This window comes from Maniola hyperantus, chromosome 10 (assembly GCF_902806685.2).
Source record: "Maniola hyperantus chromosome 10, iAphHyp1.2, whole genome shotgun sequence".
Taxonomy (NCBI): Eukaryota; Metazoa; Arthropoda; class Insecta; order Lepidoptera; family Nymphalidae; genus Maniola; species Maniola hyperantus.
In genome coordinates, this window is record NC_048545.1 from 7258592 (window position 1) to 7330680 (window position 72089).

Sequence of the window (72089 nt, forward strand, 5' to 3'; positions counted from 1 at the left end):
TCTGTAAGCACATTTATTATAGTCGGCGGCAGGTCGACATGACAATCGGAAAGGGAACGCCCCGCGCACCCGCATAGCCCCCGCGCTAACCCGGAGCGGGCGAGCGCAGGTGTGCGGGGGTCCACCCGCCTCATATCCCGATTGTCGCGTCCCTGCCTGTCGCGTACTAAGTATAACTATATTGCTATAAGGCCAAAATCGTATTAAACAAAAATAATATGAATATCCTGAGACAAGTAAGGCGTGACACAATAATCACCATTAAAATTTCAGGACAGAATATTTCGCAGCCCAGTCGCTTCGCATCGCACCGCGCATGCAAATAAATCGGCTGCGAAATAGACCCGGTAAAACAGATATACTCGGACTCCTCGCATGAAACAAACAGGCGAGGTTTATGCAAATTGGGCTCCTTTGTATTTCGCCGGATTAAAATATAGCGGGAATTAGTTCCGTGTCAGATATCCGACTGCGGTCCACTTGATTTTATTGCTCACTACTTTATTTGAAATGTGGCCTTAATCTATCTGCTTTCTCTATCTTAGGGAATGTTTATTTTAAACTCAAAGCGGTGTTAAAAACAGTTCTGTAGTAAATTTGCTTTTATAAAAGCAGCCTTTATGTAGGCACACATTTTGAAAAAAAAAAACCAATGAATATTGTCTCATCTTTATTCTTAGTTACATGTGATATTTGCGTTATAATGACATAATATTTAAAAAAATCTGCGGGGATAATAACAATTATTCATAGATTCATTCACCGATTTCATCCTTTTTAGAAAATTATATTATCTTATTTAAGTTTATTTAATGATTTTGGACAAATATGGGTATGCTAGTGGAATGGTAATAATAAAAATGACACAAAGGTAATTCGTAAGGACCGAAGTCTCAAAAAGTAGAGTATAAAATATAATCAAATCAAAAACAGGAAAATCTTTGACGAAGAAACTATTAATGCCCCTTCTCCTTGAGTACACATAAAAAGTTCATTGTTCTCGAGTCATGCCGGTAAAATAATTTTGTTCGTGGCGTCGTCTTGTCTGGGTTTCATAGAGACATAATATTATTGATGGTGTAATTCACCGTATAAATAACACATTTAATTATCCTGAGTAGTGCTTAGTGTCGCTTGACACAAACTTTCGCCTTTATAATGCTACACTCACACTAATAGTGTGATCTTTAAAGAAAAGTAAAATCCTTCAAAAATTTTAACCAAAGTATAAACGGGAGTGAAAAATTATTTTATCTATTCATGGGCTACGTACCTATTTCCAGAATAATCACTAAAGCCAAAACCGTTACTTAGACAACTTCCCCGACGAAATTTATTGGTATTGTTACCATAATGGCGTTAAAATTATTTAAGGGTTCGATAAAGTTTAACAACCCAACGATATTGACTTTCCGAGGCTAATATAATCCCTGTGCGCCGATCGCATCTTATAATAATCTCATTGACTTCGTGGCTATCGATATTTTTAGTACCGTGTTGAAAATTACTCAGAAAATTATCTCAGTAGGTAAGTAGCTTTGACGAAAAAATGTTCTTTAAGATTATAGCTTGAAAATTTAAACTTTTTCAACTCAGTATTTACCTGTAGATATTAGTCAATCGCGTGATTAGATAGGTATTCGCGTATTTCAAAATATTCACACCTCAGATTTACGACAGGTCAAGATGGCAATCAGTGTGGGGCCGCCCCTTACATCCCCGCACTTACCCGGTGCGGGATAGCGCGGGTGACATGCGGGTGTGCGGGGCTTCCCTCCACCTCATACCCTGATTGCCATCTCGACCGGTCGCGTACTTTAGTTATTATGTTTTCATTGTTACCTATAGTATTAAAAACAACGGAAAAAGGATTTTTATGCATCATAATTATAATTATTATGATATGTCTCGTATATTCAGATGAAAATGCTCCAAAAATAATTTTCCAATAAGTTTTCAAACAACACCCATAAGAGTGTGTTTATGCTACCTAGTTTACCGAAAAAATAAATTCATCACACATAACGAGCACTGAACTAAAAGTAATCCTTCATGAAATCTCTATATAAACCTAAACAACCATAATAATTATCCAAACCAGAGAAGTTGATTATACTTAACCGAGTAGATATAGATACTAAATCATTTTGTTCTTTAGATAGATTTTCGTACTAAACTTATTACAACAAACTGGCGTTATATCTACATAGAAAACCATAAAATTGAAGAATATCTGTATAAAAAAATACTTTGAAATTCAAAAACACTTATATTTTCTAAGGTATCTTTTTCGAGCGCTTTCTATACCTAACAATTAAATGTCAAACGAATGAGGTGAACGAGTGAGGTGATCAACGGTTCCTACTTACAAACTGCTGCAAGCTTCATAGTCAAAACTTACTTACAGAAAATCTCAAAAAGTTAATAACACATAATCCATACTAATATTATAAATGCGAAAGTGTATCTCTCCGTCTGTCTGTCTACTAGCTTTTCACTGCCCAACCAATCAATACCAAATTTTGATAAAATGGTACAGAGTAAGCTTACATCCCGGGGAAGGACATAGGCTAATTTTTATCCCGGAAAATCAAAGAGTCCCCACGGGATTTTAAAATCTAAATCCACGCGAACGAATTCGTGGGCATCAGCTAGTATCTAATAAAAGGAAAAGCTGACTGACTGACTGATCTATCAACGCAAAGCTGAAATCAGACCACATCGGGCTGAAATTTGGCATGCAATTTGGATAGATATTATGACGTAGACATTCGCCATGAAAGCATTTTTGAGTAGTCAACCTTTAAAGAGGTAAAATAGGGGTTTGAAATTCTGCGTAGTCCACGTGGACAAGCTAGTTAATAAGCATATTAATAAAAAAATCGTTTAGGGAACTCTTAAATTACAACGTAGAGCTCTTTATCAAATGATTATGTTCCTAGAGCTTTTTTCGCGACTTCGCTCGCGAGTATTTTAGTTTTTCACTGTAATTTCTCAAAATCTCTTCTTGGTGGGTTTGCAACCTGCAAATCTCAATGTTCAGTATTTTTGGTTAGTTTCACTTTTTATGTTCTTAGATTGTCATTTCATTATTATTATCGTATCTCAAAAATTAACTAGGTACAGTCTAAAAATTTATAGGTATATTTTTTAAGAAGGTAGAAAAAAGGTTTTCATAAATTATATCTTAATTTTTCACTTAACTACCGCCAGGGGAGCTTCATAATATTGAGGAAGTTACCGAAAAAATATGATAGTAATTTTCTTGTTACCTGCGGGCTACTTGTTTAATTTTTCGAATGTATAAATAAGATATTTAACCAATAAATTTTTCAGTATTTTTGCCTACCACTGCACGTTAGTTTGAAAATATATAGCAAAGACATTATAGAGCACCAGATCGGCAAATCATTCTTATTTTAATTAAAAAGTGATGACAAATTCGGATTTGTGTGTGTGACAAGCAGGCACGATAGTGGCACTGAGCCACTGAGCCGAGCAACTGACTATACTTAGTCGAATTTTTGACTAAACAACATTTTGGAAGTTTCCAGCGCTACCAGATTTTTATAAAAAACTAGCTGCCCCGGCGAACTTCATATCGCCTTACAGTCGATTAAAATTTTTTAAATTTTTTCTCCGTAAGAACCATCCTCGTACTTCAAGGAATATTATAAAAAAAGAATTACCGAAATCCTCGAGATTTGCGATTCATTTTTATATATAGAGAAGATAAAAGTAAAAGCAGGTTAAGATTTTTGACAGAACACAATTATAATATCAAGAAATCGATCTATTGTATTGGTATATTATACATACCTACCTACTTACTTATTATATTGTTTTAGGAATATCTAGTGGGAGTAGTGGGTAATCTGCTCAAATTGTGTGTCACTGTCCGCTATTGAGCTCATAGTTTCGAGGTCAAGACTAAAACGAGTTTCTGGAAAGATTCCCGGCGCCACCATGTCTGGTTCCATGGAAATGATATTGTTAAGCTCTCTCTTTATATTCGTTGAAATTAGGATAATGTATGCTACTACTTTTTATAACAATTAGCTTGAAGAAAGTTGCTCCCTAAACGAGTAAGTTATTAGTTTAGTGGAAGGTACACGGCTCTTACGTATAAAATTGTATACTCTGTTTATATGCTTTCTAGTTTCTACTAATTTTATACGTGTAGAACTTTCTGAATCAATAAGGTAGATTTATGAGCAGTCACAGTAGGGCATCATCATCATGAGCCACCCATCGCCTATTGACTGTATAACATAGGTCTCCTCTCAGAGTAAGAAGGCTTTTGGCCATAGTCAACCATGCTGGTCAAGTGCAGATTGGCAGACATCGCATTTTTGAAAAATCCCGTGGGAATTCTCTGATTCGTTCGATCACGTTGATCCGTTGCGACGTGAAGGACAAACCAATAAACCAACAAACAAACACACTTTCGCATTTGAGTATAATATGGGAAAACCTTTCAACAAACAAGTAAAATGCATCAGCGACAGGACATAGTTTTACGCTGCAAACTTGCATTTTTCCTTAGAAATCCAAACGACACAGTATACGCAGTTAGTGTCCGTGACGAGTGTGAATGGATAGCGACGTATTTTTCTTCCGAAGTTCTTCTTTATAAAATATTCGTTTGGAATACTTTCAAAACTTTTAAAGTTCAAAGTTCATACTACACCACTTCTCTCGCACATTTATAAGGTTAAATGATACTTAGATAAAATTATCAATGATGCTCTTCATTGTTATAATTGGTGACGCATTGAAGTCAATGAAAAAAAAAGTTTTATTTCGTCAAGTAAGGGCTTCTAATATATAAAAGCTTATCTAGTAATAGTATTAGAACTGCGTACACCTAAATACTTACGTGTTTTTTCCCTTAATACGAGTAGGTACCTATGTACGTGAGTGATCAAAAGTGTGACTTTTTTACATAATTTTTTCATAAACAAAAGTTTATTAACACCGAGTGAAATTTAAAACTCCAACATGATTTTATCTGTTAGTGAAAAAGTTCACCTGCAGGAAAAAATGTAATATCAACAACCTCATATATCTGAATGAAAATATGAATTTTCACTTGCTAAAACAAATACATGACGTAGTAATCACCATTAAAATTTTCAGCACAGACTGTTTACAGCCACTCACGTCCGCGTCGCATCGCGCATACAAATAAATCGGGTACAAAATAGTCCCAGCAAAGCGGATATACTCGTACTACTCGCATGAAACAAACAGGCGAGGTTTATGCAAATTGAGCTCTTTTGTACTTTAGCGAACTTAAATATAGTGGGAATTAGGTACGTGTCAGATGTCTGACTGCTTTTCTATTAGTTATTTGAAACCGTTTTCCCTAACTCGTACCTACTCTCACTCATTTTATGTCACTGGGAAGTGGGAAGAACTAAGTAGGTACTACTAAATATTGTGTTCATATTATAACTATATTAACTAATTACGCAGCGCACGCCACAAAAGCTCTCAGATGGAACAATTTTTTCGGTTTAATTTACAATTAATATCAGCACATCCCAACTTCACGCAGTCTTCTGTCCTATGCTTAGAGTATTTTTGTAAAGCGCGAAACTAAAAACTCGCAAAGGAGGTCCTGAGTGAAGGCTTTTTATCCCGGAAAATTAAAAATTTCCGGCGGGAAATTTAAAAACCTAAATGCACGCGGACGAAGTCGCGGGCATCATCTAGTATCATATAATGTAAAGGTGTGTCTGTCTATCTGTCTGGCGGTCTGCTCCCGATTTTGACGTTTGGTACAGAGATAGCTTGCACCTCGGGGAAGGACTAGCTAAATCCCGGAAAACCAAAAAGTTCCCATGTGATTTAAAAAAAACCTAATTCCACGCGGATGAAGTCGCGGGCATCAGCTAGTATTGTAAAAAACTTAATTTTTAATAGAGTTTTTTATAGTAACACTAGATAAAGGTTATAAAGGTTGCCTAGTAGAGATTGCTGTGAGCAATAAGGCCGCCTTTGCATACAATTATTTTTTAGTTTTAATTTCTGTAATAGTTATGTAATATTTTTTGTGTGCAATAAAGTATTTCTATCTATCTATCTATCTATAAAATTAGTCCTCGTCACTTTGTCAGCGTGGAATTTGGTTTTTTGAAAATTCCCGTGGGAACATTTTTCCAGGATATAAATTTAGAGGCTTAGCTTTTAAATCTCTGGGCTCTCTGATTTTTCGGAACAAAAGTAGGTATTTTATATTATTTATTTTATTTTATTTATTATAGGAAAATCAACAGCGAAATAATACAATAAGTATCTTAAATGCTAATTACAGAAGTATGGCCAACTACAGATTTTCTCGAAAAATTAATGTAGTCTATGTATGTCCCTGGGATGCAAGCTAACTCTGTACCAAACGTCAAAATCGGTTAAACGGAACAACTAGCGGACAAAAAGATACATAATATACAGACAGATAGATAGAGAACACTTTCGCATTCAATAGTAGGTGGTAGTAGTAGGTGGACTACGCAAGATGTTCGAAAAAAAATTACCGCAACATCTACATCAACTTATGTAGGTATAGTCCGCGACAGGTTGAGATGGCGGGGGAAGGGGCGGGGGACGCCCCACTCACCCGCACGTCACCCGCGCTCGCCCGCTCCGGCTTGGCGCGGGGGCTGTGCGGGTCTACAAGACGTTCCCTCCACGATTGCTAAATTTCAACCTGTCGCGTACTATAGGTAAGTGCACCGATGACACAAGTGAACGATATTAACCCAGTTTACCAATTTATGTGAAAAAATACCTAATTCCAAAATTTGCGAAGCTTTTGAGTTAGGTTGTCCAACACCCATAGATACCTTCTTTTTCGAAACGCTTGTACACTTGAGTTTAGTAACAAACAAGCTCGGTGTGTGATTGGAATACAAATTCTCCGAAAATTCTTCGCTTTAAAAGAACTAACCAAGTGGACTCGACTTTTTCACAACGCAGTTTCATCACATGGAATTCGTTTAGCAAAAGAAGCTTTCTTTATTAAATTGAATAAACAAAACATAGTAAGATTTTCTTTAATAGATAATATTATACACATTTTATTGTTTAATTACTTTATGCCCAAGACTTCATCCACGTGGACTACACAAATTTTAAACCCCTATTAAGGGGGCTTAGGGGTTGAATTTTCAAAAATCATTTCTCAGAGGATGCCAAATTCTAGCCCGATCCGTCCCGCAGTTTGCTGCTGAGCGTTAATAGATCAGTCAGTCAGTCAATCAGTTCTTTTCCTTTTATATATTTAGAAAATGCTAATGACCATCTCTTGATTTTGTTTTGTACAAAAGTTTACTTATCTCAAGCGATATATTTTATATCAGTTTTAAATAAAGCATACTTAGTATCTATGATAAAAGCACTGTAAAAGATCTCTCGTGTATGTATAACATTTTTTTAAAGAAATACAAACTATCCCAAAAAATATATAAAAATTATAAGACTAAATAAATTAATGTAATATTTCGTACAAAACCCTAACAAAACCAACACGCAGTTTGTGACCGTGACGAGGGTTAGCAACCAGCGCTAACTTTCAAGCTTAAACTCCCCTAGCAACCGTATAAAATATTCATAAATTCTGAACGTCACTTCTTCCTACAGGTAACCAAAATAACGACTTTGCATAAATAATATAATTCATCTTATTTTTTATTATCTCTATCTCAGTTCGTTCCTTCATTCCTAAAAATCGTGGTCCTGGAAAGATCCCAGTCTCAAATGGATCAGCTGTTTCCATTTTCTTCTGTCGGTGACCATTTTCGCGATGGTAGTAGGTACTGGTACGAATTGGATTCCTTCAATTGGTGAGACCATCATGTTGGTTAAAGATAGGCTTCTTGTTAGTTATTTTTGAATATAGGTTTCTGTAGGTACCTATCTACACTCTACAGCTCTCCCTAAAATAAAGTTTGATGGAAGAAATTTTGTAGGTGTCTACGCTCATTGACATTATTGTTTTACCTCCCTATATGGAATTACGCAACGTCAACAAAATATTTTGTCCATTCCAAGATATGAGCAATTTAGCAAAAACGTAGCAATGACGTTATTGAATTAAGCCACTAGTAGAGTGTAATAAAAATTGACATTTCTAAAACGGCAATCCATTTTAAATCGTATAGGTGGCCTGTGAAATGGAGAAGTTACGGAAATAAAGCTGTATTTTCAAACATATCTGGTAGGATTGCATCGATTCGACGGCAATGGAAGCGTGGCGAGCTCGGCCCAGAGAAGCTATGCGAACAATTTTCCAAAAGCCCACAGAGTGAGACATTCTACTGTGATAAACATAAGGCACTTGTCTGGCCGCCGACTATTAGCGAGAAACGAGTTGAGCTAAAAACTAGTGAGTTGGCGAGCAATGAGATGCGAGTGTGTATAGTACGCGATATGGCTTTCGGGGTGGGGACGGCGCGCACGAGTGTGGATGTGCATTGACCGCCAAAAGAGCGTAGCTGAGCGACATTTTTTTCCTTGATAGCTCTTGTCGCTGCGATAACGATTAACTATTAATATATTTCTTGTCTCTTTCACCGAATCGTACATCGATGTACGTTTCTTGAGGGAGAAAATAAGTTAGTATACACAAATTATATACAAATAACATAAGAAAAAATACACAATACAAGGGTTACCATAGGTATATATAAGATGAAAATCGAAAGCAGAAAAACGAAAATAGAAAGGAAAGAGGAACAAAAGAGGAAAATCGTCGATAGCTAGCTTCCTCGTCGGCGGTGGGACAGCTGCCTGAAGGAGGCTAATAAAACCTTACACGGAGGTGACGAAACCAAATGCGGGAAGGTGGCAATAATGAATGCCGGCTGCGGCTTTATTGTTGTTAATATGACGTGCCGCTGGGAAAAGAAACTTCTCTGTTGACGCTAGATGCTTCGTAAATATGTTTTCTTTCCTATGAAAACAGTAATTTCTTAAAGTTCTGACTTCGTTTTAACTTAAAATTAACTTAATCCTGATTTTTCGTTAAATAGTGACTTAAATGTCAAATGAGATCTGTGATTGACTAATAATAATTGAACCATATTATAATCTGTTTTTCCACTACAGTCTAAGACATCATAATCACATTACCACTAGCTAAAATCGTAATCAAGGGCTAATTTATCAGCGAATAAAAAAAGCAGGCATGAGCGATCTTTATTATTGAAGTGAAAATGTATTTAGATGCGTTGGGCATTTTCTGATGGATATACATCTCAAGGTAGCGTCACCGACATGCTAATGTTAATAGTATATCTGTAGCTATAAGTATGACGTGTTGCAAGTATGATTCATCATCATCATTAACCGATAGATAGCCACTGCTGGACATCGGTCTCTTGTAGTGGCAAGGACTTCCACTTGCCATGGTCTTGCGCTGCTTGAATTCAGCGGCTCCTTACGACTCGTATGATGTCGTATGTCCTTAGCGTTGGATGATCCTCAGTAGGTGGACAGGCGTATGATATGCGCGTTCCATAGGTAATATTATTTAATAGTTTTAAGTTTTCAGTTCAGTTGGCAGACCACAATGACTGCCAATTTTTAACTGACAAAAGTTATGCTGCAAAATTTACAACAACATTCCGTTTTCCTATTCGTGAATACTGGTAAGTAATTAATATTCGTTACAACACTGGCGTATCATAGCTAGATGTTGGAGGAAGATTAACGTAAACGGAGAAATAAGTAGGTAAAAATAAACCGTTTAACGCAAAATGTTTTCATCACAAACATGTTTAGACGTCAGATTTATGTTTTCTGATCCATCTGCGTTGCCGTCTCGCATAATATTGCGGTCGGACTTGGAAAATAATAAAGGCGGGGAGAGATAAGGTTTTCGTCTGCTCCCAAAGAAACGTTGAAATTGACTTGGGACAATTTTATTTTTCATTTTCCACAGACAAAACATATACGTGAATACTCTTTGCCATTTCGTACATACATTTTCATCATTTTAAGATTACATTTGAGACGTTATTTTGAGGTTTGTTTTGAGACGTTGTTTGGAGATACAATAAGCAATGGTGAAGAGGCCGTGTTCGCGCCATAGACTTTTAAACGTTGACAATTAGTTTCGATCGACATTTGACATTGACAATTGACAAGTGACATTAAAGTTTGTGTAAATGAAAAATTCGTTATTCATGAGTCATTATAAGACATTCGTATTAGTAAAATCATCGTAAAAAACAGACAAATTTTGTGCAAATTAAGTAGTGTGTGATTCAAACCAGTGTTTCAAAAAACGATCATTTAAAACTAAATTCAGCACGGGTAATTATAGTGTGAACAGGCCGCTTGAAGGTATACCATTATATTATTAGTAAGTTACGTACTTTCTTGAGTTACTCAAAACGTCAATTGCTTCACTAACGTCTACCTACATAGCTATTCATTAAAAACTTGTCTGAAACTTCGTTTCAGTAGACTTTTTGAATGTCGTAGAAATCCTTTGTTATAAAAGTCCCTAAAAAGTATACATAAGTTTTTTTTTAACTTTTTTTTTAAATGAAAATATTACAATAAAACTTAATAAAGCTAGCCTTATCTAATTACTATATAAATCATGCCCGCGTGGAATAGTGCCAAGAATACTGGCTGCATTTCCGTATAAGTATCTTGTATTTCCCCATATACAATTTAAGCTTTGTTTAAGTTGCCCTTTAAAATTTGTTGTTCACACATTTCTAATACTGTTATTAAATTAATAAAAATTCTGAAAAAAAGGCCTATTTATTCCAGAGTGCATTTTGTAAACGTACTTGTAAACTGTAATTATTCTACCGATCTGCACTTGGCCAGCGTGGTGGACTATGGGCCTTATCTCTAAATCATTCTCATTCTGAGAGGTGACCCGTTACTCAGTAATGGGACAGCGTGGGTTGATGTTGTTGATGATGAATAATTTTATTATTTTTGAAAAAATATTGTGGTAAGTAAGTATGTCGGTAGGTAGATAGATATACCTATAATATTTAAGTTCAACTCTTCAAAATTTGAAGTTATTTTCAACAAAAGTAACATGAAATAATAATATTAGGTCCTACACCTAATATTGTCAGCCCTTTAACTATAATACAAGGAAAATACTATATTTTCTTTAAAGAATACGTCAGGAAAAAATGGAATATAAAAGTAATATAAGGCATTTCCATCAAATATAAGAAGGTAAGTCTCAATATTGTGTTATTATATTTTCTCAAAACCTCTTCTTTATTCCATCGAAGAAATACCGCTATCATTCCACGACAATATTGGGCCAGAGATTAAAACATCCATAACATACCGAAAGAAAACGAAATAATAAAAATAGGTTTCAGCGTAGCAAGTTTCTTCGGGCAGTGGAGCGGCAAGGAGAACCAATTTCTGAGCCGATGCGAACCGTTTTGTTGGAAATAGCTTTCTTAAATCTGCATTTTCTTGCTGATTTACCAACTTTCATATAGAACGGGAACTTTCATGATATATTCAGAGCGGATAGGAACTTTGGACGAGTCGACACATTTAAATTATTATTAAAGTTATCTGGCAACACTGGATTCCCAAATTGCTCAGCTAACTTTACAAAGTCAACATTTCAAGTGAGAAAACAATGTGAGCATTGGCGTTTGCTCATGATTGGGACATTAAAAAGCAATTAGGATTCTTTTCCCGAAATGAATATTTTTTGGCTTCGGCAACCCGTTAAAAGCTACGTAAAAAGAACAACTGGAAAAGCGTAGGTAACTAATAGCTACGTGACTTTAGCTTAGAAATCATAACCACAGAAGTTACACAAAAATATAGGGGGTATTTAAAACTAACATCTGTTAAATGACTGTAAAACCTAACAGTTGAAATCAACTCGACTTAAGAGTTGTTGATGTGTATGAAGAAAACTCCTACTATGAAACCCTGTGTAATGGGTAGGGGTCATGACCCTCAGCAATGAGGAGAATGAGCACAGTGAGAGAATAGCCCTCTTCTCAAATCAACCAACAGAACGTGACAAGAATTTCAACATAAAAACCTGGCTGCTAAGAATATTAGATTTGTAACACCAAATTATTCTTATTGATATTCAACAAGTAGATGCCGATTTTAATTTTTGTCTCTTTAGGGAAAGGAGTTGATTTAATACGATCGAAAATACTTATTCATTTATGTAAATCAGCGAATTTATTAATTGCTGGATTTCTAATTTAATTGACGCTTGAGGGTGAGGTTCTTTTTAAGCATTTTTACGTAGAGTTGGCTTTTAGTTATTTACACTTTTACACCATTGTGATTTCAACAGCTGATGTAGATTTTTTTAAGTAACATCCATAGGTAGGTACCTCCTAATATTAAAAAAGTGAAAGTGTATCTGTTTGTCTGCTGGCTGTTCGTACAGGGATAGCTTGCATCCCGGGGATGGATTTTCTTTGTCCCTGAAAATCAAACAGCCCCCACGAGATCCTTAAAACACCTAATTGAACGTGGATAATACCGCAGGTATCATCTTTTATCATTATCTATCTATAGCTCACATCCTGCAAACGAATATAGGATACTTTTTATCCTAGAAAATCAGAATTCTCATGAGATTTTTAAAAAACCTAAATCCTTGCGAACGAATTCTCAGGCATCATCTAGTAATAAAGCAATTAAAGTTCTGGTTTTAGTTTACTTAACACTTAAATACGAGTTAAGCTCAGGATATTTTATTCGGGTTTCATACCTGTGAAAGAATCAAATTTTTATATTTTTTTTATTAAAAGAATAATATAATATATTATTAAATTACAAAAAACAAAAATACCAAACTTATTCTAGAACATACCTCGGTCAGCATATTAGTCTGGCCATTCAACGAGGTAACGCTGCCAGCGTTCTGGGCACCCTGCCTCGTTGCGGTGGTTTAGATGATATTTTCGATTTGTAATTTTTATGTTCTAGAATAAGTTTGGTATTTTTGTTTTTTGTAATTTAATAATATATTATATTATTCTTTTAATAAAAAAATAAAATATTTTTTATAACCAAATTTTTATATGTATAAAACGATTTAAGACAAACCATAATATCACCAATCTATAGTAAATACTTTATTACATCTCTTGTGTTCGTCTTTTGTCTTCGTTACAATCGCACAAAGCGTCCTTTTACAAGAATTTATCTGCAAAAGCGATTCCAAACTTTAAATTTATTGCACAAACTCAGGTGCAGGTTAGATTCCCTAATTTATAGTAGGTTATAACCCTAATCTGTAAATGCTTAGTGTAGATAAATGAAACTAAACTATAATATTTTGTAATCTTATCTAGATAATAACATAATATCCATATCTTATTAAAAAGTCCAAACAATAAAGCTTTAACTCTTGAAGAAGAATTTTTTATCTTGGAAATAAAAAAAATACTATAAGTAGACAATTATTTATTAAAAACCTGAATACATACGAAGTCGTGATCAAAACAGGAAGTGTTTTATTATTATAACCTACTAGCGACCGATCGTGGCTTTGGTCCTGAGGAAATTTCAAAAAATTCGGCTCTATTGCTAGTCTACATTATTAAGTAAACCTCCGTATAAAACTGCAGTTTTTGCACGTTAATTAAGTTAATAATATTATTATCTCTAGAGCCCGAAATGTAGGTATATTATACTCGTAATAGAACGTCCCAAGAGATAGCAAGCCTAACATCTGCAATGCGACCATATTTCATTAACGTATAGCAACCTACGTCTAACATTATCTTAAAAAACTCTGATTATAGTAATAGTAAATTTGTAAACGATTTCAATATTTGAAATAACATAATGCTATAGGTATTACTTGTTCGTTTCGGGTTGTAATGGTGAAGGAAAACATCGTGAGGAAACCTGCATGCCTGAGAGTTCTCCATGTTCTCAAAGGTGTGTGAAGTCTGCCAATCGGCATTGGGCCAGCGTGGCAGATTATGGCCTTCCCTTCTCACTCTCTGAGAGGAGACCCGGCTTAGTAGTGGGCTGGTAATGGGTTGATCATGATGATATTACTAATTGTAGTACCTACCTATGAGTTTCAATTGGTAGACAATAATATAATATGGTTTGTAAAACTTTTAGGTACATCCACCAGCAAAAAATATTCTCGTCTGGTTTTATTTTACTAAGTAGGTACTTTTATTTTTAAAGCAAACTACCAACAATACATTAGACAATGTAGATCGTATTATAAATACTTAAATAAAAAAAAAACAAAAAAAAATGGCAGATATTTATGTGATTTAGGTACAGATGATTGTCGACTATCAAGTCATTTGAATATTTTCGAAACGCATAGATTCATTGGTAATTTTATTTATTGCTAAAGCTTTATAATCATTTTTAACCAAGACATACTTATTATTATTATTTAAGCCAGTAACGATAATCACCAATAAATAAAAAAACGGCAAATGCACCATAATTGTTACTGCAGAGAAACTGTGGCAAAGTAATGCGAAAGTTACGATTTTCAACGTTTCAAAGAATGTCCAATGAAAAGTTTTGTGACAAATTTTAACCAACATTCGACTTGCCATAAGTATAATTTAACTAGCTTATGCTCGCGACTTCGTCCGCGTGGACTACACAAATTTCAAACCCCTATTTCACCCCCTTAGGGGTTGAATTTTCAAAAATCCTTTCTTAGCGGATGTCTACGTCGTAATAGCTATCTGCATGCCAAATTTCAGCCCGATCCGTCCAGTATTTTGAGCTGTGCGTTGATAGATCAGTCAGTCAGTCAGTCAGTCAGTCAGTCAGTCAGTCAGTCAGTCACCTTTTCCTTTTATATATTTAGATTTCCAGTTTGTCCACGTAATATAAAAGTAGGTAGGTATATTTTTTCATTTCTTTATCTATACAAAGAACAACCAGCTTTATTCGCTATAATGCGCCATAATAGACATCTGTATGATACAAAGTCCGGCATTCGATCATGCTGGACGCCAGCCCTCTACTTCTACTCACCTCAAAGAGTTCTCACGAGATTTTAAAAAACCTAAATTCACGGACAAAGTAATTAGGTATAATTGTTGATATTTTGTTCTACTTTTCTCGCCATTTGTTCTTCTGTCTAATGTGCATGTGAGCTAGTATGGAGTGGCAGAACTTGTTGTGTGTCATAAGCATACGATCGCGTCTTTAGGAGGGTTGAGCCGCCATACTGGGAACTAAAGGATAATAATTCCCTTAGTGGGAACGCGTGATGGTTTTCTTGTTCGTTACTCGTTGCGTAATGAACCAATTTTCCATTATTTCGAGTTTCCCATTAGACCGAGTTAGCATAAATCCTATTAGCAGCAATTCGCTATCGTTTAGAGCTATAAACTGTCATCGGATTTATCTTGGTTTAGTTATTGAATTGTTTGAATTTATAGAGTACTAGCTGACCCGGCGAACTTCGTACCGCGTAACACGTCACTCATTTGTTTTGTATTAAAGTTCAAATCGACTTTTAAGTATTATTATACGAATCTTTTGTATGGGAATATAGAAAAGTGTTGTTTTTAGACCTTTTCAGGCAATTTTTTAAATTTTTCTCTCCGTAAGAACCATCCTCGTACTTCAAGGAATATTATAAAAAAAGAATTAGCGAAATCGGTTCAGCTGTTCTCGAGATTTGCGATCTCGAATCTCTGACTGACTGACTGACTGATCTATCAACGCACAGCTCAAACTACAATACGGATCAGGCTACAATTTGGCATGCAGATAGCTATTATGACGTAGGCATCCGCTAAGAAAGGATTTTGGAAAATTCAACCCCTTAGGGGGTGAAATAGGGGTTTGAAATTTGTGAATTTCACCCCCTTAGTCCAAGCAGACGAAGTCGCTAGTTAGCGAATAAGCTAGTTTTTATATATAGAGAAGATTTAAAGTCAGTGGTTTTATATTATCATCATATACAAAGGCAAGTCAATAAACTAAGCTACGCTTTTCTTGGAGGGTGGTACACAGCACAGGGCACAATATAACGGCCGTAATGTAGCGTTGATCGTCGTCACTGAAACGTGGCGTGCAGAGGCATGCAAGTTATATAGGCATAAATGCACTGCTTACTCTAGTTGTAATCATCATCACCAAACTCATCGCCCATTGTTATGTATCTACCAATTTCATTTAAGTTAATCACTTTCGCAAATCTTATCTTTGCCGGTGCAACTAAACCACAAAATTCCGCTTTGAAGTCACATAGATACTGAGCGTTGTGCTAATGGTGATTTAATAGATTATTAAGTTACTACCAAAAAAAAACTTTATAATATTTTTTAGTTTGAAGGAAAGGTGTAAAAGTGCATAGTAGAATGGTCGGTTCACTTTATTCGTTTGACAATGGTTTGACAAATCTCTTGCCAAATCGGGCGCAAATCACGGAAATTGTGGAGTAGTCACGTACCTACTACATGAGCGCTTTTCTACTAATGATGATCGAGCATGAAGTTGGAAACACGTCCTTGAGCTGAATATATTTTAGAATACTTAAACTGCAATTCATCAACTGGTACTTGAATTTTCCATATACAATAAGTAGGTACCTACCTATTTTTGGTTTAATATTTTCCTTGACTGTCTTAACAGTGCTTTGTAGAGCTTTGGTAAGAGCGTACCAGGCGCAACGAATAGGTAATAAGACATGCAAGTTCTGCAGTTAAATAAACTGATTCGTGTCAGTTTGCAAAATTACTCTCATGGTTCCACAACTTTGTCAAGTAACAACTGGCAATTATTTTAAGCGCACCCATTGCTCTACAACTACGTTATAGAGACGATGGTCGTAACAAACGTCGTTATCCTACATTCTGAGGTCGATAAACTACGAAGCGGGAGCGACGCGACGGCCAGGCGGCGACCCGCCGGCTGACTTCAAGCCATTACTTGATCAAAGCACACACCGCTCAGAAAAAAAGCTGTATACTTCATAAATTTTCATGTCGTATCCAATAACTTGCTTACACACACACAGCTTTGGCCCAGTTTCGGTTGCCAAAATTTTGGGACCATCTCTTGGATCGAGCCCTAAGAACTCTGAGTACTTACTTCAAAGTGGTATCGTATTCCCGCGAAAAAGTTTAGGTCCTGGCCCCTGATAATAATCAATGAGATAATAACTCATACTACATGTGTATTATAAAAAACAAAGTTTGTCTGTCTATCTATCTATCTGCTACCTTTTCACGGCCCGTCAGCTTAATCAATTTTGACGAAATTTGGTACAGAAATACAGCTATGCATCTCGAGGACGGACATCGGAAAATCTTAGAGTTCCCACGTTCAAAAACCTAAATCCACGTGGACGAAGTTGCGAGCGTCATCTAGTTGTACCTTTTACAAACTAGATGCCTTGCCCTCATCTTAAATTCAAACAAAAAATAATTTGTCAAAAGAAATTCATGCAGACATAAAAGGAATTTTATAAATTAAACTCGAAATTCATGTTTCCACCTTTCTAAAATAACAAAAGCAAGGACAAATGAATAACAACGTTATCGAAATATTCTGAGAACACTTGGCACAAGCTGATAACCTTGATGTTTTCCTGCTCCCAGATAAGAGCTCTCAGGGCACAGTTACACTTAAGAAGAGCATAATAGCAATGGTCTTATACAACACTGTGCTGAGAACGTCTTTAGTGTCGAGTCTAGGACCGTTGTAAGCAGTTCCGTTCGTGGTAGGTACAACAATAACTCTGCACTTTCGTACATGTTTGAGTCACATGTATACGGTCATTTTGCAGCTTCATATGGACAATTTGATTCAATTTGAATCTGGTTAAATTTTTTAATGCACCATTTTGGGCGTAAGTAATGCTGCGATGCCAAAGCATGACGATTGAGGTTCAATATGAAACTAACCATCTTTCTATATATAAAAAAGAATCGCTAAATGTGTTGCTGATCGCAAATCTCGAGAACAGCTGAAACGATTTCGCTAATTCTTTTTTTATAATATTCCTTGAAGTACGAGGATGGTTCTTACGTAGAGAAAAATTTAAAAAAAAAATCGACTGTTCGGTGGAACGAAGTTCGCCGGGTCAGCTACTAAAAATAAAATCCAAAAACTATACATTTCATTTGTACCTACCTACTACTGTAACCTCAGTATCGCAAAGAGGTGCTCAATCTGTATTTTATGTCAAAAACTCAACGAGTATTAATGTAGCGAGAAAGCTTTTAAAAAATATTCAAATGGCAACAAAATGTTTTATATGAATAGCAAGTGAATAAAAACAAAAATTGTTTCATCAGATTTTATTATATCTACTTACCTACCTATTTTCAATTTGTAAAGTCCATATCCACTAACGATGATGATTATAGGTGCGAAAGTGTGTCTGTCGGTCTGTCTGTCTGCCAGTTTTTCACGGCCCATCCGTTCAACCAATTTTGATGACATTTGGTACAGAGTTGGCTTATATCCCGGGGACAAACAAGTCTCGGAAAATCATGAAGTCGCGGAGATCAATATTTATTTGGTACAGGGATTACTTGCATCCCGGATATGAATGTAGGCTACTTTTTATCCCGGAAAATCAAGTTCTTCAATATTATCAAATTATTTTTAAGTTCAGTATCAATTTATTTTCAACTAGCTTATGCTCGCGACGTCCGCGTGGACTACAAAAACATCCACTACGCTCACCAAGTGCGGATTCCCAGATTTTAAACTGTCAGGCAACTCTCAGGCATGCAGGTTTCCTTACAAAGTTTTGCGTTCACCATTAAAGTAGGTGTAAGTCCGAAAATTTAGAGGTGCATGCGCAGGATCGAACCCCGAACCACCCGAATAAAAGACTAAATTCTTAACCACTATAATAAGCGCTGTAATATATAACCATTAATTATAATATTCTGTGGCCGGTCATAAATAGCTCGAAGTTTGAACCCAGATCATTTCCATAAAACAATAATGTAAGGATGATTATCATTTGATGTCATTAACTAATGAGATTTTAATTCCACACATACCTAAACTAACTACCGAGTATGAGTATGTTATGTTTAATGAGGAAGCTGACCGGACCAAAATAATTCACGCAATTACACACAGTAAAACGATGTGCGTATTCTGACTATGAGCATGAGATATGTTTTAATTGTGATATTTTTGATTACGCTTGAATACAATACATAGGTACGTTTGCTACCTATGTTTGCTACTTATAAATAAACTTGATCAGCAACTAATGAAGAGAGCTATGCTTACAGTTGCTGTACGTGATCAAATCAAAAATGAGGAGAAGTCTGAATAAATTTAAAGTTTAGAAAAAAAATCGCAAGCAATAAAAGATAAGACAATAATTAAAAGAGTGAAATTGAGGATTATTGGCTATGGCATTCACATATTCTTCAGGCTCCAGAAACAAGAACAAAATGTGCATACCTACCAAATAGGTTATTTCAGCTGGACTGTCATACCGAAATTCACCGAATCCACATCCGTTTATTATTCAGATTATGCATTTCGCTTTCAAATAATTTGACAGCTAGCTGCCTAGAAGAGTGGCGGGTGTGAGCGGGGATCTCGTTCGTTATTCGTCTTTTGTCTTATTTTATTATGCCCATTATTCGGGGCAGGTTATAAAGGCTAGCGAGACGGTTTGTCTGCTTGTTCCCGGTTTTCTCGCCCTTGCTTATCCGGCTGGGGTAGTTAGCGCGGCGTAGAGCCGGCTTGCGCCCCGCGGCAGTGCTTCCGCGAGCCGCCTAGCGATGGCACGCGCGCCCGCCGCCCTTCTGCATGATCCTGCATACTTCCGCGAGCATAGGTGAACTTCGGCCTCAAACATTTTCACTGCGACCCCGTTTTATATGCCTACCAAAAATGACTTTTTTTATACATTTATATTGTGTGATATGGATAACGTTATTGACAGCCTGCAGCAGTACGACAGGTGAGCAGAGAATGCAATTAGCATTTTTATTGAGTTTGCCCGCAACTTGTGAAAAAGTTCCTATTGATTGGGAAAATATTTATGTTGCGATATTTTACTGTGTTGTCTTATAATATACAAAACAATTAAACGGTTTTATTCATGTCTGTGTTTTAACGCAGACGTACGCATTGAGGGTCAAACCTTTGTAGTTTACAATGCGTGGTATTTATTATATGTAATTTTTCTTGTAGGTATGTTGATAATAAATTTAAAAAAAGAGGAAGGTGCTTTATTGGATATTTTTTCGGCAACTATCTTGGCGTCACTCTTTTAGCAAAAGCATAGTAGAATAGCATCTGGGTACTTACCTACCATCTTAAAATCATTCATATCAAGTTTCTGCTTGCAAACGTTTTTCTTAAACATCAAAGTTGGATAACAAATTGTGGCTATATCTACTGTTATAAGTAAGTATATTTACTCTATATTAAATGTATAATTAATGATAAACTGTGCAAAAATATAATGGCAAATCTTTCCAAAAGAAAGCTCTAATTTAAAGTTCTCAACGTTCAAGCCAACTCGGTTATTTTAATTAGAGTCCGTAAAATTTAATTTCATAAACATTACGAGGGTAAAATAAAGGTGAGCCAAATTAAGTAAGTATAACTAAGAGATGACGATTCCACTCCGAGATGGAAGAATTCTTGGAAAGTAAGATTTATTCAGAGGGTTCGGGATAAGAAGCTCTCGTATTTCTTTAACATAATTCTGTTAACAAGGGGAAGGAAGACAAACAAAACGGACAGGGGTCGATCTGTGAGTCATCCGCGGATATCCGCTGGCATCTCTGCAGTGACAGTTATGGATGTATTCCATTATTGCGATAAATAAAGCTGAGTAATCTTTTATAGTTATACCCGTAAGAAAGCCGAGGAAACAAAACAACAAGCAACAACAATTGTGTGGAATATGAAAACAACAATGTATGTTGTTTTTATTCCACACAATAGCTACTTAGGTTAGTTTTACTAATGGAATAAATTATTATGTTGCTGTAAACTTATAAATTCAAGGAGGAAGTTACTTAGTTGAAATTTCCACGTTATTCACGTAAATTTTGTCAACATAGGTGCCTACCTACATCTTCGTGAAAGTATTATACATAGGTAAGTATTTCAGTCTTCTAAAAATAATATTTTTTTTGCTTTAAACTAATTATTTTTTGTATAAGTAGATATGCTCTTAAATACCCTACAACATTTTCTGAATAACATCAGGGAAAGTAGGATAATACTTTATTTTTGTACATCAGGTAGGTATAAACAAGAGAAGCATTAAATAAAAGCTTATCCTCATACAAAATTGTTTGACTGAAAGTGTTTATATTCGGATTTTTTGGACCAAATAACGAGGAAAACGTGTTCTTCTAGATTTGCCTTTTCTTGCAGCTAATAATGGTATAAATCATAATATCATGTGTATCACCTACAATAAGTAAGTAAGTAACTAAGTAGTATACAGCGTGTAAAAGACAAAATGAAATTCTCTATTTCTGTTTTAAAAAAAAAAAGATTCCGACGAATTGAGAACCTCCTCCTTTTTTTGAAGTCGGTTAAAAATATCAAGAATGTTATAGATTGTTGATCATACTAAATTATTAGATAATACTTATTATACTGAAAATCTATTTCTATATTATAATACAATGGTAATACAGAACAATATACGAGAAAGTGCAAACTACTTCTATCAAATCCGAACTCAATTCACAAACTCTCTGATACATTTCTGACTGACTATAAAACCAGAGCGTCAATTGAGTTAGAGTCGCTTTTTATTTTACCAATATATTCAAGTATAAGACTTGTAGACAACTTTAAATATAATTGAAAAGAAAAAAACTTTTTAGCACTAAGACAGGGTCGGTCCACGGTCAAACAGGGTCTCCACGGCAAATGGAACAAAATGCAACGCTTGCCAAGAGAGGCATACTTTCGCCGTTTACCATTTTCAGCTAATTCTGCCGCGGCTCCTGGCCTTGATGCTGTCTCCCTGATAAGACACGGTGTCAATATACGAACCCACGTTGCGTCTAGTAATTGCAATGCATCCCACATTAGGAACCGTCCCCGTTTCCAAGGAACCAGCGTCAATCCATCAGGTCTCCTGCCATCATCCTGACTAATCCCTGTTGGCTCTCCAGGATTCAAGCTACGTTTGCACTTTTTGTTGAAATAGGTAGACACGTGGAGACGTAATGAAGTAACAATCAGATACACTCTCGAATTACTATAGACTGGGTATTTTTAGGTCTGGATTTTCACACAAGCGACTTCTAGATAACTTAACTGGTTTACAGATATACATATACGTAACTAGTTTATTCTCGCGACTTCGTCCACGTGGACTACACAAATGTCAAACCCCTTGTTTTCCCCCATAGGGGTTGAATTTTCAAAAATCCTTTCTTAGCGGATGTCTACGTCCGCGTCATAACAGCTTGTCAAATAGCCAGTTCCGTCTAGTAGTTTGAGCTGTGCGTTGATAGATCAGTCAGTCAGTCAGCTTTTCATTTTATATAAATAGATATAACAGAGATGAGTGAAAAAATCTAAGGCATAACTAAAAAAAGCATTTATTCTCACTCATAATAACCCACTGATTGATGAATTGTTATTCATTTAAGTCACGTAACTCGGTAGGAGCCCGGCCGAGCTAGGAGAATCGTTTATAAGGGCGACGCATTATTCATATTGGAAAGAGCATTTCAATATGAATACCCGCTGTGGGTTGTGATTCAGTATTAACTTTATTTACAGAAAAAATTATCTGTACTGTCTGTACTTTGTCTGTCTGTCTGCTAGCTTTTCACGGCCTAACAGTTTAAGCAATTTTGATGAAATTTAGTACAGAATAGCTTACATCCCGGGGATCCCCGGGATGTAAGCTAATTCTGTACTGAATTTCATCAAAATCGGTTAAACTGTTGGACCATAAAAGGCTAGCAGACAGACACACTTTCGCATTTGTAATATTAGTATGGATGGATATATTACATTATGTTCCTCATTAAATGTTGTAAAATATAATGAAAATCGTATTGAAATTAACTCAAAATACAAATCACAAACGATTACACAGACAAACGCGGATTGCAGACTTTGTTTTATACTGTTATTTATAGAAGAGAAACGACTCAATAATTCAATCACGATCAACGAAATACTCTGAATCATCTTTTAAATCAATTCAAACAATGTAAATGATTCACACTCTTTCTAAAGCGTTCTACTCACGACACTGCGGCAGGGCCGATTTAGGATGCAGCTAGATTAGAGCAATCTAGTGGTCCCCGCACACGTGCAGGTCGGCATCGGTAGGGCGGTTGCTACAATCTTAAAGAATATCGGATGCATATCTGCTCCTGTCGGCCGATCTAAGAGGCGATCTAGGATCCAACCTAGAATGACCTTATACACACGACATGTTTAGGAGGCAATCTAGGATCCTTCCCACTCTTTCACCCTTCGGCCCTGCTGCAGTGTCGTACACGCTGCAGCGTGGGCAACGTATTGCTAAATCAATAAAGTCGTGCGATTCAATCGTTACTATGCGATTGTCCAATTTTGACGTTTGGTGCAAAGATAGATTGTACTCCGGGGATGGATATTAGCTAAATCTTGTTCCGGAAAATCAAAGAATTTCTAAGTGGAAAATCGCGACAAAAAGTTGGTTACCTATTGGCGGATACAGATATATCTTTTTTTTATTTATATTCATTTATTTATTAAATGCACAAACAAATTCAGTTATATGAGCTTGGTCTCGCCAAACTGCATGGCAGTTTGTTGGCAAGTTCGCGCTCATAAGCGATACACCGTGCACTTATTATAATAATTATAACAGTAACACTAAACTAACCTACCTGATTCTAGCGGATTACAGTAAATAATCTTGTTGATCCTAGAAACAGTATTACCACGAGCATTCTTGTAGTTAGTACTTAAGTAACAAGAAATAAGGAAAACAATCTAAGGATATTATTTATCTTTATAGATTGCTTTAAAAAAATATCTACCGTTATCATTTCATAATCATTCATTTTCTAGTACTAATAAATAGGTACCCAATAACCAATACACTTACGATGTTATTTACCTCGGTCGGGGAAGTTGAATGTTGACTCAGAGTGACTTCAAGTCAATAACACTCACGGACTTGCGAACTTAAGACCTTATGAACTATTTATTTACTGATATGCAATTCATAGAAGGTTTTACTCAATGAACACAGAACATAAACTTGGATATAAGTAGGTCCAGCGAGGCAATTGCAACTACCGGAAAAATGCAACCAATCTAATTATCTTACAACCCAATCTCAATCCTTCAAATCAGACAGTCAATAAGTACCTAATGCGAATTTCGTGGTACCATCTACACTAATAGAAAGAGGTAAAGTTCGTTACTTTGGATGTAGGGAGTGTAATCTCCGGAGCTAAAGATCCGATTCTGAAAATTCTTTTTCTGAAATTCTGAAAAGAATTTCCAGTTTCCCCGAGTGATAATAATTAGTATCAGTATAAATACAAATTAGTTTTTATTGATACAAGTTATTATTGATACTATTACTGGTATATAAATTCAACATCATTGTTATCAATTTTTATCGGTAAATAATAAGACTGGTATCATAATATTTACTGAGCATCACGTCTGACTCTTACTTCATCACTTTTAAAATTATGAAAATACATTTTTAGCTCAAAGTTGCGAAAAGTTTCTTCATAATAGTTTCGTAGTGTTTTTATTATTTTCCATCTTGAAAGTCTTGGTGCAGTCTATAGCAGGGTTTTGGCCGAAATTTCATAATGCTGTTTTAATTACTTTGATATGTTCAACATATCAAAGTAATTAAAACAGCATAACTTATTAGTAAGTATAAATCACAGATTCCCTAAAATATTTAATCAGGGCTATTATCCATACCAATATTATAAATTTGAAAGTGTGTTTACTATTTATTCCTTTTTCATTTAACTGATACTGACGAGATAGCTTGCATTCCGAAGGCTTGCAATCAAATAGGTATAGGTTACTTTTTATCCTGGAAACTTAAGGAGTTCCCACTGGATTTTCAAAAATCCTTAATGCATGTGACCGAAGTCGTGGGCATATTTGGTACAGCGATAATATTTCATCCCGGAGAGGTATATAGGCTACTTTTAATGCCAGAAAATCAAAGAGTTCCAACGGGATTCTTAAAACCTAAATCCACGCGGATGAAGTCGAGAGCATCATCTAGTTTCCAATAAAGTGTTTTGTTTTGTATTCTCTTCGATAAAAAAAACTGTTGCTTCCACTCCATATTAAACAGATTAATGACTACTTCTAAATATACCTACCCTAAAGAAACGTTTGAAAAAACGATTAATTATCATTAAGTTCGGGGAACTTTAAATACTAAAATCATAAATTCTACGCGTAGCCATAATGCATCCCGCCTTCAAAATTATGTCAATTATTCAACCGCTGCTTATAATGGAACAACCTTGTCGCAGAGAGGGGCTGTCAACACCCCTCGTTATGTGATGTTGAGCAAAAAACCGATTCCACTTAATGTACGAGATGACAACTCTCATTACAGGCAACCGAAAAATGTCCAGTGGAGTTTATTACACTCATTTAATTAAATACAGCGTACATTGCAATTTTGTGAAGTAGGTAGGTACACAGCTTACACTTCACATACACACACAACGTGCGACGGAAACTAGTCCAACAGGGCTCGTAGAAGATAGTTTACAAGGAATTGTAGCACATAATAGAGAAGAGAATATAATTACTGGGGCTCTATCAACACCTCTTAAAGTAGTAATGTTTCAATATGTCAATGTTCGGTGCAAGCTGTAGTTCGACTTAAAGTCGTAACTATAGTATGCGACAGGTCAAGGTAGCAATAGTGGAGGTAACTCTAGTGGAGGTTCTTCCTCGTTTGCAATGCACACGCAACACGCGCAACTTTAATATAAATTAATACTATGCGTACATATTTTCGATCTGTAATTTTTATGTTCTAGAATAAGTTTGGTATTTTTGTTTATTGTATTTTCATTTGAATCTAAAAATAAATAAATAATTTCGTTTACAAAAAAAAAGAGAAAAAAAGTATATATTTACAAGAATATATTGCTTAAATTGCTTCGGCAGCTTACATGACGCATTTTTCTACGCAATTTTAAAGCGCATCCGTGTAGTTAGACCAATTCATACACATTTACGCGAGCGCTCTGTGAGACTTCGTATTGTTGTATACATAGAATAGATGGATAGAAAACTTTATGCACACAAAAAAGAAGAAAAACACAAGGAAACTAGAACTTAAATATACTTTAAATCTGTTTCAGGTTTAACAAAGTCATAACGTAAAGTAGTACCGCATCTAGCGATCGTGGTGAATATCTATCAATTATTCAACCGCCTGTCTTTAATGGAACAGCCCTGTCGTGAAGAGGGGCTGTCAACGCTGCTCGTAATGGTATATGTTGAACAAAACCATTTCTACTTAACGTATGAAATGACGCAGCCAATTATGAAATAATTTATTACAGTGTTTATTGCGTTTATTATTACATGCTATATACGAAAATTTGGTACTGTTACAGAAAAAGTGTGATAAAGAAACGGTTTTCTTATTACGATTTACTTAGTAAACGGTTTAGACTGCGCCATACTCAGACTCTAACTGCAAAAAACATAAAAAAAATTAGAAAATAATAAATTATGATGTACCTACTTAATTCATGTAGGTTCTTATCTACTCATTTTTCTTCGAAGTGCTAGACCATACCGTGGCGTGCCCGTGCCCCATCCAAGCTCAAATGTAGGTAAGTAGTTAAAAGTACTATTGACGGACTAATAGCACGCTCATTGAACAGTGCGTTCACTGAGTAAAATTATCTGACATTGCGATGCAATTATTTCGGATTCTGTTCTATAGACAGAACACAAATAATAGAAATTTTGATGGTGCCTATTTGTTATCACCCTCGTCCGTAGTAAAAATCAATACTTATAATAAAACTGTAACAGGTCAAATTCTGTACATTGAAGATATTTTGAAAAATTTTTTTCGAGGGCACTCTATAATCGATACTGAACCCAAAACTGTAATTTTTTTCATTTTTGTCTGTCTGTCTGTCTGTCTGTCTATCTGTCTGTCTGTCTGTCTGTCTGTCTATCTGTCTGTCTGTCTGTCTGTCTGTCTGTATCACGGCCGCGCAACACGCTGAAACTACTGAATGGATTCCAATCAAACTTGGTACGATTTGAGGTCATACTATGAGGAAGAATATAGGATACTTTTTATCCCGAAATTCAGCATGGTTCCCGTAGGAGAGGGGATGAAAGTTAAAATGTATACTGAGTTGTAATTTATTAACGCGTAGTCCGATTTCATTCAGCAACAATAGAAATACACAATATGTGAAAATTTCTAGTCTCTAGCTATGGCGGTTCATGGGATACAACCCGCTGGCAGACAGACAGACGGATGGACAGCGGAGGCTTAGTAATAGGCTCCTGTGAGCATCCTCAGCCTTCGGGTACGCAATTTTAAAAAGGTTTTTTCAATTTTCTTTAGCTCAATAGTGAACATTTTTGTGCCTCGTAAATAGCTCACCTCAGATCAATATATATTTGAGTTTGAGTGACAGCTCAAAAACCTACCAATACTTATTTTATCTTTTACGATAAATTGCTACAAACAAAATCGTCCTACTTAGTCCGTAGATAGGTACATAATATAAAACATTATGAGGGAGGAAAGCACACCCGCTTTATGTAAATGTTTCTATTTAACACAGAATAACGAATTTAAGGCCGCCCCGACTGCATTATGGTAAAGTTTCTAACACAATAAAGTAACTGCTATTTACTACATTTCAGCTTATAAATCATATTAAAATTGTACCAGTTTCGTAGACGGTTGAAATATAATGAACCTAGGAAATTGGAATGTACATTTTTCCAGCTGTATTTTTTAATTTTAACATAATCGTATCGTTGAAATAAGGAACAGGAAACATATCCTCAAGAAATTGTACCTACATTTGTATTAACTAAGTATATTGTTGCGATTTTTAAATGTTATTAACTACGTATTACCGTGTACTACTCAATATCATCATCATCAACCGATAGACGTCCACTTCCGGAACACAACAACTAGTTAACATTGTACCTAATTAAATTATTAAGCTATTTTTGCGACTATTCTCATAAAACGAAAAAAAAAGCCTTCACTCCATGTAGGGTAATCAAATAATAAAAACTTTTAACAGCCTGTAAAAATAACAGATATTATTATTATAAGTAATGGTAGTAGATACCATTAAGTGGAAGGTGACATAATATATATATTTTTATTTTAAGATAGATTCTCTTATTTTAAAATAGGGCCATTAGGTACCTACTTGTTTCCTAACTTCACAATTTTTCCAGGTAAGTAAGCAGCTCTTCTTGTTAACAAATAATATCCAATCCAGTGCTTAGTAGATACACCATTATTTTCATTTTTAAGCGGTAAGCACAACAACAAACAATTTGGGCACCAATAGCGAAAATTTTAATAATTCTTTCACCATTATAAAACTACTACATGATGCCCGCGACTTCGTCCACGTGGATTTAGGTTTTTAAAATCCCGTGTGATTTCTTTAATTTTCCGGGATCAAAAGTAACTTAGTCTGTACCAAATTCCATTGAAATCGGTTAAACGGATGGGCCATGAAAAGTTAGCAGACAGACAGACAGACAGACACACTTTCGCATTGATAATATTAGTATGGATATAATATCGATTTTACCCAGAAGTAACATAGTACCAATACCATAGTATCTTTAACCAGAACACCTATCTATATCCTATATATCTAATTTCTCCAAGCGAAACCGGGTGGCTCAGCCAGTGTATATAATATTATAACTTGGTATCTTTTCAATAGCGCCACTTACTTATATAAACTTTAAATAGGTAGTTTTTAAGTTCTTTATTATAAAAATTTGCTTATAAAATATTTTAGTAGACCATTCTATTTGAAAGACAATAAGTATATTGTACCTATTTGTAGGCCGGCCAGTAATAGCTGGGTATGTTCTTCATCCATACTAATATTATAAATGCGAAAGTGTGTCTGTCTGTCTGTCTGTCTGTCTGTCTGCTAGCCTTTCACGGCCCATCCGTTCAACCGATTTTGGCGAAATTTGGTACAGTGCTAGCTTGCATACCGGGTAAGGACATAGGCTACTTTTGATCCCAGAAGATCAAAGAGTTCCCGCAGGATTTTGAAAAACGTAAATCCACGCGGACGAAGTCGCGGGCATCAGCTAGTTATTCATAAATTTAATTGCAGGTCGGGAACTGCTCAGCGGTGAGAATGTAGTATCAGTAGCTCCTATAAAGGTTTTTGACGGTGAGTTTATTTATTTAGCTTCCAGTGCCTTAAGACCTGTTCAGTCCTAAGTAAGTAGGTAAGCAAAATAAATTAATCGGTAACTATTTTAGCACTTTTTTAATAAGAAATCTTCATTTCCGCTAGTGTACTGGTAATAATAATAAATACACTTTATTTGCACAACCATAAGAAGGATTACATTAAAGAATAAAAAACACAGACAGAAGGAAGATACAAAAGGCGGCCTTATCGCTAATTAGCGATCTCTACCAGGCAACCTTAAAGATTGGAAAATATAAGGAAAATTAGACTGCAGGTGGTGTGTAATATACTAATAAACATACATTCAAATAACTGATACATACTAATACATGTATTAAATAATATGTATAATACCAATATACTTATAAAATAGACTAATATATAGGTATACTCCATAATCGTACTTAAGGAGAAACTAAAATGGATGGATGCGGGCTAATCTGGAAGGGGTATTGCAGTTTTTATTAAACCAATACCCCCTTGGTTTCTACACGGCATCGTACCGGAGCACTCAATTACTTGGCGACACGGCTTTGCCGGCAGGGTGGTAACTAGTCAAGCATCCCACCAGACGAATTCAGCTTGTCTTTATTAATATCTTATTTGATATTTTTCATGTACAAAAGAATATATAAGTATCTATAATCAATAAAATATTTAATTTATTTAGTACCTAATGACCTATTTTTTAGAAGAAATTCTTGTAGTTCATTTCGAATAATCGCATGGATTTATGAAACACGATTTACGTCTTCTATAGCTACTTTAGGTACCTTTTTGTTTAATACCACACATACAATTTTGAGTTAAATGCATTACAATTTGCGCGATGTTGGACGCTCGATGGGTTAAGTACCCTAAAACTGATTAGTGCTTACTATTAATTAAAATACCACCATACCACAAATATACCTACTAGTCAATATTTTATTTTTATTTATTTTCTTATCTCGTATTCTTAGAATTCTTATATTGAGATATCACATGCGAAAGGTACCAAACTCGATAGGTGTATCGAGTTTGGTACACCTATCGATGGTGGATCGATCGGTGGTGGTTTGGTCTGGCTAGGTGTAACCAGATTTTTTTAAACCAAAATCTACCTATTTGTTATTTGTTATACAAAATGTTTATCCTGTAGTTACATCATAAAAAGTAGGCGTCCTCGTAACCAGTAGGCACTAGGTAGGTATTGATCAAACAAAGGTGAGTAAGAAAGTGGGACAATTGCGTTGATATAAGAATATGACATTTCGAAATATTACTCTACAAATTGCACCCACCTACCTATTCATGCTTCTTTCCTATTCATTCATGTTTCTTTTTATCGTTAAAAAAATCAACAATACGGGCGCCTTCAAATTTGCCACAAAGTGCCGCGCCGAAGCAGCGTGAGTGCAGCGCTGCGGCCGCGCTGCACTGGTTAGTACATAAATACATATACAGTACGCGGCAGAAAATAATGAACAACGACCTTTGAATGAATGAATGAATATTTATTTATTACTACCTAAATTTTGTACAATTTAGTTAAATGGAGTCCTGGCTCCTGAACTAGGAGATCCCGTATCTTAGGAGCCAATGAATCCCGTATCTTTAGAATGACATTTCGGCTTTGTAGAGCGTTGTCTCTGTCACTCATACCTATGTGAAGTTTTGTCGGTCTCAACGACAGAGACAATGCTCTGCAAAACCGCTACATCTTTCTAAAGGTCGATGTACGTTATTTTCTGCCGCGTACTGTAAATAAAAACACGTGAATGCAGCCCTACAACCACGCTGCAGCCGCGCATCAATTTATCATCGTTCGAAATTATATGGATTTACAAAGCATCACGGCCGCAGCGCTGCACCCACGCTTCCTCCGCGCGGCACTGTGCGCCAAATTTGATCGCGCCCTTAGATACGAAAATATCATTGATAAAATTTTCCCCTTGAAAATTAGAAATAAGGTTAAAGAATTCCGTTCAAAAACTTAATTCTTATTTATTTAAACAGCACAATCGTGATTTATTTGCAAAGCGATTTTATATTTTAAGCGTAGTTTACCGACACTCTACTTTTAAAAGGTTTTTTAAGGGGCGCGATATATTATTTTGGCAGCGCGAGGGAAAGAGTGATACCAACGACAAACCGCTATTTGTCGTGGCATTCTGGGCATAAATCATGCACCCCTCGGCACGGCAGACGCGCCGGCACCCAGCGATCGTCATGTCCTTAAACCTGTGAACATGACACGAGCGGACGCGAGTGCAATAGCTACGTGATTTGGATCCGTAACAGCTATTACTCCGTAGTTTCTTTTATTAGATAAAGAATCTGAATTTCTCCAGTTTACTTACGTGTTACGGTAGTTTAAATTTCATTTTATATTACTTGAATGCCACGTTTTTTTGGATAAATAAATGTTGACGTTTTCAATTTTAGGTAAATCCCGTATACCGTTTTTTCTGTGAGTAATTATTTCGCGCTTTAATATATCAAAGGCGTGCACGCACTCATTCCGGCGTATTCACTCAGTGGGTCAGTAACAATATGAATACCGATGAGAATTCTCTAAAGCATAGGTAGGTACCTACTTATATATTAGTTTATTGCACGATAGGTAATTCAAAAACTATAATGCATAAAAATAAATAAAAATCTGTTTTAGCAATGCAGAAGTAAAGATATTTCATATGATACCCGACTTGATATAGTTATCTCACTTCGAATATTGAAAATACTAATTTTAGTTCATGACCACAATTTAATTTTTTTTTGTGTGATATAACCACAAATTCATGGTTTTCAGATTTTTCCCCTAATGTCTGCTATAAGACCTACCTGCCAAATTTCATGGTTCTAGGTCAACGGGAAGTACCCTGTAGGTTTCTTGACAGACCGACAGACAGACAACAAAGTGATTCTATAAGGGTTCAGTTTTTCTTTTTGAGGTACGGAACCCTAAAAATGAACTTAGGTATGATAATACGTAAACTATGTTCAGCTATAGTTGCAGTTTTTCGGATAATTTAATTCCTCCTTATTTACCTACTAAAGCAATTATTTCTGATCAGATTTTTAATGCTGACAAATAGCTAATGGGCTGATGTACTAAAACCTTGAAAACTTTGATAAAATGAAGAATAATTATTATACTAAACTGAAAATTTGCCTGACATCATTAATTAATTCCTAAAAAAATCAATTAATCAAAGAAAAGTAAAAATTTTCTCTTAAAAGGGTGGATATAAAATTTCATGATTGACGGTTACGCTCGCGTTCGCTTAATTAACGTGAACAAATGCTGACTCAGACGTCCGCGCTCAACCCATCTTATCAACGTATTTTATAGAGAGAGAGCCAGCGCGTACCAGACCTTCGTTATTTTATAAAAGCTGAAAGTTTCTCTTTGTATTACTATACAGACAATAGACAACCTTGAAGTTTAAAAAGTTTAAGGGTGTCTGACAGAGGGTTGCCATGGCAAGTGGCCAAGGCCAAGTCTCTGGCAATACATGACGTGATTTTTAATACTATTCTGAAGAAAATATAAAGAAATTAGACTTTAGGTATGCTTTGACGTAAGATTTTTTACCTGTTATCTCCCAAAGCCACCATTATCCAAACAATATCCAAACAAACTTTCCTCCTAGTGTTAGGGACAACACGCAGAGAAACTTTCAGTTTTTAAAAATAACGAATGTCTGGCACGCGCTGGCTCTTAGTGCAAGCGTATTTTATGGAAGTTTTATTATAAGTAAACTTATTTGTCTTCTGTGTTTATTGTCAACGGTATCTAATGGATGTTTCTTTTCAGAATCTATGTATCCGAGATTTGCTGAGCCAATACCAAATGTCACGGTCACTGTTGGCAAAGACGCTCTACTGGCGTGTGTTGTAGATAACTTAAGAGGATTCAAGGTAAACAGTTTGTTTTATTATTTTTACTAAATAGGTACAGACAGACCTCTGTCTGTCTGCTAGCTTTTCACAGTGGAAACTCTTTAATTTTCCGGGACAAAAAGTAGCCTATCTCTGTACCAAATTGAGTCAAAATCTGTTTAAAGAATGGGCTGTGAAGAGCTAACAGGCCGGCAGACAGACTCACTTTCGCATTTATAATATTAAGTAGGTATGTATTGTGAAAATAAATTACATTCCATATACTTACAAGGAAAAGATTTCGACATAGAATTACAATATTTTTTCACCACATATCTTCAATACCAGTACCACTTACTTGGCAGAATGTTTGGTTAAGACATTTTTAAAGGACATGCACCCTTCCCCGTAATTCCTTCATGCAGGACACGTAATAAATTCTACATTAAATATTCAACATTGTTAGAAGGAACCTAGAAAATATTCGCACGAACTCTCATTGACTTATACAACCAGGCCATTTTTCAATCAGTAAAATAGGAAACAAAAATGTCTTTTTTATAGATAGAATAATTTGAGTTGTTTCTTGTTTACATAATTGAATAAAAACACTACAATTTTTTACCTACAACAAACAAATTCATATTATTTTCCTTGTTTGAGAGAAAAAAAAATTTGTTCGAAATCATCTATAAAATCATGTTCGAAATATAAATTGCGCGCCCTACTTTATTCCTATACTTATTCACGCATACTTAGAGACGAAAATTGCGCCACGTAATTAAAATTACGTGGCGCAATTTTGTGTTAGAAACTAGTGAAAGAATAATCTTATGAAAACAAAATGTATTATTTAAAATAAAAAAGTGTTTGAAAAATCATTGGTAGAAGATACATATTATACCGTACCATTCCATATTATGCTAATATTATAAAAGCGTGAGTGTGTCTATCTGTCTATATTAATTATGTCTGTTTGTCTGCTAACTTACCACGGCCCATCCGTTTCACCAATACTAATGAAATTATGGTACAGAGATAACTTGTATCCCAGAGATAGACATATTTTATTACAGGAAATCCTTGAGTTTCTAAGGGATTTTTCAACCTAAATCTAATATGAAAACATTTAAGTATAACAAAATGTAATAATGTTTACCAGGTCGCCTGGGTTCGTATGGATACTCAAACAATCCTCAGCATCCATCACAACATAATAACCCAGAACCCACGCATCAGCTTGTCGTACAACGACCATCGTTCGTGGTACCTTCACATCAAGAATGTTGAAGAGGTGGACCGAGGATGGTACATGTGCCAGGTCAACACAGACCCGATGCGTTTCAGAAAAGGATATCTACAAGTTGTAGGTTTGTATCAATATAAGTAGTAGTTTAATAAATTATTTAGAGTTCATTTTAATTCACAGCACAATGCAGGAGAGTATCATGGCACAAATATTATAATCTCAACTATGTACCTACCTATTTTAATGTAGATAACGGATACATACCACGATTAATTTGGCGTTTTTTATTTGTCGATATTTCATCCCAATTGCACGGGTCGTGGTCACGACGGGACTGCGGTGCTGCGTGACCCGTCCAATTGGGTTGAAATATCGACCCAAAAAAACGCTAAATTAGTCGTGGCATGTATCCGTTATCTACATTAAAATATGTCGTCAAACCACGAAATAAACTCAAAATCATTATGTACCTACCCTATATAAAAAAATCTTGACGATAAACTTCTGGAAAATATTTAACTCCGTCCATCCGACCGTCGCGTCGCGTCGGTTGACCGTCAACTGTCGGTCAACACCTGATTTTTTAGGTTCCAACAAACGTCCGTCTGTCTGTAAGCGGGCTGTATTTCATGAATCGTAATAGGTAAAGAAAATTTCTAATCTCATGAGAAACCAGAAATTTTACGCGGACGAAGTCGCGGGCAACTGCTAGTATTATGTAAGTAATTAGAGTAGATAGAAATTTCTACAAACTTTCCAAACTTTCAAAAATCTCTAACTAGCACATTTTTTAGAAATCAGCAATTTAGCGGCCCCAAATAAAAGGGATTTGTTTCTGAGACGGTAGATAACTTTAACTGAATACTTAATAAGGTACGAGTATCATGGTTCTTTGTAAGCTATCAATGGCGCCTTTGGTGGGCGAGTTTCACGTGCACTTGGGCGGTTTATTATCCCTGTACGTCTTGTAAACATGTGACACAACTTATATTATTGGATATTATTATCGCCATGACGCAAGTAAAAATATACCTATATATAATTAGCGTGGGTAAAGCTGGTAAAACACCCTACACCGCTGATAATAATATAGAACCACCATAAATAATAAGACTTGTTTTGGAAAATGATGTCTCTAGACAAGCGTAATACTATATTTATGCCGAATACAGTTTTTTTTAAAGTTCTGTCTTTACCCTATCCGCGAAAAGAAGTATGTATACCGCTATCTCTGTTACGTAATCCCATACAAATGATAAAGCCAAAAAAATGTTTGCCTCTATCATTTGTATGGGATTACGTAACAGAAAGAGCGCTATATTAACTTGTTTCCGTGGATAGTGTTTATTTAGATTATGCATAAAGATAGTAGGTATTATACTTGTCTAGACAGATTTTGAAAAACAAGTTTTTTTATGTTCCAATCTAGTAGGTATGCCAGTATTATTTCTCACCATCAAAAATTATTTCATACTTAGGTAAATATCGAACAATTTCTTTATGACTTTTTAAAGTGATATTAATAACGCTGTACGACTATAGGGTAGAATTTAGCTATCTATTTAAAACAATTGAGGAACATCGAGAACTCAGTTTATAAAAGTAATAAAATATTTTTATTGCTCCAAGTCCGCAAAGCGAGTTAAACCCTGATTTGAATGTTAAAGTAGGTAGGTATAGTCTGTGAATCTCAAACTTTTCATTTCAATTTAGAAGGATTCATTTTAACTTAAAAGAACAATGGATTAGGCGAGAAAAGGCTTTCTTCCTAACTTGATTCATTTCCATGAGAATTACCATGGTGATGGCTTAAAAACAAAAAAAAAACTGCTTTGCCTAACGACCTCTCTGACGCAGTGGTGCGTGCTGTCTCCAGGATTCGATTCCCGATAAGTTCAATTTAGGAATCAATAAATAATTTCATAATTAGTTCGGCTCTGGTTCAGTTGGAGGCTTAAAAGGTACCTAGTTTCTACCACACCGACGAAGACAAACCGACAAGAGATTTAACATTCCAATTCGATGCCGCATACAAACTGCTTTTCAGTTAATGCGCTTCCATCTTAAGAGTGCATCACTTACGAAGTTAATTTATAGTCAAGTTTTAAACACAATATAAAGAAAGACCGATAGGATTTTACTTCATTTCTATCATAAATTTAAACCTATATCGCTGCAAAAATAAAAATGGTTCCATGCAAAGCTAAAATATAAAGATAAAGTACCTAAAACGATTACCACTGTACAGATTCTATATTGGAATAGACCTCAATGCCAATTTACTTTATATCTTTTATGTATTTTATGCCTTTCCAAATAGACGTAAAGCTTAGTGGAATAGCTGATGTAAATGGTTTTTAAACGTTCTCCTCTTATTTGTGCACTTTAATGAGATTAACTACCAATGTGAGCCAAAATAAAAAAGTCCGGCCAAGTGCGAGTCGCGTACCGAGGGTTCCGTACTATAGTCGTATTTTTCCGACATTTTGCACGATAAATCAAAAACTATTATGACTTTATATGAGTAAAGCTCTTTCATATGATACCCCACTTGGTATAGTAATCTTATTTTAAAAGTTGAAAATACTAATTATTTGTTCATGAACACATTTAATTTTTTTTGTGATGTAACTATTAATTCACGGTTTTCAGATTTTCCCCCTCATGTGTGCTATAAGATCTACCTACCTGCCAAATTTCATGATTCTAGGTCAACGGAAAGTACCCTGAAGTTATCTTGACAGACAGACAAACCAGACATTGGCGATGCCTCGTGGTTCTAAATTAAAATGGTATCTGTTACGTCACAGTATGTGACGCGCTTGATATATTTCTTTGTATTCCAAATAGAACACTCGTACATGCGCATTTAGTGTGCAAACTGAACACTAAATGCATACGTCGTACCTGCTTCTGTTGAGTAGGTACTCAACGGAAGCAGCAGTTTCCGTTGAATCGAAGCGTTGTGTTTGAGCTATTTGAAAAAAAAACACTTCTTAATACATCGATGCTTCTTAAAGTATTCATCATCGTCGTTGTCTCAACCCATCAGTGGCTCACTACTGAGCCATAGTCTTCTCCTCTCAGAATAAAAAGAGTTTAGGTCATAGTCCACCACGCTGTCAAACTGCAATATGAAGACTTGAGATACCTATTGCGGTACCGGTTTCCTCACGATGTTATCCTTCACCGTTAAAGCAAACTATGTAGGTATATATAACGCGCGCTTAAATCTGAATTGCGTTTCTAGGATCAAATCGCTCGAGCCCCGATAGCAGGCCGAAGTCTTGACCAATAGGTTATCACTGCTTTTATCTAAGGACCTATTAAATAGTTCCAATAATATTACAATATCAGAAAATACGGCGAAGGAAAAGAACTATTCAAACTATACCACTTATCATATAATATGTACCTACCTCTTATTATTTTATACAGTTCGATTACTATTATTTTAATGAAAGCATTATAGAAATATGTAGCAAGTATCGTAATTACTTAACGATATGTCCAGTTCCCCCATCGATCATCGATAACATGACGTCTACGGATATGGTGGTGAGGGAAGCCACCGACGTGACCTTGGTGTGTCGCGCCTCGGGCTATCCGGAACCTTATGTCATGTGGAGGAGGGAGGACGGACAAGACTTTAATTACAATGGGGAATCCGGTAAGTTTGAAACTCACTTATTGTTTTAAATATTAATTCGGCGACCTCCCTGGGGCAGTGGTAAGCGCTGTGGTCTTTTATAAATAAGACCACAGCGCCAGAGTGGTAAGCCACTGCGCCAGGTTCGAGGAGATCCCGGATTCGATTCCCGGCAGGGGTTTGGAAATATCATCGTCATCAACCTATAGACATCCACTGCTGGACATAGGTCTCTTGTAGGGATTTTGACTGCTGCCGTGCCGCCAAGCGATTTAGGGATGTTTACCAAAGGGATGTGGGTTTAACTGCCATACCTCTTCCAGGTTAACCCGCTTCCATCTTAGACTGCATCAACACTTACCACCAGGTGAGATTGCAGTCCAGCCCCCCAATTGTGTAAGAATAACCATTTCATGGCTATCGCAATCGTCAAGAAATTATGCCCTTTGATTGGTTGATTCGCTGTTTACATTTTTTCACAGCCAATCAAAGGGCAGAATTCTTGACGATTGCGATAGCCATGAAATGGTTATTCTTACACAATTGGGGGGAAGGTCTAACTTGTAACTGAATTAAAAAAAATTAACATTCAACACTCTTTTAACCTCTCTCAATGAGGAAGTTTCAGGGCAACGTTCGATAAAATTTTCATAGATGGCGCTTAAATACTAACACTACTAAAAATGAAAAATAATACCTATATCTATATTATGATCTATGCTTTAATGTTTAAGTCGTGTCAATCAATGACAGATCAAGAGTAACAGCTAGCGTGCACTGCAGTTTTCCTTATGTTTCTTCGCCACAAAATCTGTGAACTATAGTAGAAGTAATTAATTAATTTTGCATCGGGGAAGAAACGTAAGGATTGACTTGACTTAAAGCATAGATCATATAGATATAGGTAGGGTATTATTTTTCGTTTTTCGAAAATTTTATCGAAAGTTGCCCTGAAACTTCCTCATTGAAATTAATTTTGAAACATGACTGATAGACTCAGGGCCAAGAAATTTCAGGGTAAATAATACTTTAATGAATCTGAAAAATCCTTCTCGCTATGATAAAATGCCGAACACAAAAATTCTTTATTAGAGTTAGATAAGAGCTTTTATATGTGGCATCACTGTACCCTATAAAGTTTGATGTTATTTTTATTGGCAGTAAGCGTGGTGGATGGAGAGACGCTTACCATAACAAAGGTGTCTCGACTACACATGGGGGCCTACTTGTGTATCGCGTCCAATGGAGTGCCTCCGTCGATAAGTAAACGGATCATGCTCATGGTTCAATGTGAGTATAGTATTGGTAAATCTTAAAAATAAATACTTAATTTTTTTAAATACTAATGCATACTTAATAAAATTTTAACGACTTCAACAGATGAGATAGGTATAGAATAACAAGAATAGGTACCTACCTCTCTTATTACTACTATATTAAAAAAAACCTTTTGACTAGGGCCGGTCCTACGTTTACCATTGTTGTTTAATAGTATTCATAATTCATGCAACAATTTTTACCCAGATTCAATAACAGAATCAGAATATATACTTAGGTACTTATAGTTTGCGAAAGGTCGAGATGGCAATCGAGGTATGAGGTGCCCCGCACACCCGCACGTTATTCGCGCTCGCCCGCACCGTATTAACGTGAGGGGTGTGCGGGCGTACCTACTGGGGTCTATATTCCGTCTTATACCTACCCAACTTTAAAATTTAAAGTCAAAAAAATACTTTGTAATGGAATTTGAAGCATTTGATTTTTAAAGAAAGTGTAGTGAGTCATTGAATTAATAATATTAAGGAAAATATTAGTGTTATATTTAGCTCTAGGGGGATTTATATCCAAACTATTTGTCATAGTTCCACCGATGTTGTCGATACCAAATCAACTGGAAGGGGCCTATATCGGACAGGACGTGACTCTGGAATGTCACACGGAAGCGTACCCTTCCTCAATCAACTACTGGACCACGGACCGTGGAGACATGATCATTTCCGGTGAGATTTGTTTGAATATATTACACTCCTTGTCATACATGACGGATATAATTATTGTCATACTAAACATAACATATGACGTCTTTGGCTTACCAAGCGACGTATTCACACGCGGTAGAGAAACGTTGGAAACCTTTACGCGTTTCTATTCATACTGATTGCAAATGCGTTGCTGTGATGACTTGTACCTACACATATTTTGCGCTACAATGGAAGGAAGGATACATAAGAGCCAAAAAAGAAAATGTCACATACCTAATATCCAAAATTAGATACCTATAGTACGCAACAGGTCGAGATGGCAATCGGGGAGGGAATGCCCCGTACACCCGTACAGCCCCCGTGCTAACCCGGTGCGGACGAGCGCGGGTGACGTGCGGGTGTGCGAGGCGTTCCCCCGCCTCATACCTCGATTGTCATCTCAACCTATCGCTGACTATAAGTATAGCAACAGATTTCCCCGTGTATATTTATGTGGTATTAACCAAAAAGCGTAAAAACAATCGCAGTTCTCTTAGGTATTCTTTAAATTTTCCATATCCCTATACGGGAGTAGAACCGGGAAAGTCCGACCGTTTAAAGTTTATTGCGAGTTATCATTTTCGGAAATAGTTATACCTACTACTAATTTTATTACCTCTAAATACACGCTATAGTAGGTATTTACCTAATACTGAAAATACGACTCTGGCCTAAACCGTGCCTTGACCTATTCAGTATTTAAAACCGATTTTATTATATTATTATCACAATAATTATCGAATCTAACGCTTATTTTGATAAAACCTTCAATGTACTTACAACACAAAATGTTATTATAACATAATAATCATAGTAAATAGTGTACGATGATACACTAATGACTAATAACAAGCTACAAACTACAACTGCGATCCATCAAAATTCACTACACATAGGTAGGTATATTTAAATCTCAATTTGTTATCAGCGAACATAATAGAACACAACACATTCATCATGTCGGCTTAAATAACATGTGTCTCTGTCAAATATAATACTACGATTCATCATTGATTTATAGGCTGATAATGAAAATTGTTCGTGTTCAAAGCGAAGAAGGCGACATTGTGGCCATTCAGCCGGGCAAAAGAACGCTGTGGAATGGAAATACTTATATAAGGATTTTATGCCTTTAGTAAGGGAAAACGTAATAAATGTCTTTTAGAAAAGATAAGATGTATTTGTGATTTTGTTATGAGTATCCCTGAGACGCAGACTTTTCCTAAAATCTTGAGCAATACCGAGCTATAAGCAGCCTGAGTTGCGAATATCCACAGAATCCATATCCAAACTACTTATAATATTATAAATGCCAAAGTGTGCGTCTGTCTGTCTGATAGTTTTTACGGTTCATTTAGTTTCAGACTACCGTTTTTCTGCGCGTTTTAATGCTTGCTTTGCCATATTTACTTCCGTGTTGCGCAGTTAATTATGTGCGTTATGCGTTGCGTTTCTAGTGATCCGTTTTTTACCTCTGAACTACGCAGGTCGTAATCCTGATCTTTAAGGGAAAGAATAGGTTATATTAAGCAAATTTCTAATAATATCCGTTATTTAAACATCAGTTCGTGATAATATGACGAAATAATGTACAGTAGCGGGCAATAAATATTGTACCTACATACAATAAAATTCCGGTTTTGTAGAGCGTTGTCTCTGTCACTTATACCTATGTGATGTTTTGTGGGACAGAGACAACGCTCTACAAAACCCTCCGCTCCTCTAGCTATCCGCTCCTCTCAAAATAAGAAAGGCCATAGTCCGCCACGCTGGCCAAGTGCGGATTGGCAGATTTGACACACCTTTCAAAACATTATTAACTCTCAAGCATGTTATAGGTCGATAGGTTTCACGGTGTTTTCCTTTACCGAAGCAAGTCATATTTAATTGCTTAGATCGCATAAAGACTGCATGCCCGCGATCATACCTCCGACCTCCCGATTAGGAGGTGGACGCCTTAACCACTAGGCTATCATGGCTTTTTTTAGTTATCATTTCATAATAGTGTTTATCATTTAATAGCAAAACTTTAAAATAATTTCTGGTAAGTAGGTTTCAGGTACCTACGTACCGTAAAAAAAAATATTTTAATTCGATATTCGATTCAACATTTCCATAGTTATACGTGATTAGACGTAGTTTTAAATTATGGTTTTTTATGTTTAACCGTACCTAGTTTACCATAAAATTTCAAGGATCATATTATTATCAATATTACACGAATCGTGCTCACGATAAAATTATAAATAACATTATTATGTATTAAAATTGATGAGGAATAGGTACTTACTTACTTACGGTTTAGTGTTAAAATCAACGATCTATATATCTCTACATAGTATAAAATAAAGTCGCTTCCCGCGTCTGTATGTATGTATGAACGCGTTGATCTTTAAAACTACGCAACGGATTTTAATGCGGTTTTCACTATTGAATTCTTATGAAAATCAAATAGTTGCTCATCTGTAATATTCAATTTAGACCAAAATTCCCCTTTACACCATTTAATTTAGAATAATATCTTACGAGATATCACAAAATTAAAATAATAATATGAAATATCGTAAGATTAAAACTAACGCGCAACAAAACGAGACGGAGAGGCGCGGCGGGCGGTGCCGCGGCGCCTATAATAACGTCCTCACTGACACCACACGAGTAGATATTTGACACCACATTAGTATCTACGTTGCACCCATGCGAAGCCGGGGCGGGTCGCTAGTATATAATAAAAAATAAACCCTAGCAATTTGCAGTTGATATTTCAGTTCCCACAGGCAGCCAGTAGGTACCATACTATAGGATTAAAAAAGCAACCTTTAATATGATAATATTACCGTGCTTTAATCGTAATCAGCATAAATTTTGTCCTAGGTACCTACAAAATTGTTTCTAAATTTCTACGGCACTGAGTTTTGGCTGTCCGACGGTAAACTTTTCACTTTACACCAGCGACGCCGACGGCCCCGTTTGCAAGGGAAATTAACTTCTGGAAACTCTGCGTGTTTTTATAAACTTTTTTGACAATGTTCCACCTCTGCAGTTATTATGCACTACGGAATTAGTAACTTGATTAAGCGATACAAGTACCTACTTGCTAATAGCACAAATTACCTACTTTAAAATTTTAAACGTGCATTTTATCGTACATAATCATTAATAATAATCATTTAATTATTTTGCGCAGATATGGTAGGTACGTGTATATTATTTACATGGGGTCTTAAAAATTAGGTAATCATCCTGCCAAGTATGGCGTGCAAAATTATTTGAACCCAGCATGGTATATAAATTTATTTATCTAAATTATATAAAAGGAAAGGACTGACTGACTGACTGACCTAGCAACGCACAGCTCAAACTACTGGACAGTTCAGGCTGAAATTTGGCATGCAGATATGGAAATAGGCTATTATGACAAAGACATCCGCAAAAGAGGGGTTTGAAATTTGTGTAAACCAAGTGAACGCGGGCATAAGCTTGTCTAATATAAAAAAAATATATGTTTGGGTGTTCGTTCGTTGCCTATGCACTCTCGCATCGTTCATCCGATTGAGTTGAATTTTGTACATTTGTTGTTGTACGTGTGAAAGTTTCTGAGATAATACCACCATTAAAATTTTATAACTCACGCGCCGTCTTTATGTACATTGTACCTACGTCACATATAGACGGCGCGTGAGTCAAGAAATTTCTTTGTTACAAAAGCTGTGATAGCCTAGTCGTGGGGACGTCTGCCTCCTAATCGGAGGTAGTCGGTTCAATCCCGGGCACGCACCTCTAATTTTTCAGAGTTACGTGCGTTTTAAGCAACGGTGAAGGAAAACATCGTGAGCAAACCTGCATACCTGAGAGTTCGCCATAATGTACCTACTCAAAGGTGTGTGAAGTCTGCCAATACGCACTTGGCCAGCGTGGTAGACTATGGGCAAAACCCTTCTAACTCAGAGAGGAGACCGTGCTCTGTAGTGAGCCGGCGATGGGTTGATCATGATGGAGCTTAGGATACTGAAGGTTCATCATGATCAACCTTCCATCAACCATCATGATCTGTCGTATTTAAAGATCCTTCCGTGGTATTTTAAAGGTTATAAGATCGTGTCCACAAGACTCACCGTCAAAACATAGACGTTAGTACCTAAAGGTAACAGTATTCACAAAAATAATTATAAATTTTAGTACACATTTTGATGAGTTCGCATTCAAAATTGTTCTAGACTAAAACATTTTTAACGACTGTCTCTGTACTGAAAGACTTCTTATCACAAAAAACAAATCCACGGCGGCGCCGTCGTGGTTAACAGGCGTATAGAGTAATAAATCTGAAAGCAGTAAATTTAAATGCCCCATACTCCCCATACCTACGTTTTAAGACCACAAACTTGCCCCTTTATGAGAATATCGTAGTACCCTATCACACGATTGCACCCCATTTGATACTTAACGGTCCATTTATTTCATAACTATCAAAACGCTACACTGATGTTTTATGATAACGTTTTAGAAAACCAAAACTGACATCAGAGATGTCTTTGTAGTAATTGCAGTAGACGCAATATTATTTTGCGACTAGTTTTGCTAGATAATGCCCGCGACTTTATCCTCGTGGATTTCAGTTTTTCCCGTGTGAACTGTTGATTTTCCGGGATAAAAAGTAGCCTAAGGGCCTTTTCACAATACTTGCGGTGCGACGTCGCATCGCGAGAACGACGTCGTCGCAACTCAAGCGATTTACATGTAAATTCCCACGATATGTTGTGCATTGTCGTAGAATTTTACACCATTGTCACACCGCAAATGCACCTATGCATTTTGACAATTTTTTTGGCATAAAAAATATTTTATATAAGTCCAAAGAATTTTTATGTACTACTTCGTAGATGTAATAAGGATTAATACCTCCAATGTCCATGCTTAAGTCTAAGTACCTACTTATTGATCTGCAAGTCTGACTCGTCGTATTAGTCATAATATTCTACTCTCCCTTCATGTTAAACTAACCATGAAAGTCATTTTTGCCATTAATATTTAGAGCTTTGATATTATTCAGCACTTTTTGGCATCCAAAGAGGCCATCAAGAAAGTTAAGAGTATTATAGTATTTTGCACTAGATATAACGCATACCAGCGTCCAATGAGATAGATCCCCTTCGCACGGCATAAATCTACGGCCACACCTGTGCGTCATAAATGCGGGATGCGATGCGGGAGCGTCCACGACGTGAATCTATACGGGGAGGTGTAGTGGTCTCGTAGCGTGGATGGCACTATTATCGTTGGCGGCGACCACCGCACGGCTGACATTTCCGCTTCGTAGTCGCTTTAGCCACACAGGTTTGGCTGATGCTTTATTGAGCAGGATAAATCTTACCAAATACGTAGTGGCACATACACTGCGTCTAGATCCGTTCACACGATTAAATCTGTATAACTTTTTGTAGTAGGACCTATAGTAGGCGACAGGTCGAGATGGCAATCGGGGAGGGAACGTCCCGCACACCCGTAGAGCCCCCACGCTAACCCGGTGCGGACGAGCGCGGGTGACGTGTGGCTGTGCGTGGCGCCTCACACGCCGCTTGCCATCTCAACCTGTCGCGTACCTACTATATGGAAACAAGGTTTGAATGGTTCCATTCTCTATAAGCCATAGCACTTCTGGCGGTGTCCTGCAAAAAAACATGCAGTGCAAATGCCGCGTGAAATAATATAACAACGAAAATCTTTAAATGTGATTCGAAGTCACGGACACAGGTTTTATATTTAAGCAGAAATGGAAATTGTAGGTGGCAAGTACGAAGCGTTCCCGGTGGATAGTGGCTACAACAAATTCATGATGCTCAAGATTCGCAATATCACCAAAGAGGATTTCGGATTTTACAAGTGTATCGCGAAGAACTCCTTGGGCGAGACGGACGGCATCATCAAACTCGATGGTACTCAACCACGTTTTTAAATCTGAATTTATTTTAAATTGAAATATACTGAAATCTTGCTTCCATTTTTAGAAATCCCGGCGCCGCCGTCCGTCTTCACGACCACGCTGAAATCAGTTCTGGATAATCAAACGATCAGGAAAAAGGGTTCGTTTATTCCCTGTATAAAAAATGTTCTTTTTCCTCTTTTTGCTAGTTTGTCATACAAATTCAGATTCAATAATTGATTCTACTTAAATACGCAAATATAACTTGCGTAGTGTTTAATTCGCAGAAATTAACTTCACAATATGACTATATAATTTATTTGCTGGATTTGCAATTTGGAACGTTGATTTTCTTCAATCGGAATACTTTATACGTTTATTTTTTACTCCATTTTACTTAATGATCCATTGAAGCACATACATAATACTTAAGGTAGAAATATTGTAATGTAGCCCCGCCCACCAGCTCTGAAACTTTACAGATAAATTTTCGGTGATCTCCCATCAATCACCGTCTGCATAGCTTCACTTATTCGCCTTGATTATCACATGGTTCAAATCCTCTTTGCTCTTGTACTAATAAAGTCAAAGTCAAAGTCAAATGATTTATTCAAAATAGGTAATTAATAACTCTTTTTGATGATTTCTAAGATATAGTGGTGATAATTATTACGCAAACTAATTTAGTTTTAACTAAAGCTACGAGGGTTCCAATACTTACTACTTGTACATAAAATATTTGGCTGATATTTTTTTACTTGCAGGTCAACTTCAAATAGTACAAATGAATGATGCTGTCAGCTCTACATTCCAAGGTGAAGCCTTTGGTGAACAAATAGGTAAGAGATTCTGGTAACGTATTAATTTGAGCTTGGAAAAATGTATGTACCTCCCTAGGTAATAGGTATGAACGTTACAATTAATGAAAATATTCTTAGGTGATTTTTCACTCAATAAATTATTATTTATAGTAACTAACTACCCAATTTATTGACACTAGTCAGTTAACAAAATTAAAAATCTATTTGAGATCAACACGAATCATCTCTGTTTTTTTTTTTAATTAAGTAAGAACTTACTAGGTACTAAAACTTTTTGGCACCGGAAGTACCTATCTATAAGAAACTATTTAATGAACGATATTTGATATTTTGTATTACAATAAGGGGCAATACACGAAATTCATAACCACGCAATTCCATTCGAGAGAAGTTCTAGGATTCAGGTATCCTTACACTCTCAAGAATTATTATTTACAATAACATAATTTTTGTAAGACAAAATATTCCTACAAGAAAATTGATAATCGACATAATAGGCTAACTCGCGATAAGCTTGCGACTCCTACGCTCCGCCTCAGGAAAGTCCAAAAGTCATTTGAGGGAATGGGGTTAACCTTTTATAAAAAATTCCGCAATCTATTTTGGACTTGCCTTAGATAACTACACAAGTTTAAAAAATCTATTAAAAGTATGCTCCTGAAAAAAGCATATTACACAATCTAATATTATGTAAATGATAAGATATGAGCGTGGATTTGACCTGCAGCTCGTTTTAATAATGCCCAGAACTGCAATTACATTTTTATATGAGTAGGTACCTATGGCATAATATTGTACCTATATCAAATCTTTGAAAAGAGCAACCGCCGAGTTTCTTGCTGGTTCTTCTCGGTAGGAAAGACATTCCGAATAAAAAATATTCATATTTATTATTATTTATTGATTTGAGATCAAAGAAATGAAATAAAACTAAAAAATAATTACCAAGACAAATTTTCACGCTTTGAAGAGAATCATCCGTTCCAATCATCGATATAAATGACAAGATATGCCCAAGCGAACAAAATTTTTCACGGTTTTGGAACCAAATAAATCAGCGCCACCTCTTTGATACTAATGAACGACCCGTTTGAAATCCAGACGTCACTAAGGATGCATTGGTGCTAAAGCACCAATGAGTTGGTGCCATTTTGTTTGTTCAATGGCCCTGTCCATACGAAGTAATATGTAAGTCAATGTTTCCAATACTTTACAACTTCACATGACAACCACATACTATCACTTCCAAAGTCATTAAGGTTTATTTTAACTCCTATTTCAACTTTTGTCAAATTAAAGCAAAGACCTAAAAGTAGAGGATAAATCGATAACCGCAATTTCGCTCGCCGTACGACACGGATAGAATGACGCACTCAAAAGGTTTCAATTGTCAACTTTATTTATGCTCAACAAGAGCTTTAAAGTTGGAAACAGTAGTAAGTTGAATCATAATAAACAGTATCAGGAGTAGGATAATTATTGTTTTGTTTATTTCTTATAATATTGTTACCAAAGGACCATGGGCATTTTGTATAAACTCTGGCCTGATGATCGTGTAACTGAGTTCTAATGTATGTTAGTTCATTGCTTATAACCAACAGTTACTGTAACGTGATATCTCATGAGTATCTCATGAAACCACCGGATGTGTACAGTCGAGGCCATAAAAAGTTATATTTTTTGTGACGATTTTCCTGTGAAAATTCAATCAACAATGGAGAAGTTCATGCTGCGCAGCATTTTTGTTCAACTTGTCACTTGGGTAATTAACCTTAGAGTGATGCCCAATCAAAACATGCAATGCAAGTTGCAACATTGTTCTTCTCAGGTACTTAATGGGCGTACGAACAACAAAGATTCATGACGATAGTGAAGACATTTTAGCATACGTACTGGAGTGGTTTAAGTACAGTCAAATAAGCGGTTTATAGCTGAACTTATAATTACAATGAATACTAGTAAAAACGGCATGTTTTTGTGGTACTTACAGAGGTGATATCTCTTTTCTCCGGTGGTTAAACACTATTTTGTCTATAATAAAAATTGAATCGTATTATATAAGCTTCCATTCAATGTGCAAGTGGTTTTTATTGTATATGCCGACCAACATGTCCCATTGTCCTTTAAAAGTTATTTTACATAGTTAATATATTATTACAGGTACCTACATAATATTTTATAGACTCCAAGTTTTCAATTTTAACAAATGACACGAGAGGTTTATGGTAACTGAATATGAAATACATATTGGGAAACCCTGTAATATGTTATATTCTATCTCATTCTTTCGCTAGGCTAAATCCTTCATATGGTTCTGATTGTCTCTTTTTAATCGACTTCAAAAAAGGAGGTTTTTTAGTGTTCCTTTTTCGTTTCTTCAAGTTTCAAATCACAACCCTACTTAAAAAGTTTTCACTTCAAAACTTTTTACCAAATTACTGACAGTATCACAAATAAAGAGTATGATCTCCAGAGATCTCCAGAGATGGAGGACGGAACGTTCTACCTTTATATTGGTCCCGTATCAATGCGGCGTAGAAGTAATGTCGTTTAAAAATAAACAATGTTGGTACCTAGTTCAAATTAATTCAGTTTCCATTAAAATATTATTCGTGAACAATGAACATAGACGAAATATACACTCAATAATCTTTCAAAAATAACCAACAAAAAACACAAATTATTTCTCTAAGTGATTCAAGACCCAAATATTAATTTAACGCTATACTCCGCTTCTTACAAACACAGCCTCTTCAACTCATTACAATGACTAATTAGCGCGCTCGGCTCAAATTTAATATTTACAGCACATTTGCATTAATGCGCCTTAACTCGAAATTCATAATCCCTGCCGACCTATTCTCTACTTTAATAAAAAATCTAACGAAAATTTTCTTTTACAGATTTTTATGAAGAAAATTCCGCTTCTACGATTAGCAAGAAGAAATTATTTTTAATACTGTTGGTGATAAACGCGGCGAGACATATGCTCTTTTGATAACTGTGATGTAAATAAAAATAATAGCATTTTAACTACTATTATAAGTTCCTATAAACTTATTTTGTTTTAGCTGAACAGACAATAAACATTATTCAACATCAACTTTTATTATGTTTGTTACACGCACATTAGTAGATGTTTACATATATATTTTAATGTAATGATCTTGTGGTGATTGATTTCGATTGAATTAAGTATCTTATATTTGTATGTAAAATGCTTTTTAAGTAGTGTTAGTAAGTTTGCGGATCTTCATGCTTGATCCTCATGCTTTGCATTATTCAAAAACGAGTCGTGCACACAATTAGCCAATATTATATTAAGTATAGAATGTTTCAGAAAGTTCCCCTAGCGCGCTCCCCAACGCTCTCCATACGAAAATAGTTTAAGTTCTCATTTGAGTAACCATCAAACTCAATGAAATTTTGCAGACTCATTCTAGAATCTAATTTATGTAATAATAATTATGTGGTTAGCCAAATTTCTGTACATAATTGTGTAGTTTTAAAGTTTCACGGGCTTAAAGATTTACTTACAAATATTTTTATATGGAGCAAAATTTGGAGTATGGGAGAATGGAATTTTACGAATAAATTCGTAGCTTTCGTTTTTACGGAGTGCAGTTATTATTAAGTTAAGGATTATTTCATTGTACCTTTTACAACTTAATGTAGGTATGATTTTTAAAAACTTTTTCTAGAGTTTAGCGGTCGACTATAAAACGTATTAAGTACCTGTCTTGTTTGCAATATGAATTTACAAGTTTTTTTTAAATATTGATAAGATAAGTATATTATTATATTATTACAAGAAGGTAAATATATTATGATGCATAATTTTGTACATAAATAATGATTTAGATATAAACCATTTACCGTGAGGTTGGCTATAAGTTTTGTAACAATTTAAATAAATAAAAATATAAGTCAATTAATAAAGTTCATTTACTTAATACTTGAAGATTTGCAAAATCTGACATCGAATACTGCTATTACAACGTCCAGCTTTTATTATATTATCTACCCATCGACTTAACAAATATATTTTTAAATGTACATAATATAGATAGGTACGTATTTAATAGGTTTTACCCGTATTTATATAATTGTAGAAAAAATTATTTATTATAGGTATTATTCATTTATAATTTTCTAGTAGTAACTAGGTATTTATAATGGTTAAGAAACATTTTGTAAGACATTAAGTAAGAAATATGTACATAATACATATATTATGTTCTCATTTTTATATAATATCTTAGTTGTTCTTAAATTAAGGCCGGATCATCATTTTGCCGTAAATGTTAGACAAGTTAGAAAATACGACTATAGAAATATTATAGAATGTTTTTTATTACTTGCTACAAATAAAACTGCCAAATGTGTATAAAATAAAGGGATGCTTAAACTATCACTTTCATTCATTCATCATCTATTCTATTCACTCTACCTTGACAATGCTGTTTGCGTATGAACTTTCATTGCGCTTGAATGTAATAAAATCTATTTTTACCCGACTATGGCAAAGCCAAAAAGAAGGGTTATGATTTTGGCAGTCGTATGTATGTTTGTATCTATATGTGTTCTATTGTAGCGGCTAAACTACTGGGCCGATTTTGATGAACGAGGTGTCAATTGTTGTTATGGTCCGGGTGACATTGGCTACATTTTATTCGAACAAAATCGATCTGATTGGTGTTACATCCAAAAACTAGGGGTCTTTAAAATTGTTTTTTACTATTGTATCGAGTGGGATGTCAAAATAATAAAAAAAAATCTGAAACAAGTATTTCTACATTTTTAACCAAAAGCCGAAATACCAATTATCAAAGATATAATTTGTAAAAAACCGGCCAAGTGCAAGTCAGACTCACGCAATGAGGGTTCCGTACTCCAGTCGTATTTGTTCGACATTTTGCGAGATAATTCAAAAACTATGATGCATAAAAATAAATAAAAATCTGTTTTGAAATGCACCTTTCATATGATACCCCACTTGATATCTTACTTTGAAAATTGAAAATCCTAATTATTAGTTCATGACCACAATTTAATTTTTTTTGTGTGATGTAACCACAAATTCACAGTTTTAGATTTTTCCCCGAATTTCTGCTATAAGACCTACCTACGTGCCAAATTTCATGATTCTAGGTCAACGGGAAGTACCCTGTAGGTTTCTTGACAGACCAACAGACAGACAACAAAGTGATCCTATAAGGGTTCCGTTTTTCCTTTTGAGGTACGGAACCCTAAAAAATACTGAGTTCATAAATATAAACATAGTAGGTATAGGTACTATTAAAATATAACAAGCGACAGAAACCCAAATTGCTATAATATTTCAGCGTTTATTAAAACCATCGAACCTAGATGGATTTTAGTTATCAACTTTATCTTGTGATAGGTGAAGTGTGATAGGTGAAGAGAACTTGCTTAGACGATGCTGATAAGCAAGATTTTGATAACACGGTAGTCTCGTATTATTTTCATTCGATTTCTACTAATGAATGGAGTGGTTTTGGAGAGTTTAGGTGTACGATTTATAAAAGTTTAGTGTAAATTAGCTGAACTATGATGGGGAGAATCCAGAATATTCTTGCCTAATTGTCACCCTATACGTACCTAGAGTGTCCAATCGGACTATGTTTCAGCGAGCTAATAATGCCTGAAATCTGGCCCACCATAGTTTATTATGACTACTTACATTAATTAATGTAGGAAAGTTTTACAAAAATAACTTATCAAATGTTTCTAGTTCCTCTTAGTTCTAATTTATAGATCTTGGTGATCTCCACTAGTCCAAAGGGCCAACCCTTTGGACTAGTGGAGTCAGAATCTTATGCTAATATCAGACGGTTCATTTGAGTGAATGTTACTTCGATTATGATTGTTTCATTTTGTATTCATTCTAAGTTCACATGTCACATGCAAAATGAAATAAATGTTCTTGCTATAAGATGGCCGAGCTCGTGTGAACGTTCTCTCTGTATTCAGACGTTTCATTTTTCGTTCATTCAGGTTCCGAGTGAAAGATACGAGTGTCAAAACCTCCAAAGTCCAAAAAAAGTCTAACATCGTTAATGAATGCATTGGTCAATTGGTTCATTTTGAGTTCAGTTTTTTAATTTCATGTGAAACCGAATGAAAGACAGAAATGACCAAAAAGTGAAGTCCGATATCACATTTAGGCTTTTAAGTTTGGAGACCCCTGCCCTACACGAGCTTCAGTCCGCGGAGTCGCCTCCAGTCGTCGCGCCGCGCTCGACCTGCCGTCGACCCTTGCGGGTTCTGGGGTAACTGTTCAGTGCGTTGGCCCTCTTCAGTGGTGGCATGGCAACGCCGCCTGCAACTACAGGCGGGTCGCGGGGTATGACGACCTGCGCTGGAACAAGTTTAGAGAGCCTGTCAACTGAAGTTTAGCGGAGCGGGGATGTGTTCAGCGAACTAATCATATTATTATTTATTGAACACGTGATAATTTTATATAAAAATGTAATTGGTCTGTTCAACACATCTTCGCTTCGCTCCGCTTTATTGGACAAGTACCATCATCGTTGACTTTATGGTTCACTAGTTGACTTTCCTATTTTTTTTTTAAATCCCGCGGGAACTTTTTAATTAGGACGTTCATTTGCTCTCAAATGTTTGAAAATCCAACCTTTAAAGCTAAAAGTAGGGTCCACGTAGGCGACGTAATAATAAGAGATCAAGGTTTGAGATTGTGTCTTCGACTTGACTAGACCCTCATGCCCTTATCACTTAAGAAACTTTTGTTTTCAAGAAAACATATTACAGCCTTTGGCAAATGGCAGGTCTCTAAATACGAATATAATATCTGGACGAAAAATCATTTACCCTAAACTTTTTAGGGCCAGAAAATGTGAGACGAGAAAATGATCTGTTAGTCAGTTTTTTGCATTCATTTATTTATAAATGTAACGCGAATTCTGCATAATGATTTTTTATCGGTAGTTAAGTAGTAAACATTAGGACAGTTTTATTGAAATATTTAAACAGGAAATCATTGTCTTAAGATAATTAATGTAGCATCTCCCTTAATTGGCGACGTAAAATCTTTCCTCTATCACTTCTGGGTAGTTGACTAACAAACTTCACGCCGCCATATAAATGCATGTATGTAGGCACCTAAAACATCAAAACATCATTAGCATTACAGTCCTATTCACACGATTAAAATTAAGTATCATTTTGTATGTACCCACCTCTGCAGCTATATAATTTATCAACTCTTGCTCTGCGACATCTAATCCTGGCTTCTTTACTACAAATGCCACGGCAAGTTCTCCGAAATCAGGATCTGGTTTTCCAACAACAGCGGCTTCAAGAACCTTTTCATGCATTTCCAGCAAAATTTCCAACTCTAGTGGAGTAAACTGTAGATAATAAATAGTACCTACTTATTATTCTTGCTATTAGAAAACAAGTCGTAAAGAGCAGCATTGAGAAATAGTGTAGAAATCTCTACCACAGCAGTAAACATCAAAAAAATATTATTTTTGAAATCTACGATAAACATCTATTGGTTGAGATGACGACAAAATCAATCATGAAATAAAAGTCTGCAAAAGTTTCATGAATTTACATTTTATCTTAAATTTTATTAATAAATCTAAAAAAATTATGTCTCTATACTTTACCTTATAGCTTCTACAAGTGATAACTTCGCGTAATCTATCGACGATGTATAAATAGTTGTCTTCATCATAGTATCCCACATCGCCAGTTTTAAAAAAGCCTTCTTCATCGAGATAGGAAGACGGGTCGACTTCAATGTATCCCTTCATAAACATTGGGCCCGTTACTCTAATTTCTCCCATCTGATTAGGGCCTTGTTTCATATTGGTTTCTAAATCTACAATCTAAACAGTTTTTATTCATTTTTAATAACAATTGTAACACTTGTTACGTAGGGGAAGGGCTGCTGCGGCCAAAGAAACGCTGCGAGTGTTGTAGTAGCGTATATTCGATACTACAGACTACTACATGTTCCGCGAGACCAGCACTAGGATACCGAGGGCAGCGCCGACTCGGCGGCTGCAAACCCAGGGTGAACCATTATACCGGTAATAGGAAAGTCCCAAGAGTGCCGACTCGGCGGCTGCAATAGGGTATTTTACCCTTTTTTGAAAAGTATTTTAATTTAATCCTAAAGTGATAATAACCACCACCAAAAAATTTACAAAAATATTATTCGATCGATAAGTGCAATAAAAACGCATTTAAATTTTGCATTTCTAATTTCACCGCGAAAACGCTGCCCGCCATCTTGTAAAGTTCATGAGCCGTGATGACGTCACTTTGTCTAAAAGGAATTTTCTTAGTGAAAGAGTAGAATAAATGAAGAAGTACCTACATATTTTTTTACATTTTTTTTACAATTTATTTATAATGAGTAACTTGCCTTTTCATTCGTGTGCAGTGCCTGCATGTGGAAATACCAGAGTAAAAACACCGAATAAGTTGTAGATTCAAGTGCCAACAGATAAAAGTAGGAGAAAAACTTGGTTTAAAATTGCGAGAATGGTATGAGAATAGTAGATAATCTATGGAGTTACCTATATGCTTTTACGAACCGGTTTTTCACTGCAATAAATGAAATATACTGTACGGGAACGGGAGTAATAAATGAATCTGAATTGTAGTATACAGACCTATCTACTATTTGAAACGAAAACAACGAAATCACGTAAGTGATATTACGGTTCACTAATGATTTACAAAAAACGTATAACAAATTATCAGTTCACCAAAAACTTTTGAAAAACTAATCGAATCACAAACGTCGTATACCGCAAACATATTATCATTTTACAAAAGATCATTTGGCAAATATTCTATTCACAAATGTTTACTTTGCAAATTTGCTGAATGTTAAAATATCATTTAAAAAATTATTATTTCTCCAAATAATTTGTTTTTCAAATTCGCGATTTTACAAAATAATAGATGATAAATTTATTATTTGATAAAATAACTAATTACCTAACAAAAAACACACAAAAAGTCTGTTTTGCATACATATGCAAACCCCTATGCAACGCATTACGCAGCAATAATATCATGGGGCTCCTTTTTTCTGGGTGGTAAAAAAAGAAATAACCCACTTCTAACCTAACCATTCCGAGTCGGAGTGCTCCATGTCCCGAGCTCGCTTCGCTCGCTGTTGATGGTGGGAGCGGGGGGGAGGAAAGAGACCCCCCACCATAGTGGCGGTCTCTTCCGTCGGCCCGGTCGACATATAAATGATTTGGAGAATTCTTAGAGTATTTATCAAACAATTCATTTTATCAAAAAAAAAGTGCGATATGTTGTTTTACTAATTAACACGATTAAGAAATCAATTGTTTGTCAAATGATATTTTATGAAATAACAATTTGTCTGGTAATTTGTTTTATAAAGTGAATTATTTGTAGAAACATAAGTTTTATAACGATCATAAAATGGTTCATAATTCTGCCAGAATTTGTTTGGGGAATGAAACTTTGTCATTTGTTTTTTGTCAATTGATCGGTCACCGATATTACACAACGTTAACACGTCACAGTCGGGATTCATCATGGCAGCTAGTGTGTTTCGGATACTTGTAGAACAGATAAAAAAATGAAATCTTTAAAATGAATTATAAAATTCATTATATAATTTTATAAACTGAAAGTAACATTTTTCGATTGCTTTTTTTTTTTTTTTTTTTGTTTATTTGAAAGTAATCAACAGCGTAAATACATAATTATTATTTAAATTTAAATCTAGGTATAACAGAAGGCCAAAAGAGATTACTTAAAATTATAATTAAACTATTTTAACAGAATAGAGTTAGAATAAATGTAGGTATATACAATAATAAAATAAAATTACAACAGTGTGTGTATGATTGTATGTGTGTGTGTATGCGTGTGTGAGTGTGTGCTTATGAGTATGTGTGAGCGTGTGTGCATGTGTGTGTGTGTGTAAATGGGAGTGTATGATTGCATGCATATTTAGATGTTAGCTACTTTTTTTTTTTGTTTTACGATGATAGTTTCTTAATTCCTTTTTAAATTTATTGTTTGATAGGTAAAATAAGTCAAACTCAGCGAACTGATTGTTATAAGTACGTACCAAGCGTGGAATTATAGAATTTCGCGCATAATTTGAGTTAGATTTGGGAACATTTAGAAGGCGCGTGTGACGCGTTCTTAAACGCTTATTAAACTTACTATCTTATTTATGGATTTATTGTTGGATTTTCATCAAATCATCATTTTTCCACCAGCTCACCTAATGTGCCAGAGTCTTGAACATTTTTGGTTTTAGGACCACGCCTCTATGACCTACAGTTACTGTAACGCATTAGTTTATCTCATGAAACCACCGAGTATGTAACAGTCGAGGACATAAAAAGTATATACATGGCATGTATATACATGCCTGCACGGGGACTAGCTCATGGGCATAATCTAGTACCTATTATTTAAATTACTGGTTGATATGACACTTACTTTGAAAATAGCACCTGCAGCTGTCATACCAATACTTCCAGGTCTAGGACCCTCAGGTGCCCAAATATCTGAAGCAGGTTCTCCGCATTCCGTCATTCCGTAGCCTTGCAAAACGTTTTGTAATTTAGGTAATCTAAAAAACTTTGTAGTTAAAAACTATTACGTATAAATCGTATATAATCGTAAATATCTTTTTAGGTTCTTACTGTACAGTTTTTGTTTTGATTATTATTAATAATTAAAAAACGATACACCTACTTCTAACATAAATAAGCTGTGCTGAACAAACCTTAGTTTAACTTTTTCGATGGCCTTTGTATGAAGAAGTGAAGCTCTTGAATAAAAAAATTTAAGCGAATCTAAATTAAATTTTTCCAAGCTTTCTTCTTTGATCATAAGATTAATCACGTACGGTACAACCAGTGCTATATTAACCTAAAAAAAATTACCACATTTTACAACACATGTACAATTGTACATGTACAACATCATCCTCTCTTTGTCATAACTGACCTGATATTTTTCTATGCATTTCAATATGTTGTGAATTGCTCTATCCGTCACATAAACCACTTTCTTTCCAATGGATAGAAATTTGTAAAAAAAAAAGCTATCGTAGTTATGATACCATCTTCCAAACATGAAAACCGTTTGTATACTCTCGTCGAAGAATCTGAAAAACATAAATACTTTCACAAAATAGCATTTTTTATTTTATAACATTTATTAAGTTTTTACCTTTTAATTTAAGCGTTTAGTTTAAGCTGTTTGTCCTACATGTATAATTTATTCAGTTATTATTTCCTGTGTTATACTGCAGTTTTACTTTTATTTCTGTTATTTTAAACTAGCTTATGCTTGCAACTTTGGCGCGTACACTACACAACCCCTTTTCAAACCCCTATTTCACCCCCTTAGAGGTTGAATTTTCAAATTCCTTTCTTAGCGGATGCCTACGTCATAACAGCTATCTGCATGCCAAATTTCAGCCCGATCCGTCCAGTAGTTTGAAGCTGTGCGTTGATAGATCAGTCAGTCAGTCACCTTTTCCTTGTATATATTTAGAGATAAGCTGAATACCTTAGACTTTTTTTTTGAGTTGAAATCGAAAATTAATATTAATAATTGTAAATACCTAATAAATAAAAGATATGCAACCAAAGATATAAAACTTCAAACAGACAAAGCTCATACAATTATTTATGTATTTTAAAAAGTGTAGACAAGCTCGTACGCTCGTGTGTATGTCCAGATGACCAGACTATAATATAATAGACATTAGCATCTATTGGGGTCTATACACCTTCAGGCACCTTCGAGCGTAAGTACTCCAATAAATGGTGACCCGTGACTACGATTGTATGGAACTTATGTTTTTAAGTACCGTATTCAAAATAATAAAACTTAAGTAGATTGTAGAGAATTAATAAATAAAATACATAGGTTAAAATTTTTAATAATTGAAAAACTAATGATGCTTCAAATGTTTCTGTATAATCTTAAGGATATCTTTCATAAAAGTGCACTTTTTCATAAAATCTAGATTTGTTATTAAAGTTGTGATGGAAAAGCCCATTTTCTCTCTCAATTTCTTAAGGTTGCTGAAAATAATTATATAACTAGACACGAAAAACAAATTAGTAGCTAGGTAAGTACTCATATGGCTAGATTTAAGTTCCGGGACTTGATAATATGATTTATAGGATATATCCTACCAAATTTCAAACTCAGTTAATTTTTTGCAAATTTGAAGTACTTTTTTTAAATACCTACTTTGGTACATACGAAAAAGGTTTTTAATTAATGTTGGAGGATTAGGCCAGTTTAATTTTGTTTCAATACAAATAGCGAGCAAACGAGCGGTGTGTCACCTGATGTTAAGTGATTACCGCCGCTCATGAACATTTGCAGCACCAGAGGAACTGCCAATGCGTTGCCGGCCTTTCAGGAATTTGTTGGTCCGCCCCTTGAATAACCCCATGTTGTAATTGCAATTAAATAATATTTACTTATCTGGTAGACTGTTCACTATACAGTTCAGATGTGTTATCCGAATGCCTTTTGGCAACCCTGTCGTTCCGGAAGAGTATAATATATACGCTGTGTCCACTTGTCCAAGTACTTTAGCTGGTTCATATTTCTCAATATCAACTTCCTCAGACATTAATGATTGTGTCGTTACAGCATTTTGTGGGCTATCGTCCAAAGTGATATAAGATTTTATAGAGCCGCAAGACGATAAAACTGTTTCATATCGGTCCCAAAAGAGTTTAGAACATATGAAGTGCGTTGGTTTTGCTAATGACATTTTATGTCTGAGTGCAGCTGTAAAATACGAAACAAACAAACATGTAACAAACAGACAAAAAACTTTAATTTTATATAATATTTGAATATACCTTTTCCGCTATTTAAGTCGTAAGGAGTACATGTAGCCCCAGTAAGTATAATACTGAGGATAGTGGGCACCAACATATTGCGTTCTTCTGAGCCTATTGCAACGACATCACCTTTGCCAATACCCAACTTTGTTAATGAAGTGGCCAGGTTGACAGAATACTGTGCAAAATTTCTGTATGCCAATTCTTCTCCAGTTGTAGCATTTATCTGTAAAAAAATTATTGTTAAGTAAGTAAATGTTGCCAAAAAAGCTGTCATTGCACCAAAAAATAATTAATTAAATATAAAATATTAATATGAAAAAATATAATTTACCAGCGCTACTTTGTCTCCCATTTGTCGCAGCCGTTCCAACATATATTTACCAAAATTCAAATGTACTGGAACTTGTCTATTTTGATCACCATACACATACCCATAAAAATCATTAAATGACATAATGAAGTAAAAATATTCTCTCTAATAATCTCTTTTCTTGTTGCGAACAGTCCAGGTTTTGCCTTACGACTGATTTGTTCTTTGAAGCTTGTTTCGAAGTTGAAGCCATTATTAGAGTTCCGTATCCGAATGGTGCGAACAGGACCCTATTACTAAGCCTCTGCTGTCCGTTCGTCCGTCTGTCTATCTGTCTGTCAGTGGGCTGTATCTCATAAATCGTAATCATAAACCCTTTACTTTGCCAGGTCATGTAACAATGGTTGTAAAATTTAAAATTTATTAATATGAGTCAATTTAACCTAATGTGCCAACATTTCATTTATAGAATAAAAAACATTCATCTATTAGCCACTTAAAGAGATCCTTCTTAAATTGTTGGAGGGGTAATACAAGTAAATCTGGAGGTAGTTTATTAAATATTTTTTTATACACATGACATAGCTACATTTTTCGTACGTTAGGATTGTAAAACCTAACCTATCCATCTTGTAGTTGTAATTTTGACAGATATTGTGTATTTCTATTTCTATTGCCGCCATAATAACAAATAATAATTTTTTTAAAATGGCTGCCATGTAAATAAATAAAAAAGTACATAATTTTCTAAGATATTTGGGAACCATTTGTGTGCAATTTGAGTGCAAAAGTCCAACTCGCACTTTAACGGTATTATTTATGTGCGATGACATTATTAGTAAAGTTATGTAAACGACGACAATATCAAATGTAAATAATAGATTAGTGGGTCACAATTATATTGGTATCGATCACGTAAATGGCTTTTGTTGGGTTCAAAGGATATATGCAAACTATCTGAAGCTAAACATGTTACTATGCCTACACTAATAAGTATACATGGCACCTGAAATACGTTAAGTTATCGTAACCAAAAATAAAATGATATGTGGATATGGCTGGTGATGGTATAGAAAGTAAGTAGGTACTAAGTTGTTGTGCTCATGCAAACTGTGAGGGCTGATTAAGATTGGGTTGCGTTCGTGATTTGTGCCCTATACTGGCACTGGGAAACTTCCCAATTGTGTTTATTATGATCGATATAAAAATATTTTAAACTAGCTGATGCCCGCGACTTCGTCCGCGTGGAATTAGGTTTTTAAAATCCCGCGGGAGTTCTTTGATTTTCCGGGATAAAAAGTAGCCTATGTTACTCTCCAGGTCTTAATCTATACCCGTGCAAAAAATTATGTCAATCCGTTGCACCGTTGCTACGTGATTGAAAGACAAACCAACATACCAACAAACCAACAAACAAACACACTTTCGGATATATAATAAGGGTACTGATAGCAATGATGCTCATACAGAAAATCTTAGTAATGATCTCCTTTTTGTCAGCCCGTACTGAGAGATAAGCTGTGGTAGCCTAGTGGTTAGGACGTCCGCCTTCCAATCGGAGGTCGGGGGTTGGATCCCGGGCACGCACCTCTAACTTTTCGGAGTTATGTGCGTTTTTAAGTAATTAAAATATCACTTGCTTTAACTGTAAAGGAAAACATCGTGAGGAAACCTGCATGCCTGAGAGTTCTCCATAATGTTCTCAAAGGTGTGTGAAGTCTGCCAATCCGCACTTGTCCACCGTGGTAGACTATGGCCAAAACCCTTCTCACTCTGAGAGGCGACCTGTGCTCTGTAGTGAGGCGGGTGCAATGGAGTCCTGCGTTCGAATTGGATTGAAGCAATCTTGGTCTCGTTTCCAACCCCATGTTTCAGTAACTTAATTCGTTCCCCAGCCATTTTTGCACTTGATGGAACAAAAGAATACTGTCTGGATGCTCCTTCTGTTGGTGGTATTTATCCATCTGCTTGACGATCGTCCATTTATTCGAGAAAATGTCAGTTTGACGAAAAAATGATTTGCACCTTTTTTGAAGGAAATTTAATGCTCTCCAACTTTTGTAATATTAATGAAGGAATTTAAAATTTACATTATGAATTATAAAATTATTTGTATTTAAATTATTTAAATAAACTATTAATAAACTTAAATCTAAAAAAAAACAACATTAAATTAAAACTAAAATAAATTAAATTAAATCTAAAACCTCATCGAGACCACCGCAGCGAGGCATTGTACCCAAGATGCTGGCAGCATTACCCCTTTGGATGGCCAAACTAATTCTTTGACCAAGGTAGCTGCCAGCTCTCGGGTCCCCGGTTGACTCGATAACTCTTTTCGCAATTTCTTCAAAAAGAGCTCGAGCCCCCGGGCCCCACGGCCCCAAGGTCTCCACACCAAAAGGCACGAATACGAAGCTCCCATCGAGGTTTTCATATTTGCGCCTCTTGGCCTGTTCGGCGCTGATGGCCGCTGCACCCGCCATAGAGGAAGTCGCCTGAATGTGGGATGCAGCTAAAGTGTCTACACAAGTTGCATCCCAAACAAGCGACCTGCCCATCTTCCACGGTACGAGCGTCATACCATCAGGTCTCTTGCCATCGCTACGTGCCAAACCAATAGGTTCTAGTACAGCTGGCACATGGGCGGTGGCAAGGGACCTCCGGATGATGTCGTTAAGGGTACTATGGCGGGAGAAGCGTCCAGCGCTTCTCGAACAGGAGAGCCCATGGTGGCCGAAGGCGTCAACGCAGTCACCGCAGTGGCAACGGTGAGGCTGGTTTATTGTGGCGCCAAGCCTAAGACCAATGAGAACAGAAAGTGTCGTATGGTCTAACATAGTGCCCAGGTTGACAGAGGGAAGAGCATGTAGCCAGTAGCCGGACTCTTTTGCAGAGACAGCGAGAAGACGAGCACGGTCTTTTTTAGAATTTGCGTTTGCTAGTAAAGTGTCAAATGTCGTTTTGCAAATAATGTCGTCCCACTGTCTCTGGGAAGAAAGAGAAACTATTATTTTGTAATAACTATTTTTTCAATAAATATAATAATTAAGTAACCAGACACTTAGTGTCGTGGTAATCCCTTGCTAGACACCTTGAAACTTTTAAACTTTAAGGGTATCTGGCAATTCATGACGTGTATTTCTAATATATTATGTTTACATAGGTTAGTTTAGTGTAGGTATTATATTACGAGTTAGGGTACGGTGTTTTGAACGCGAACTCGCCAACAAAATGCTGTGCAGTTTGCAGACATAAACTGTAATGTAGCTATTTGTTTGTGCATAAAATGAATAAATAAATTTTAAAAAGGCACAGGTAACTTGAAGGTGGAGGAAAATCAAAAGAGGAAAGCCAAATAGTTCTCACGATATTTTTGGAAAATCAAAATCCATGCTAATGATTGCTAATAAAGAATAAATTATTATTATTATTACTAATCTCTAACTCAAAATAAGCTGTATGTCTGCCTTTTTGGTGTAGGTATCTGTGATATTTTAGTATCAACAAAAACTATGAATATTTTAGTTAAGTAAGTTTTATTTAGGAATGCTAAGAATATACCAACGACAACCAAAATAAAATAATAGCAAATGAATTAATTTAACATTTCTCTTAATTGACGGCGTAAAATCTTTCCTCTGGGACTTCTAGGTAGTTTATCAATAAACTTCACTCCACCGGCTAGTTGCATAAATTGAGGCACCTGAAAAGCACAAATGCCATTAAATCTAAGATACTCATTCGCCTGCGACTCGTTTGATGTCGTCGGTCCACATAGTAGGGGGGTCATCAGTTGGCAGGTCGCTATTCCAGCACCATCATGGGACCCCAACATCTATTAGTTTTTCGAACTATATGCCCTGCCCTTGCCACTTCATCATCGCAACCTGCTGAGCTATGTAGGTTCTTTCTGGCTCTCCTACGAGTAATTCCTCATTTCTGATTTGATCACGTAGATACACTCCGAGCATAGCTCTCTCAAGCAATTACTTACTTTTTTTTTTTTTTTACTGAGTTTTCTTACGAGGCCCATAGTCAGCAACCACGTCTGTTCGAAGACTGGTCTTCAAGGACTGAAGAATTTTGGACAAGAAGGCATCTCGAAGATTTGGATTTTATTTTACTGTTAAGAAATTCTCAATATCAGGGTGCAGTTGAAAAGTTGGCAGCGGTATAAGTCCCACAAATTGCTATTGCGCTGGAACCATGTCCCATTAGCATCGAAATGACGTCATTTTGACGTCAGCCGAAATAAAAGCATACCATCAGCTCGAAACTTCAGTCTAGTGCTGACGTCACTAAAATGGCGGGCACGCGCATTAGCAATTTGCGGGACTTATACACCCTTGTGCTTTCGAATTCCGAAAGCATGGAAAGACGCTAAATTGCGCTTGGATTCTTTCCGATCGCATCTGATAGTCAACCCATAGAACTATTAAATAGTGAGAGAATAGAGAGTTCCCTTGCGTTTATGCACACTATGTCCTGCATAGTTAGCTAGTCTCCTTTGAGATTGGCTGACATTGCTTAGATTCGGTCAGGAGTAAATCTAAATATATAAAAGGAAAAGGTGACTGACTGACTGACTGACTGATCTATCAACGCACAGCTAACTACTGTACGGATCGGGCAGAAATTTGATATGCAGATAGCTATTATGACGTAGGCATCCGCTAAGAAAGACTTTTTGAAAATGCAAGCCCTAAGGGGCTGAAATAGGGCTTGAAATTTGTGTAGTCCACGCGGACGAAGTTGCGAGCATAAGCTAGTTTGATAATATAGGTACTCCTGACCTCCTTATTAATTAGTCACAACATTTGATTTATACAACTCACCTCTGCAGCTATATAGTCCACCAACTCTTGCTCTGTGACATCTGAACCTGGCTTCAGTACCACAAAAGCCAGTGGAAGTTCTCCGCTAACAGGGTCTGGTTTCCCAATAACAGCGGCTTCGAGAACCTTTTGATGCATTTGCAGTAAATTTTCCAATTGTAATGGGGCGATCTATGAACAAAAATTACGTTCGAGTGGATTTTATGAAAGTTCGATGAAACTTATTTTAAGTACCTAGGTACATTTTTCTTATATTTTCTTGTAAAAAAGCCATGACAGATGATGATGAATAATTTGCCTATCTGAACCTGACCAGTTACAAAGAACAATAAAAAAGAATGGAATTCTGGAAGCAGCAACAAAAACGGAATAAAACTTGCAAATCTTTTACTTGCAAAATCAGAATAGCTTACAACAATTAATGTTACCAAGATTTTATGATTGTGATTTTTAGTTATTACTAGACTTCATCCGCGTGGATTTAAGTTTTTAAAAATGCTTTGGGAACTCTTTTTCCGGAATAAAAAGTAGCCTATGTCCTTCCCCGGAATGCAAGTTATCTCTGTACCAAATTCCATCAAAATTGGTTGAACGGATAGGCTGTGAAAAGCTTGCAGACAGACAGACAGACACACATTCGCATTTGTAATATTATGGAACTATGGATGAGTTTAGATAAAGTGGACAGTATATGAAACTCCATAGGTATAACTGGGTATTAAAACATACTCTCACACAATGATTGCACAAAAACAATATTCCTTTCCTGTATTCGCGCTAAAACTTTTATAGTAGGTAATTCAAAATCAGTCGTGTATTGGTTTTGAATTTTGATCTATTTTGAGAAGTAGGTAAGTCCAGCAATATATAACAATAAAATCATATCTATACCTACTGACCTTATGCCCTTCAAAATTAATTATATCCTTTATTCTGTCGACGATATAGAAATACTTGTCATCATCATAGTATCCCACATCACCAGTTTTAAAAAAATCTTCTTCGTCCAGATATGTAGAAGGGTCAATGTCTATGTATCCCTTCATAAGCATGGGGCCTGATAATCGAATTTCTCCGGTTTGGTTTGGACCTAGTTTTATGTTGGTTTTTAGATCCACGATCTAAAAGTGATACTTACTATTAAAATATTAAATATATTTTTCATTATAAAAATATGAGCCGGTTAGATTCAACTTTTTCAAATATATAGACAAATTATTACCTATAGTATGCGACAGGTCGAGATGGCAATCGGGGTATAAGGCGGAGGGACGCCCCACAAACCCGCACGTCGCCGTCGCGTCGCCCGCACTATCCCACAAAACCTGTCTAAAACCTGCATCAATCATTATTACAATCTCAATGGTTCTGATTGGCTGATTTTGTGCGATTCTTGTTGCAACAATTCATTATAGCCAATAGTGAGCGAGCGTTAACCAATCAGAGATAATTGCGATCGTGACATTGTAGCTGTCACTATCCCGCAATCGCGCAGCGGGTTTGCGCGGGGGCTGTGTGGGTGTGCGGAGCGTCCCCACCTCGATCGCCATATCGACCTGTCGCGTACTTATATTTTCTGTGTTATAAGTACAGAGAATTAGCCACATTGTTTATGACTTACTTTAATGATAATCCCCGGTGTCGCCTTACCAATACTTCCCGCTCTCGGACCCTCATCTGCCCAAATTTCTGAAGTCGGTTCTCCACATTCAGTCATCCCATAGCCTTGCAAAATGTTTTGTAGCTTAGGCAGTCTAAATAAAATTAAGAAGTTCATACAATATGTATTTATGATCTAAGGGACTAAGTATGTACAACAAGCGCCAGAAGCGCGCGCCTAGTACTACCTACGCTGCGTTTCGGGTGGTTACTAAAATTATATGAATTTCTATTATGTATAATATTTTTGACGACCTCCCTGGCGTAGTGGTAAATGCTGTGGCCCTGTTAGTGGGAGGTTCCGTGTTCAATTCCGGACAGGGGTTTGGAATTATATAATTTCTCTGGTCTGTTCTGGTGGGAGGCTTCGGCCGTGGCTAGTTACCACTCTACCGGTAAAGCCGTGTTGCCAAGCGATTTGGCGTTCCGGTAAAGTGCGAGACAGGCTCGCGCAATGAGGGTTCCGTACTACAGTCGTATTTTTTCGACATTTTGCACGATAATTCAAAAACTATGATGCATAAAAATAAATAAAAATCTGTTTTAGAATGTACAGGTGAAGACCTTTCATATGATACCCCACTTGATATAGTCATACTTTGAAAGTTGAAAATACTAATTATTAGTTCATGACCACAATTTAATTTATTTTGTGTGATCTAACCCTAAATTCACGGTTTTCAGATTTTTCCCCAAATGTCAGCTATAAGATCTACCTACCTACCAAATTTCATGATTCTAGGTCAACGGGGAGTACCCTGTAGGTTTCTTGACAGACAGACAGACAGACAACAAAGTTATCCTATAAGGGTTCCGTTTTTCCTTTTGAGGTACGGAACCCTAAAAAAGCCTAGTCTATTTTGTATGTCATAAAGACTGACCTTTTCTTAACTTGTTCAATAGTATCTTTGTGAAGTAGAGTTGATCGCGAGTAAATCATTTTCAGAGAATCTAAATTATACTTTTCTAAAGTTTCTTCTTTGCTTATAAGGTTGAGCAGATACGGCAGAATCATTGCTACATCAACCTAAAAACACAATATTTGAAAATATTTTATTTTTACTTTCATACCTACCAAAATATAATATTAGGATCTACGTTTACTGACCTGGTACTTTTCTATACATTCCAACATGTTGAGAATAGTTACGTCATTAACATATACCACTTTCTTACCAGAGAATAGTAATCTATAAGTCATGAAGGTATCGTAATTATGATACCATTCCCCAAAAATAAAAGCTGTCTGTATATTCCATTCGTCCTTGTAACTGAAATAATTATTATTATGATGTTTAGTAATCACCTCAGAAATTACATTAATCATATCAAACGATTTTCACGAAAACCTTGAAGTTGAAGCCCAAGTATTTTTATCAACCGACTCAAAAAAGGAGGTTCTGTATTCGACCCGTAGGTATGTACCTACGGGACGGTACAGAACCTCCTTTTTTAGTAATATTTTTTTCATAATTTTCTCGAAAACCAATTTCATGAACCGATTTTGATGATTTTTTATATATCTAGGTACATTATTCTTTCAGGAAGATTGTAACGTAAAAAATCCATTAATTGATTTTAATTATATCAATAGGCATCATGCCTTTAACTTTCTGAAGTTATGTGCGTTTTAAGCAATATATAAGTTGCTCTAACGATGAAGGCAAACATCGTAAGGAAACCTGCATGCCGAAGAGTTCTTCATAATGTTCTCAAAGCTGAGTGAAGTCTATCAACCCACACTTGGCCAGCGTAATAGACTACGGTCAAACCGTTTCGCTAGCCCAGTGTTTAACACTGAATGATAGCCACCGAGCTAATATGACATTGGTTGGTTCTGCATTGATGCTTCACTGAGTGATATTAAAATATTTTTTCGTAGAAACCTATAATGGATTAAAAATTTCAAAAGAGCTCGGTGACTATTCTTCAGTATTAGAAACTTACTCAGCGAATCAGTAGGCAGTGCTCAGTGAGCCGGCAATTGATCATGATGATTGCCAGAGAAATATGGCGTGAAATAAGTATGATTCTATCGTACTTGTCCGGCAGACTGCTCATAATACAGTTCAGATGTGTAAGACGAACGCCTTTTGGCAGGCCCGTCGTCCCGGATGAGTACAATATCCATGCTGTGTCCACTTGTCCAACCACTCTCGCTGGTTCAAATCTTTCAATATCAATATCCTCTGCAACTAGGGATTGTACTGAAACGGCGTTTTGTGGAAAGCCGTCCAGCGAAAAATAAGATTTAATAGAGCCACAGGAATTTAGCACTTCTTCGTATCGTTCCCAGAAGAGTTTAGAGCATATAACGCGCGTAGGTTTGGCTACAGACAATTTGTGTCGAAACACGGCTGAAAAATAAAACAAAAGAACAGGTAAAAATAGTAAAAATTGGGCGGTTTCTTAATTATTTGAATTTTAATTTATAATATCAATATCAGTATTGAGAAATTGTCCCTACTTTTGACGACCTCCCAGTTGCAGAGGCAAGCACCGGCCTGTAAGCGGAATCGTGGGTTCGATTCTCGGCAGGCATAATTATTATTTCTAAATTTTCTTGTCTAGTCTGGTCTGGTGGGAGGCTTAATCGTAGCTACATTGTTACAAATTCTTTGGCAAAGACCTGCCGACACTTATTATGAATTTATTAGGTATTCGTTCCAGGTACGATGACCTATACCTAAGCCTAATAAAATTCTTCTAAGTTTGCCTACTTCCATATTATTACTTGGTGCTAACCAAGTGAGTTAGATCACAGCCAAGGGCTGCACTTATCGATATGGGACATCGAATAATACAAACTAGAATTAATTTAAAAGCCTTACCTTTACCGCTATCTACGTCATATGGAGTGCATGTAGCTCCACTAAGTAAAGCGCCTAGCACAGTTGGCATAAACGCATTGCGTTTTTCTGTACCTATTGCAATTACGTCACCTTTTCCAATCCCTAACTTCGTAAGTGAAGTGGCGAGATTGACGGAATATTGAAGTAATTGTCTGATAGTCAGTTCCTCTCCTGTAGTCGCATTTACCTGTGGCCAATATCAAACTTTATTTTAGTACTTACGTTTTTATTATAATTTCGCAGAAATAAACCCTAAATCAGAAGGTTTGCTGCACTTTCCAACAAAAGCTGCCGAACAAACAGCAAGCGCAGCTTCCCAGCTCTACTAACCGATTGAGTAGCAAAACCTGCATTTGACAAATTCTACTGAATTTGTTTTATTTATTTATTTTATTTTATTTGGAACATATAAAATACATAAATTTTATATATACTACGTCACTTATATACAAACACATGCTGATAAATGTATCAATAAAATGTGTACACAGCATTTGCAAATTACCTATCTTGTCAAATAAAAAGAACTAATATTATTATCATAAGCATTAGCAATAATTAAGACTATATAAATATTATTAAAGAATAACACGTAAGTAGGTAACTAATTTATTTTTAACTATTTTCAAGTCAGCCAAACAATATGAAGAAAATTGGGAAAACCTTAAAAATTGTTTTCAAAGCTGTAAAAAAATTCATTTAAACTTATTCAAATCAATAATATTTGTCCGTTCCGTGAAAATTTCCCTTTTAAAAAAACTGCGCAGTCAACCCACGCAAAGCTCCCGTAATCTCCCCACTAATCGGGGAATTTTCCACCGACTGACGCGATTAGTGACGTTGTGACGGACGATTCTTTTTGATCGTGCGACACTCCGACACACCAATTTTGATCATTATTTAAGATAGGACATTCAGAGTTCAGACGCTCACAATATCTCAAATTTTTAATACTTAGGTAATAACTACCTACGCGAACGGTTCATCATTCGAACACAAGGGAGTAGGGACAAGAGGTCACGGTGTGATATGATAAGCTGATAAAAATGCCGCTGTGCAATGCCCTGTTATCAAATCCCGTTGTGTAACGGAACTGTTATTTGAAATTATTGTTGCACCATCTGTTATCACGCAGACGCAGCCCTTCTCTACATAGTATTATTATATCTACTGCGGTTTTCATCAATACGTAGTATATTATAAGTATATGCGGTTCTCATCAATATTAATTATTATTGCGTTGCATAAATAGTTATAAAACATTGTAGAATAGGTTCTCTCAAAAAGTTTAAAAAAAGTCTATCTTTTAAGGTTGACTTACAATAACACAAAGTTTTACTTTAAAAGTTGTTTTCACTAACATAGTATAGTCCTTATCAAAATAAAATTCTTGATCATCTCAAGTATTTAATTTAGACCAAAATTATCCTTTATATTATTCAACTAGCTGATGCCCGCGACTTCGTCCGCGTGGATTTACATTTTTCAAAATCCCGCGGGAACTCTTTGATTTTCCGGGATAAAAAGTAGCCTATGTGTTAATCCAGGGTATAATCTATCTTCATTCCAAATTTCAGCCAAATCCGTCTAGTAGTTTTTACGTGAAGGAGTAACATACACACACACACACACATACAAACTTTCGCCTGTATAATATTAGTGTGAAGTGTGATGTAAAGTGTGATTCAGAATAATTAATATCTTAGGAGATATCACAAAATTAAAATATGGCAACGACAGGCCGTGCATGCAGCGCGATCACTTTAATTCACATTTACTACCATCAACTTATTTTCACAAAATGTTTATAAATTACAGCTAAGCTAACCTTCTCAGATAATCCCTCTTTCTATTAGTGAAAACCGTATAAAAATCCGTACAGTAGTTTTTGGGATTAGGTCGCCAGGAGGAACGAGGAAGACGTTTCTCGCAAAAATACTTGCTAAGAACAGACAATCAGGGAAGACAGCGATATTAGTTGCTTCATAAGGTAGGTATTGTTGCAACTGAAAAATTGCTCATCCCATTTTTAAACTTCCGCGATCCGTATCTCTAGAGCAACGATGTACATGTTCTATCCGCTAAAATGGGCTTCTTGGCAAATTACTACAAGATGAGGCATCTATCTTCTATATATATAAAATTCAAAGTCCTGACTGACTGACTGACTGACATATATATCAACGCACAGCCTAAACCGCTGGTCTTAGAGACTTAAAATTTGGAGGGTCTATTCTTTGTAAAGAGTAGGTATCCACTAAGAAAGGATTTTTCGAAATTCCACCCCTAAGTGGGTTAAATGGGGGATGGTAGTTTGTATGAAAGTCCGTCATTTTTCAAGTTATTTGCACGAAAATTGTTATTTGGGTTTTCGGTCATAATGAAGAACTACGTGTTTCAGGATTTTTGGAAAATTCGCCCATAAGGGTGGTAAAATAGGGGATGAAAGTTTGTATGGGAAAGTTTTATTATTGTTAATTAACGGAAAGTAGGTTCTTAATAAGACTTAGGTGTCAGCTAAGAAACGGTTTTCAGAAAATCCTTCCCTAAGAGGGTGGAATGGGGGTGGAAGGTTATATCAAAGTTCTATGTTTTTAAAGATAGATACATAAAA

At 35.8% G+C, this 72089-nt stretch overlaps 3 protein-coding genes across 6 annotated transcripts in view; 1 reads left to right on the top strand and 2 right to left on the bottom strand.

The window, feature by feature from the left end:
- Window positions 1-19668: 19668 nt before the first annotated feature.
- Window positions 19669-51455, top strand: LOC117986054 (lachesin-like). 4 transcript variants are annotated; one of them, XM_069501187.1, is made up of 11 exons: window positions 19673-19924; window positions 29322-29381; window positions 33208-33311; window positions 34435-34642; window positions 38036-38191; window positions 39332-39460; window positions 40033-40170; window positions 45960-46124; window positions 46197-46271; window positions 46876-46950; window positions 49836-51452. In XM_069501187.1, the coding sequence occupies exons 1-11, from the start codon at window positions 19771-19773 to the stop codon at window positions 49928-49930; spliced, it is 1359 nt and encodes a 452-aa protein (XP_069357288.1). In that variant the 5' UTR covers window positions 19673-19770; the 3' UTR covers window positions 49931-51452. The 4 variants fall into 4 exon arrangements, with proteins under 4 accessions (XP_069357291.1, XP_069357288.1, XP_069357289.1 ...); XM_069501188.1 differs by having other exon boundaries at window positions 19679-19924; window positions 45975-46124; window positions 49836-51449; XM_069501190.1 differs by lacking the exon at window positions 45960-46124 and having other exon boundaries at window positions 19669-19924; window positions 49836-51455.
- Window positions 51456-53863: 2408 nt separating this feature from the next.
- Window positions 53864-60300, bottom strand: LOC117986053 (luciferin 4-monooxygenase-like). Its single transcript, XM_034972869.2, has 9 exons — window positions 60148-60300; window positions 59832-60039; window positions 59442-59757; window positions 57946-58105; window positions 57722-57867; window positions 57433-57565; window positions 54591-54812; window positions 54156-54326; window positions 53864-54078 (listed from the first exon to the last, which is right to left on the bottom strand). Exons 1-9 carry the CDS (start codon window positions 60268-60270, stop codon window positions 53971-53973), a joined length of 1587 nt encoding a protein of 528 aa, XP_034828760.1. The 5' UTR covers window positions 60271-60300; the 3' UTR covers window positions 53864-53970.
- A 3370-nt stretch (window positions 60301-63670) lies between these two features.
- Window positions 63671-72089, bottom strand: part of LOC117986052 (luciferin 4-monooxygenase-like) — a 10047-nt gene continuing 1628 nt past the window's right edge. Inside the window, exons 2-9 of the mRNA XM_034972868.2 lie at window positions 69455-69662; window positions 68665-68980; window positions 67732-67894; window positions 67505-67650; window positions 66586-66718; window positions 65864-66085; window positions 64965-65135; window positions 63671-63832 (exon numbers count right to left, since the gene is read on the bottom strand). Coding sequence (XP_034828759.1) covers window positions 63725-63832; window positions 64965-65135; window positions 65864-66085; window positions 66586-66718; window positions 67505-67650; window positions 67732-67894; window positions 68665-68980; window positions 69455-69662 — 1467 coding nt within the window. The 3' untranslated portion in view covers window positions 63671-63724. The remainder of the gene's footprint in view (window positions 63833-64964; window positions 65136-65863; window positions 66086-66585; window positions 66719-67504; window positions 67651-67731; window positions 67895-68664; window positions 68981-69454; window positions 69663-72089) is intronic.

Excerpts from the sequence above, each read along its gene's own strand:
- LOC117986054 (XM_069501187.1), top strand. The coding sequence starts at position 19,771 with ATGATCCTGCATACTTCCGCGAGCATAGGTGAACTTCGGCCTCAAACA. Across the intron at positions 29,382-33,207 it reads TCCTATAAAGGTTTTTGACG|AATCTATGTATCCGAGATTT; the intron begins GTGAGTTTATTT and ends GTTTCTTTTCAG. Across the intron at positions 38,192-39,331 it reads TAATTACAATGGGGAATCCG|TAAGCGTGGTGGATGGAGAG; the intron begins GTAAGTTTGAAA and ends TTTTATTGGCAG.
- LOC117986053 (XM_034972869.2), bottom strand. The coding sequence starts at position 60,270 with ATGTCATTTAATGATTTTTATGGGTATGTGTATGGTGATCAAAATAGA. Across the intron at positions 57,566-57,721 it reads ATCGAAAAAGTTAAACTAAG|ATTACCTAAATTACAAAACG; the intron begins GTTTGTTCAGCA and ends AAAGTTTTTTAG. Across the intron at positions 54,079-54,155 it reads TAAATTATATAGCTGCAGAG|GTGCCTACATACATGCATTT; the intron begins GTGGGTACATAC and ends TTGATGTTTTAG.